General features: G+C 44.7%; 1 protein-coding gene across 18 annotated transcripts; it reads right to left on the reverse strand.

Moving 5' to 3' along the window:
- Positions 1-703: 703 nt before the first annotated feature.
- TPM1 (tropomyosin 1) lies at positions 704-25,290 on the reverse strand. 18 transcript variants are annotated; one of them, XM_075897662.1, is made up of 10 exons: positions 25,048-25,279; positions 24,509-24,634; positions 24,195-24,320; positions 15,149-15,282; positions 13,470-13,587; positions 12,707-12,777; positions 11,827-11,902; positions 11,329-11,391; positions 10,977-11,046; positions 704-1,610 (listed from the first exon to the last, which is right to left on the reverse strand). In XM_075897662.1, the coding sequence occupies exons 1-10, from the start codon at positions 25,159-25,161 to the stop codon at positions 1,528-1,530; spliced, it is 981 nt and encodes a 326-aa protein (XP_075753777.1). In that variant the 5' UTR covers positions 25,162-25,279; the 3' UTR covers positions 704-1,527. The 18 variants fall into 18 exon arrangements, with proteins under 18 accessions (XP_075753777.1, XP_075753776.1, XP_075753772.1 ...); XM_075897658.1 differs by lacking the exons at positions 704-1,610; positions 11,827-11,902; positions 24,195-24,320 and adding exons at positions 5,519-6,827; positions 9,158-9,236; positions 12,373-12,448 and having other exon boundaries at positions 25,048-25,286; XM_075897656.1 differs by lacking the exons at positions 704-1,610; positions 11,827-11,902; positions 24,509-24,634 and adding exons at positions 5,519-6,827; positions 9,158-9,236; positions 12,373-12,448.
- Positions 25,291-72,089: the final 46,799 nt, after the last annotated feature.

The following is a 72,089-nucleotide window of genomic DNA, read 5'->3' on the forward strand; positions in this document are numbered from 1 at the left end:
AATATGCTAAGGCACAATTTTCAGATGTGTTCATTGTTGGTCCCCACCAGAGGTCAATGGGAGTTGTGCCACTGACTTCACTGAAAACAGAGTTAAGCCAAGATCAAGGCCTTTGAAAAGTCTGTCCACCAGTGGAGAGACAGGCCTGAGCTGTACAACTGGCTCAGAGTATGAGGATACACATCTTTACTGCCCAGTAAACTGACTGTGAAGTAACGTTTAACCTACCCAGAATGGTGTATTAGCAGTTGGTAAGACATGCTAATTTGAGTTGTAACCTATATCCCAAGAAGTCAGACAATTCAACTTAAAAACACTACCATACTTGGGTTTGAACCGACTTGTGTTACGGGCTATACTTGGGTTATTATTTGATTTAATTTTACAGTGAAGACAAGTCCTGACTGTGCTTGGCCTGGGAGATTTGGTTCTGACCAATCTCTAAGAATATACACACACAACAATCATTAAAAATTCAGAGCATTTTTATAGCACAATTTTTTTTTGAAGTGTAACTATTGTGACCCTCTAGCAATAGTGCAAACAAACCATAATGTTATTCATTTTGGCATTGTTTTCACTTTACTGTTAGAGAAAGTGGAAAGCCAACTTGTTCATATTGTTTGTACCAATGAGCCACAAGCATGCTCCACATAAACAAAAAGACTAAAAGATTAAAAATATAAATCACAGGACAGCAACATTTTAAAAAATGTCCTAAAATGTGCGTTTTATTCCATATCATTATACAATGTTTACATACAGGTATACTTTTAAAACTGCTCAACGTGTGTGTAAAATAAAGTGAGACAAATACCAATTTATAAATTCCCCCCAACTCCCACACAAATAAAATACATTTTAAAATAGTCTCCCAAATTTATGTTTTCTCCTGAATTTACTGAATCTTTCATTTCAACATGAAAAATACAATGGAATGGATACTCAAGTTGAAATGCTGACCTACACATTTGTAATGAGCTGCAAATACACAAAATAAAAACCAAAAAAGTCTTAAATATTTTATGTGGCTCACAAATCCTTGGTGTTATTGAATTAGCACAGCTCAATAAAACCCAGATAAAATAAATTACCATGCTGGATAAACTTGTGAATTGTACAATATCAAACAAAAGGCTACAGCCCGACCTTTTGTTCAAAGTAGCACCAGTACACACCTGATTTGTCTCTTCAGCGTTAACTGTCTTGTTAAATATATAGCTGGCACTTGAGGTGGGATACTCTGACACATCAAGGATTCCTGGACAAACTAAGCATGCTGGTGTTGCTGAACTCTCTACAAAGTGTAGGCAACATTACATTGGAAAATGGCACATTGAAACCATAATAGAATAGTTCAACCTGCTTATGGCTTGCCCACTTTGGTGTTTCCCTGACCCCTGCCTGTATTCAGCAGATGTTTCTGTGACTGTGATGAAACGAAAATGAAAACATGTTTAAGGGGTTTCATGGCAAGCAGGTGTAAAAAAAACAAAAACAGATATGTGGTCGCAGCTAAGGAGGTTTTCACATGTTGTTTAACTCCAGTAAAGTTTGATCCAACATCTGATGCATACTAAGGTTTTCTTCTTTGGCATGCGCCACTTTCTCTGTTACGGGATTAGAAAATCAAAATGTGAATAGCTGCTCTTTGGACACATCAATTATCTATACAGGAAGACATGCAATCACCACATGTAATGAAGGAGTTTATTATGATAAGATATGTGCATGCTCATTAATACCAATATTCCCAACCAAGACAACTAGGAAAAAGTCCAAACTAACAAATGAATTGCAAGTGATGCAAGTTTTGAACTGTTCTGCAGCTATATGTGTTAAAAAAAACCACACATTGCCAAAAAGATACTAGATTTATGTAAGTTCCAGAAGCCATGTGCTATGAGAATAAGATGATTTAAACTTTTTTAAGGAACATGGGGCAACAATAAATGACGGAATTTGTTAATCTGTATTTTTGGCATTTCTATACTGTTGAAGTCGCATTATAAATTCAGAACTTGCAGAGAATGAGAACAAAAGAACCAAAAAACTGAAATTAACAAGTTTTATCAGATGTTATAACAGCATTTTATTGGCAGTTAGTAGTTTTATGTTGCATGCACACTTTTTTTTTTAATAGAACAGTCATTTAACACTCTTACTTAATATAGTATGTGAGCACAATGTTCTGGTAGCAGGAAAAACAACTTTATTCTAATGCAAGCATACCTCTAAACTGATCAGGTATTTCCAAAAGGGGTTCCTATTTCAAAGCCGTTTTTTAGTCAATTACAATCCAATTTTATTGTAACTCAAAACAATGCATTACATTTCCAGACACAAAACAGCTGGGAATATATTTTATTCTGGTTTTGAAATCTGAATCTTAAGGTAATATTTTTCCTTCCCTAGTTACCAATAAAACTCTTAATTTGTGACATCAGCTAAAAAGGATTATGTTCTTTCTACAAAGAGGGGGGTTGGTTTTTAAAATATCAACTTTAACACAGGCAAACAAAGAATTTGTGACTGCTCCAAGACACTGCAGGAGCCTTATCAGATGGGTTATTTCTTCCACTTTTGCCCCAAAAGTGAATTGATCATTTCATCCATAAATTTACAGCCATTACAATATCTTGGAAATCAATTTACAGGTTTCTTGCATATTTCTACCTTGACTCATTCATTCTTGAAGAACTTCAAATTAAGTTTGTTTAGACACAACTAAGTTTATTCACACTAAAATTTAATCCTCATTCAATGCCAGCTTTAATTCATTAGTTAGGCGACTGTTTTGCTCAAGTTGCTGGTAGAGCTGGTCTGTACAGTCAGCAAGCAGGTTAAAAGAAAAAGAGAGGCAGAATGAACAAAGATTAGACAGAAACAGGAGAGCAAAGAGTTAATAAAGAAACTAGTCACACAACAGACAGTTCAGTAGTTACACATTAAAGAAATGCTTTACCTTAGGAATCCCTTTATATTCTAGTTTTCTGATGACTAAATACCTACTTCAAAACCCAAGAAAACAGCTTACGATCTATAAAGAAAGGACTTCTCTAAGGCCCCTTGTGTGGGGTACGCTTGTGAGTCAGGAAAAACAGAAAAAAATAGGACAACTTCTATGAAATTCCCAGTGAAGCCACATGAAATATAGTATAAACATCCTAGCCTGAATTCACATACACAAGCAATGTACATAGGCTTTGCTTGTTTTATGAATGTCATTGAGTCCTTGCAAATGCAGAAGAGGTGGCAAAAATCATACTCAGTACTAGCTAACTAAAAGCAATAGTATAATCAGCCTTCCCTGCAGCAGAAAAGCATTAGTCAACAGCATACTATTTTGGCTCAGTCCAAGTCACACGGAAATCACTGGAACTTTTCCACTGAGTCTTCCACTAGAGTTTTGCCATTGAGTTCAACAGGAATTTTCTCAAGCCCTAAATGCTTCCCTTTATTGCATAATTTGGTAGCTGAAATGATACTTTAGAAAGAGAACATTTACTTCTCAACTACTGACAAGTTATGAAGCCTTTCAACTGGACTAAAAAACCCTTCTGACAGCTTTCACAAAGTCATTGCGAGTTACAGGTGAATATGTTACTTGAATATGGAAAAGGACTGTCAGTAGTTTTCAAGATTGGACAAAACAGCAACAGCTACCATATATTTCAGATATTAAATCCAGAAAGGGAAATTCCATGAAGTTGCATTCAGTTTCTCTTTCATTTTTGTGTATTTTTATTGATAGTTTGGTGGTGAATTCTGAGCCCGGTCGAGACAGGTTTCTGAACGTGCTTACGCCACAAATTATTCAGCTGGGGAGAACCATCCATTTTGTTTCTTTTACCCTCCCTGATGCTTTTCCACTAGAACAAGCGTGGGGAATCTTTTTTGTGTGGGTTGAGAGAAAAAAAAAATACTCCCCCCGAGCTCTAGCCAATGAGGGTTGGGGGGAGAATCGAGTTTACCCCCAGAGCTGATTAACTCTTCTGGGGGCCTAGAGCTAGGAGACTTTGTGGGGCCTCCCTATGCTCTGGAGTGGGACAAAAATTAGGCATTCAGGTGTGAGGGAGAGGGTGCTGGGGAGCAGGACTGAGCTGGGGGTGAAGGTACAAGTTAAGAGGTAGGGTGCAGGAGCAAGGTGGTGGTGTGTGGTCTGGGCGGGAGGGAGGCTGAAGGAGTGGGCTCAGGGTAGGGGTGGGAAGGGGAAAATAAGGGCAGGGGATTGGGTTGCACTACTCTCCGCTGCTCCCATTGGCCATGCTTTTCAGCCAAGGGGAATGACGGGGCAAGGGAGCAAGAGTGCCTGCAGGGAACGCTTCCCTGCAGTGCACAGAGCCAGTTCCTTCCCCCTGCCAAGCAGAATCCACCGGCTGGATCAAAGGACGTCGAGAGCCAGAACTGGCCTGCAGGCTACAGGTTCCCCACCCTACGCTAGAAGGTAGGGGTCCAGCCCCACACAAAGATGGCAAGGCCAAGAAACAAATGTGTCTCATTGAAGAAGTGCATCCTACAAACTATCACCAATTGTTCCTCCTGAGAGCCCAAGCTCCATTAACCAGAGAATAAGATCAGAGGATAAATCAGTACACCGCTCCCAGACTGCCTCAGTTCCACTCTTATTTCCTCTTTGCCCACTTCAATATTTTATATTAAAACATACTTGGAAGCAGTACCCAAAATCTAGATGTAACTAAGCTTCCATTCCAAATGCCAAAATGTATTTAGCATTATACAGCCAATAGTATGTTACAATTTGAATTATAATCTGAATGTTTACCTGCATTAATCGAAACCAAAGTTATATAAATCATTGAGGTAAGGATTCCCAATCTTTGTACCCAAATTAGGACTAGACCTAAAATAACTAGTTGCGCAAGGGCATAGTCAAATCTGAGCTTTTTCTAATAGGCAGTAATGTGGGTGAACAAACAGACATAATGATATGATGGGATAGCACAAGCAGAAGTTATTAAAGAAAGGGGGAGAAGTTATTTCCAACTCTATTCAAAATGTGGTGGGAGTGAGGAGATATACCTATCTCATAGAACAGGAAGGGACCCTGAAAGGTCATTGAGTCCAGTCCCCTGCTTTCACAGCAGGACCAAGTACCATCCCTGACAGATTTACCCCAGATCCCTATATGGCCATCTCAAGGATTGAACTCACAACCCTGCATTTAGCAGGCCAATGCTCAAACCACTGAGCTCTCCCTCCCCCCAATTAATTAATTGGGAAAAACAGCAGGGAAGGATGAAGGAAGCATTTTCAAGCTTCATGGAGGATTGCAACTAAAGGCAAGAATTAACAATATAAATGAAAAAGCTCTGTATGAGGATATTTGGTGGTATCTTTTTAACAGGAATGAAAACATAGCCACATTAAAAAGTGACTGTTTTACAACTTTTAAATGGACCACCCTCAAGTACATTGACCAAAGCTTATTAACATTTTGAGCATTGGCACTTTAGCAACAAAATCAAATGAAAGGAATACTTAGTAGTCAGTTCAGTTTAAATTGATATTCACTTTAATGTAAAGCTAGTAGAGAAAAAGGACTTTTTCCATTGTGAAGGAAATGAAGTTAAAATAGTTACAATGAATATAAGTCCTCCTGAAGCAACATTAAGGCTCAGTTGTACATTACAGTAGGAGAGCAAAAAATGTCTATCTTTAATGTTTTATCTTTAAAAGGAACCCTGTCAGGTCAATCTGAACCCAGCATTTAGGTTTTGTCAGACAAAACTTTATAAAATCTGGTATCAATGGAAGCATTTTACTTATATATGAAAATGATTTAACAATTAATTCCAATTATAAGAATTTTTTGTTCAGATTTAAAACCATTCCTCTGAAATCTCTGCAATTCAGATTTGAAGGTTTGCACTAGCTGTCTGTGACACTCACTAAGAATAAAAGTGAAATTATTGTATTTTAATTTCCCCTGTGAAATGTAAAAAGTAAACTATTAGCACCTATGGTGATAGATGAATCAATTTTTTAAAATTCCATAATCCAAATTGTTAATGAACACAGATAAGGACATTTGGTTATCCTATTCCGGGAGGAAAACAGATTATCAAGTGAAAAATCCTATAAAGGATCTTTTACTAGAAGTTAAACAACAAATTTATATAACTCAGGAAGTCTTCCACATCAAGACTTCAAACTGGTGGGAAATTTTGGACTCTAGAAAAACATAACTGTCAAGCATTTAAAGGGCCAAACTGTCCTCAGCTGTATTCCCACGACCAAATGACCCCAGTGAGAGCTATGTCCTTGCAGATTTTGGCCCAACAATAAAAGACTCTAAAAAATCCCAGTAAGTCTAAGAAAGTCATATAAACTGAATTTTAATTTGAGAGAAAATGAGGACTACATGACAAAAGCAACCAATTAAAGATAGCCAAGAATAGCATTGTTACAGCCTGGTATTTTTCATTTTGCTACTTTGTATTGTTGATTCTCTGGCAAGATGTTTGCGGGAGTCAGAAACGGGGGGAGTGTGAGGCAGCAGAAAAATAAAATAAAAAATAAATCCCTAATGCAAAAAAGCAGATCTTTAATTTAAATAAATAAAAGGCAAAGGAATAGCAAAAGGGATACAGCTCACATAGTGGGATGTTTATTTTACATTAAAAGAAGTAGAGTTTCTGTACAATAGAAGGCACAAAGAGAGCAATATCCTCAGCCAGGATGCTAAAAAGGAAGAATAAGCTGGAGGATAGGACAATGAACCCGTGAAACATCCAAGAGCTTGTAAAGACGGTTTATCCAGCTTGATGAAGGTATCTTTGGAGAGGTGAAGCAAAGAAATTTATCTGCATGAAGATAAAACGTGGGAAATAAAAGTGGCATAATAGAACTCAAAAAGCAGCAGCAACAGCACAGTGAACGCAAACATGCCAAGCTGATTACTAGAGAAATATCACACCCCACCTCCTTTTGGAACATTATAGAAGTGCCTTCATTTAAATATATATGGAGAAATGTATTTAGAGTTGAGTCTCAATTCCTGATTTTTTTCCATTTGTTAAACTCCATTTATGAAAAAAGTTACCTATAAAGTCAAAGCCAATTACAGAAATGCAGATATACTTATGAAATCGTCAGTGTATGGCACTGCATCAGATTTTAAGCCTACTTTCAAACTGAAAATCTCCCCAATTAATGCTATTCTACAATAGTTTGCAAGAAGACGTTGCATGCAAGTCACTGCATGCTATAAATGAAGATAACGCTGTTATAGTCCTACAAACTACCAGAATATTAGGGTGATAAATCACTGTGTGGAATTGTATTTCTGGGCTTAGAATCAAAACATACAAAAATGGTATTAGATCACAACCAGAGTTCTAATGCTTGAAAATTAGAAAAAAGTTAAGCGCGGGGGGTGGAGAATGTAAAACCTTCAATACATGCAAAGAACATTGTTGGCTCTAATCCAGGGAGAGGAACCTAGGGTCCAGGGCTGGTTCTGGCCCATGAAGCTTGGGGTTCTCTCCTCCTTCAGTGGAGGGAAGCAGCAGAAAGCTGGTACTAAAGACTCTGCCTGGCAGGGGGAGGAAGCCGCGTACCCCCTTCATGCCCGGCTAAGATAACAGCAGTGCAAGGAAGTTAGCACAGAGCCACCTGTGTGTCCCGCCACTCCCAGGAGCTGCACCAGGTAAGCTTCCCAAAACCCCTTCCTCCTTCCCAGACCCAACCGCCCAGCCCTTTCCTGCACCCTATCACCGGACCAGATCACCCCAACCTGTTCTCCAGAAGCCCCCTCCTACAAACTCCTCATTTTGGCCCTAACACAGAACCTAGGAGTGCCCACAAAATCTACTAGCCCTGGGCCCCCAGAGTTAATATAGTCCTGGATGGGCAGGAACTCTGACCCTCAGCGCCCCCCATCTTGCGTGAGCGAGGGGAATGTCTCTTCCCCTCCCCCCCGGCCTGGCTTCTCTGTTGGGAGCCTGATCAGTGAGGGTTTTATTTTGTTTCTCACTTGTATGTGGTCCCCAACTGATTTTTCTGTTGGTCGGTGGCCCCGAACCCCCCCAAAATCTTCCTCACCCCTGCTTTCACCAAAGGCTAAAGCTCACTGAAAACGCGTTGACCTCTGAAACTGAAGTGTAGAAATCGAAAGTAACATCAACAATTAGGTATGCTTTAGACTCGTGGTGTCCAACCAGTTCTGGAGCAATAGTGACTACTGCTATAGCAAACTAGCCACACTCAACCGGCTAACTAACAACATGTGGCTAGCATATTGGACACCACGGCTTTAGACAGAGCCGTGAGTATTCAGGTTTTCTGATCTCAAGTTTAAAAACTTAATGCACATGCGTTATTAATATAGGGAGGGGAGAAAGAATGTGAAGATTTCAGTATAGTAAACTTCTGTTCAATGTTTCAAAGCACACATGAAGATTCAATCTACTTGAAACAACACTATGCCACCGAAGACACTGTTCTGTCACACCCTGTGTAACCTGCAATGTTACCACTTCTTGGTTGTTTTTTTTTTTACTAAAAGTAAAAACTTCTGCCCTTTAACTCAAGCAATACTCCACATTTCTGCCACCTTTTCTCTCAAATTACTTTATTTCACCATCACCAAATGTGTGAAGGTTTATTTTTCAAAACTTTTCACGGCAACAACCCACATCCCAAATAGAAGTGACATTCTATTAAAAAAAAAAAGATCTAAAAGTTCACTATGACAAAATGGAAAACATTCTCTATAGAACTCTGTACGGCATGTACGGAGATTCGTATATTTTGGCAACTTCAGAATGATGAGCACCGTAGAAACTCTTGAACAGAAGTGAACTCAAAAGGGGAAAGTAAAAGAACTAGCAAAGAGAACCAAGCCAGACAACTGCAAGGGGAAGAGGGTTTATGGATACAAAAGAAAAGGGTATAAGTGAATTGATAAACCAGCCTTGCAAAACTGTCCGGACATTTACCAGACCAGGCACAATACTTGTCCACCTGTTAGCATGATGAAGAAAATACTAACAATGCTTTAACACCGAATCACATCCATTCAATTTATTCCCCACCTCCCAAAGAGTGAGCAAGTATAATTTTTGCAAGGCTGTAATGGAACAATCATGAGGGTAAAGAAGCAGGTGCAGGCACGGGCTGAGAAGGCATTTACATGGAAGTCATATCATTGAGAGCGTGGTCCAGCTCCTCGCTGATTGCTTTGTACTTCAGTTTCTGAGAATATAACTCATCTAACATTCACCAGAGAAGGCAGAGGTGAAAGGGAATGGAGAATGAGCAGGTGATGGGAGGTGAAGGTAGTGGCATGGGACACCATCCGGAAACAGCATCAAGAAAGGGAAACAGTGCACAGAAGGAAGTAGCATGGCAGGCAAAGAAAGCAAACAATATATACATTAGAAAGGAATATAAATGGTGAAAAGCTTTATGTGAAAAGTCAATTAAAATGACTGCCTCATCAATAAGCCAAGCTGAGATACAAAGCTAAAGAAAATAAAGTGTGAAAAGAAAAAATAATTCCCATTTCCCTACACTGTATTTAGCTTGCTTTATACATGTTGTGTGTATGCAATAAGCTACTAGACAGCAACAGAGGGAAGAGATTTGAAAATGGTGCTTAGGGAGAAGAGGTGTTTCGCTTCCGCCTTTAAAAGGTGTTTTGGGTTTTGTATAATGTCATACCCTCAGGCTTTTCCAGAGGTTTAATTCTTCCCAAGCATCTTAATTTTCTTCTCTCTCTCTCTCTCTCTCTCTAATTTTTCTAACTGAGAAAGTGACCATAAATAAAGACCTCTCACACCAAGTTCACTTCTTATATCAAGCAATTACACTTCTTACAATATTTAATTTAAAGTTAAAACAATGTTAGGAGTAAATTTCATATAGTTTAATCTTTAATTACAAAGCACGACTGAATTCTATTCTCAAGATAAAAGAGCACCTTACTACAATTCTGATTCGGGATGTAAAATCTCATTTAATTAATTAAATGGTTAAATATGCTTGTTAGCTGATTGAATGGAGGGAGGTGGGGGCAGGGACTGTTCCAGCCTGCTGGAGCAGCCCCCCTACCTGTTATAGCTGGGCTGGAGTGGCCCCCATGAAATAGGCAGGAGCAGTTCCAGCCCAGCTCCTTCCTTTCTCACATTGGGCTACCTCAAGCAGGGTTGGAAGCATCAGCAGTAGAGAGGGAAGGCTGCCAGCTCCTAGTCTTTCCAGGCTCATGGGCTGGGTACTGGAAGCAGCAGTAGTGGAGGTGGGGAGGGCTGACAGGCAGCAGGCTTTTGGCTGCCACTTCTGTACCCAACCCCTCCCCATGCAAGGATGCAGACTCCCAGGCCGGGCAGTGGTCTGCTCCCAGGTAATGGTTAACCATTACCTGGTAAGCATCACGGTTAAGGGTGATGTTTATTAGGTGACTGGCTACCTGTTCACATCCCTAATTCTGATTGCCCTATAAATCAAATTTGGGGAATTAAATAGGCTGTGCTCCTGTATGTGTAAATAAGCCATTAACTTAAATTGCCGAAAATAGCCACTGTTCTATGCAGTGAAATAGTTGCCCTGACCTGCACTTGTCTCCGTCATAAACTTGACATTCCTCATTACAACAAACAACATACTACTGGTTGCTGATATTTTGAAATAATTAAAACTACCATATTCATACCATGTGATCATTTTCCTTATCTGAATATTGAAATAGAAGAGTTTAAAGAAACAAAAGTCTTAGAATATCAAAGAAAAAGAAACAGGCAAGAGCAAAACATTGTCCAGCTAAAAAGTTTAAATGAGTAATAAATTTGGATTGGAAAATACTTCATTTATTTATAGTCTTATCCTGTCCATCCTTATTTTCATGGGACTAGTCACATGAAATAAAGATTTGTAGGACTGGGCACTAGATGAAGCCCAGGAGCGAATATCAGCTTTGCATTCTGCAGGAAGTGTGAAAAATAAAGCAGTCATACCTTCTAAGTCGTCGATGCTTTTCTCTAGCTTGGTTACTGACCTCTCTGCAAATTCAGCACGGGTCTCAGCCTGGAGATAAAAAAACATGCAAGGTCAAAAACTATATACGACACACAACTTTCATAGTATTTACAAATGCAAAGGCAGAAATGATATGGGAAAAAGTTCTGTACAATGACAGGATAATAGGAAATAGATGTAAAATCAGAAGCATCCTTCAATGTTATCTAGTGCTCTGTAGCTTTGATTCTGGCACCTAACATTATGCCATTTTCCACCCTGACAAGTTAATTTCACATTTATCAGAGAAGTATTGTAAGATCCATTGATACAGGACTGCTCTAATTTTACCTCCTTCAGTTTGTCAGTCAGGATCTTAATCTCCTCTTCATATTTGTCTTCCTTCTGTGAGTACTGTAATTAGAAAGGGCATGAGATATCAGACCAAACATTCCCTATGTGAAAATACAGCATATATGACAATCTTACATTGTAATGATATACCAGTCCTAGTGTTGGATGTACTTCATTTTATCTTTCAAGACATAACCATCTTGCTTTCATTTATTAAAAGGGCCAATTTTTTGCCCAAGTAACTCTGGACAACATCTGGTACTATAACGTTAAAGGAGGACGAGTTGGAAAAAAATTAAACATCTTGGCCCACAAATTGCATTTCATAGCATATAAAATGTTAAATAACACTGATGGATAATTAATTGATATGTATATTTAAATACCATTATGTACTTGGATTAATGTACCAAAAGCCTTGCTGAAATACAGTGTAAACATTTAAGGAAAATGAATAAAAATCCAGGCCATTGGGGTTTTAAGGCTCTAGCCTACCTTTTCAGCCTGAGCCTCCAGCGACTTCAGGTTGTTGGTCACAGTTTTCAACTCCTCTTCAAGCTCAGCACATTTGCTATTATTTTGGAACACAGGCAGGAAAGGGTACAGGTGGGCAATCAAGCCAAAGAAATAGAAAAAAGGGGGAAGAATTTGAGAAAAATGAAAACTGAATAACAGAGCAAAAGAACGGCCTAAAAAGCAGCTGAATCCATCGCAGACTGAGAGCAATTAATTACAATGCCAGAATTTTCTTTCAAAAAACAAAGCCCATTACAAACCAGTTATCTATAGCATCAGGCTTACTTGGAAGTACTGACAGAATTTGTAAATAGAAGAAGATAGTTCAGCTTCTTTTTGGCTGCCAAAAGATCAGTTGTAAAAGGTTAAATAAAACAGACCAAAGAAAGCCACCAAAGCAAGATGCAAAGAGAGTAAAGAGTGCAGTGAAGGTTCAGTCATCATTACTGAGTGAACTACTGGGCTATGAAAGCTCGAAGACTTGGGTTGCAGTTAAACCTAAAAACTGTATATTAGTATCAGTACCTTATCCTCTGCAGCCATTAATGCTTTCAAGGTTTGATCCATTATTCTTAATTGTTCTTCCAGCTGTCGGACTTGGCTGTTAGTGAACATATGAAATGCACAAAAGCCATTCACAAAATCAGTGTGCAGGTAGGACATGCAGTGACAAAAACACACTCGCCCCCCCCTTACACACATTTACTTTGGTGTTTAACATTTATCTCAATCATTACAGTAAATGAGCATAACATAGCTTGGAGCTGAACACAAAGAAGTGTACTGCCAACTTTTCATGCAAGTACAATCACCGTCTTGTAGCATCTCACACACCTGTCTGGGAAGTCACAGCACTTACCCTTCTGAGAGCTCAGCCCGTTCCTCGGCACGCTCCAGATCACTCTCAATGATCACCAGCTTACGAGCCACCTAGAGGAAGACAAATAAGACGAAAACAAAACAAAATCACACTATATGCTAGTTCAGCCAAAGTCTTGCATATTCTACATACAGGGACAATACATTTCTCTCTGAATTACTAATTCAAGGAAATCCATTGGATTCCTGGCTGCACTAGACCCTTGCTACATATATGGGTCTGAGTACATCACCTGACCAGATTTTTCATGTCCCCAACTTCCATTCATCAACACGACAGCTTAAAAATAAGTTTTCCTTTTTATAGCCTCTCTGAAAATAGCTGCGATTCTTCGTTCCCTCAGCCATTTTGGAGCAATCATAGCTGGCGCAGCATCATCTTGGTATGCGAAGTCATGATATCACATATCAGGATGATGGACAGGCCAACATGTCTGTGCTATTATTGGCCATTTTTTTGTGCCATTTTATCAAATATGGTTCTGTGTAGTGCGCTACTCTCTGCTATGGCATTAACACAGATCTCCACTCCTACTGTCCCGTGGAATATGAGTCTGTATCACATCTTAGACAAAGCACAGTCTTGCCTCTTGAAACACTTAGGACCTATTTCTCTGGGAACGGAACCACTCTCTTACTGACAGAGATGCTTGTGACCTCTTGTACTTGAAAGCAAACAAAGGAGAAAAGCATAATCAAAGTCTGTAAGGCCTCAGCTCTTTGATATGCACTCAGGAACAGACCTCTTCATACTTGCGGTCAGCCTCTTCAGCAATGTGCTTGGCCTCTTTAAGCTGGATCTCTTGGATTTCCATTTTCTCCTCATCCTTCTGGGCTCTGTTCTCAATGACCTTCATTCCTCTGAAAGACAGAAAAATTAGGCAATACTAGAGTTAGTGCTTCCTTGTTTTTCTCCAGTCCCTCCACCATTTTCAGTGCCTCTTTCTATGACAATGGAATGAGCTGGCTGCAGTATGCCCGAGAGGTCGTTCTATTCGATAGAGTGTGAGGCACAACTGCTCATCTCTAGCCCTGGCGACCTGCGTGCTTTCATACAGAAGGCTGAGAAGAAACTGATGGAGTCTGAGTTAAACAGAAGTGGTTCGTTATGCCGCTTGCATAACTGAGCATTGCATGAAAGTTTGTAATCAGCAGCCTGACCACACTTTTCTTCAATCCAGTGAAAGTGTTCCCTTCACTCAAAAGTGAATGACAAAAGGGACTTGCTTCTGGTGCCCTCAAAAGTGACAAACAATATATAGCATAAGACTCAACTCTCTAGCACTGCATGTTCAAATCTCTGCTGGGTATTTTTCTAAGGTAGAAATCAGAGTTCTCTGTAATCTACTGTATCTAGACCTTAGAACCTAAAGTCCTTTCTGATCCAAACAAACAAAACCTTTTTTTCAAGAGCCAAGATTTGCCCCACTATGCTAAACCAAAGTTCCCTTTCCCAGCTGTTGTGTAATGTGTGACTGCATTATAAGTAATGGCATAGAATGAGCCTGAAAAACGTGTAGTGATCATTTCAGATGAACGACACTATTATATCAGGGGTATTAAATATAACTGTACAAGTCTACAGGTGGGATTTTCAAAAGCACTTAGTCCTTGGGCTCCTAATTCACACAAGTGTTTTTGAAAATCCTAACTCAAATCCCTATTTGGACCAACTGCTTCTCTGCCCTTCCTCAGCCACAAAAGCACAAAACAACATTAATGCACCAAACATATGACCAGACAGAGCAGCAGTCTCTTTACAGGCTTGCTAGTCTCTGGGTGGGCTTTCTAGTTTGATGCTCAGGAGAGAGACAGGCTAGAGTCCCCCATCATGAGACTAAGTGTGAAACATCACCACCGAACTCCAGGCTCTGGATGGATACAAGAGTTTGGGGTTGTGATTAACTTGGGTCTCCCAACATGGAGCACAACGTATCAAAAGCCAAAACACCAAGCCTAATGGTCACAGAATATCTGAAAAGCATTACCTCAAAACCAGATGTATAAACTGGGGATGTAAAATCCTATTTAATTAGTTAATGGGTTCAATATAGTGTTTAAGCAGTTAACTGATTACAGGAGGAGTAGGCAGGGGGCCATTCCAAACCAATTGGGCTGGTATGGCCCCTCCCCCACAGGTACTGGTTAACTGTTACCTGGTAAGCATCACTCATTTAGGGCGATGTTTACTGGGTAACAAGTTAATCAGTTATCTGTTCACATCCTTAATATAAACCAGGACTAAAGCCTGCATGTTCCAGATGTCCCTCCAGATAAACTGTAATTGAGCGACATCAGCACACATGAAGGCACAGACGATTACATGCAATCAGAAGGCATAAAAGAGTGGTTAATTTATTTGTATCTATCCCACATCTGGACAACACATGTCAAAAAAATACCTGAACTAGGTTATACTCACCTTTCACTCTCATCTGCTGCCTTCTCAGCCTCCTCCAGCTTCTGCAGAGCAGTTGCCAAACGCTCCTGAGCACGATCCAGCTCTTCCTCAACCAGCTGGATACGTCTGTTCAGAGAAGCTACATCGCTCTCAGCCTAAGGAAAAGAAGTGAAGAAAATGAATCCATAATACAACCTAAGAGTTTTCTTTGGTAAAGAGTCATGTAGATGGTTTTAGAACAACAGATGGGAGAATGTAGTAAAACAGAACACTAGTCTAACTGATTAAGTGGCTAACAAATAGTTTTTCTTTCTCTATAGATGCACACATTCACTTGTGTTCTCTCTCTCGCTTGCTCCTTCCTTCAATTAACTATGCAGCTCTCTCATAATGGAGGACAACAGATTGATCTTTCACCTTACATGAAGTACCTACATACTGTAATGGTGCCCAAGAAAACTCAAGTTTACAAAATAGTTTTGTGAGTAATGTTTATTTTTTGGTTACTACGTATCCAGTTTGCACACATTCTCAGATTACAGAGATGAGAATCTTTGTTTAAAACACTGAACAATGTCAAAGTTACATTGTGTCTGTTTTACTCATAACAACGTATCATAGGAATATTAAGAATTTAAATTCTATATCTTCTACCTATAATGCCCTTATTTTAACAACAGAAGTTGCTAAACTTGAACTTAAGAAAGGCTAAAAGCAGTATCTCCATGACAAGGTACAGAGGAAACACTCAAAACTACAACACGAGGGTGAGGGTATTTGCAGATATTCAGCACGCAAAAAGAGTGACTAGCATATTTAAAAAACAAACAAACATGGAGTACTGGATAGAGTTTTGTTCACAGGAAGAGATACAATGCTAAAAAACAAGAGTCTAGCTTATGTTACTGTATCACAAGAATACTGGCCTCACTGCATTTGGATACATATTTTAATAATACTATCTGAATATTACCCTCAGCTTTGCTTTGCTTGCATTAGATATTTGCTTAATCTTCTGGTGTAACATATTTACATCAAGTCTATGTGCCTCTTATCTTTACAAGCTTTCACACTGACATTTTCCAAGCTACATTTGTTTTAGTCACAGAGTAAGTACTGTGACAGCATTTTGTAAACAACTCCCTTATGAAGACTTATTGTTTCCAAAACATATGAAGGGCAGTAGAATAAAGGGTTACTCTTTTAAAAGGAAAATTACTTCCAGGAATACAAATGACTTTTAATGCACTGAAAACTATTTCAATATTTAACTTAGCTATAACAAGAAAGCGTGAATAGGGTACTTGGCATTGCATCTAACTGAAAATACACATTTATTTCATGGCAAAGGTACAAGATAGTGCCTTTTTGCAATTAAAGATTTTAGAATCCATCATTTCCAGCCATAACAACATATGGGCTGTGTCTACACTGGCCGCGAGTATTTGCGCAAGAACAGTGACATTCTACTGTATGAAATCAGTGGTTCTTGCGCAAATACTCTGACGCTCCTGCTCAGGGATAAGTCCTCTTGTGCAAGTATTCTTGCACAAGAGGCCAGTGTAGACAGGTAACATCAATTTCTTGCGCAACAAAGCCCGATGGCTAAAATGGCCATCGGAATTTTCTTGCGCAAGAGAGCGTCTACACTGGCACGGATGCTTTTGTGCAAAAGCAAATCTTTTGTGCAAAGGCACATGCCAGTATAGACGCTCTCTTACTCAAATACTCTAACACAAAAACTCTTGTGTTTAGAAGAGTATTTGCGCTAAATCTTGCCAGTCTAGCCGTAGCCCATTTGTATTATAATACTGCCTAGGAATGCTTGTCATGGACCACACTGTGTGAGGTATACATGGCTGATGTACTGCACAGCAACTATCCTTTAATGCATAACTGCCACTAGAATGAATGAAATTATGCACATGCACAAGGGCACAGTTCTCTAATCTATTTGAAGTCAATAGGAGCAATAGGACTGCAGGACCAGGGCCAAAAAATATAAAATCCCTATGTAGGTATTACCTCCTGTTGTATTCTTTTCCTAGCCACAAACTGCAGAACAAAGGACTCTCACTTACAGCCAGAGGTTTTATGAAAAGCACATGGATATTTTAATTTGAAAAGGACTTTTTATGGAGGTAGGGGCATGCAAATGTTAAGTCTAAAAACACCTTGGGAAAGTGGCAATTGTACAAGTTAATAATTATGTTTAAACGGTTCTTAATGTGACAGAGCATACAACATACTTAGGAAACACAGGATGATTAAAGTTCAAGTTCTTACTTCCTGCTTTACTCAACAAGAGTTTACCAGCTATCCTTATAAGGCTCATGTTATTCTGCTGTAGAGCAGGACTTCTGTCCTTGTATGGTAAGAAAAGAAAAAATTACCAATGACATGGAGGGGCACTCCCGTGGCTAATAGATAAACACAACCTTTTGCACTGGTGCCAGAACATTCACTACATACTGCATACTTTTACAGTGAGAGAAGACTTGAATAATTTACTATTGTGTATTAATTATTGTTGTTCAATGTAAAGATTTTGTTTTCTAGCTAATCATATAATAGATTGGGGTGGAGTGCAAAAAGTATTATTTAATATGGTCACTAGCAATGTATAAGAAGAATGGAAACTTTTAAGAAACTAGCAGTCAGTGAGTGGGACAAGAAAATAAGACTGGTTTAGTGTTTAAAAGTTGTAAGCTAGGATACTACTGCTTGACTAGAGCTATAGTTTTTTTTTTATTGTTTGCGTATCTGTACTTTGCACAAAAGAAAAAAAATCTAGCTGGTCACATGCCATACCAGCCAAGCAATACACTATGGAAAAGGTCATGTAGACTGCTTAATGCAGTTCACTCTCTGGGAAGAACGGAGTCAGATTGCAGCTTCAGCATGGGTCCTTATTTCACATATCAAAGCCACATAATTAGATGTGCCCATCAGTTCTATGTTCTCCAGTTAGTCACATCACCGCTCACTTCATATCAAAGGAACTAAAATTCTGGAGAATTTCCACTATCTAAATAAAATATTCCTGCAAAGGAAGAAAACCTTTAACTTCCTCTAATGACAATACTGGATGAAATAGCTAATACCACTGGTATGGATCTGATTCTGCTTCCAGTGAAGTCAGTAGCAAAAGTGCCAATGTTTTCAGTATTATAAGATTAGACACCCCATAATTTAGTAGTAAAACTAGATATAGACTTCAAAAATTCCATAGTAATCAGCTATTACCTCAAATAGGAGAAATCAGGGTCCTTTACTCCAAGGGATCATCTTATTGTTCTCAAATTCTTCAAAGAGGAATCCATGTTTAAGGATGTTTAAAATGGGAACTATTAAATTAACAAAACTATGACATGATCTGCCAATATTTGAAAATGGTATGTAAAGTGACCTGTGAGAATGTAAAGTACTGTTCTAGAATTTGAATAAGCCATCACTGTTGTCTCTCAGAAGGCCATCTGCAACCAATCAGGAAGCATTCCACTTGCTGATGGATATCAGATAGCAGGGTTTGTGCATTTACTGCCTAGAATAGAACACACACAAAATTCCAGATTATAGAGAAAGGCAACTAGAGACCCTACAATCAGTTTTTCTATTGTAATGAAAAAATGAATGCTGATATCTTTGTTCTTTTATGTCACTTTTCTATAAACACTGAAGACACAAAACATCTATATACTTTTTGTATGTGGGAAACTTTAGGTAGAGATACTAAAAACATTAGCAAAGGTGAGTGACAAATGAAAGAACAGAACTCCCAGTCTCTTGCAGTTACCAGTAGACAGAAGTCTCAAGGGATAGCTGTGTTAGTCTGAAACTTTAAAAAACAAGTAGTCCTGTAGCATCTTAGAGACTAACAAATACTATATATTATATATATATAGTATCATGAGCTTTTGTGGGCAAAACCCACTTCCTCAGATGAGCAGAATGGAGAGAAAAGGGGGAACCTCACAATTTATAATAAAAAAAAGACAAAACTACATCCCTAGACACATACTGAGTAATGCGCCCTCCTTTTCTGTAATTCATTCCATATAAAAACCTGAGCAAAACAAATATTACTTTAAGGAGTATCCTGGTTCCTACTTTTTATTCCTAAGCCATTCACTGATCTTTAAACCATTTGCTGGCCTGAAAAAGTGTGTTCATTTTAGAAAGAGGAAGGATGGCTAGGTAAGGCATTACACCCTGGGCCTCAGCAGGGTTCACATCCCTGGTCTTCTACAGACTTCCTGGATGACCTTGTGGAAATCGTTAGTCTCTCTGTGCCTCAGTTACCCAACTGAACAGAGAATGGAGATAACAGCACTTCTACATCACAGAGATGCTGTGAAGATTAATATATAAAAGACTGCTAGACTCTGATACTATTGTGCAACGGAGGTCATATAAACGCCTTAGATACACAGATTTGTATAGCATTTAGAGACACTGTGGCCACTGCTCAGAACTGCATAGTTAATAGTAATAGAGATGTAGCCGTGTTAGTCTGGTCTTGCTGAAACAAAAGACAGGACTAAGCAGCACTTTAAAGACTAACAAGATGGTTTATTAGGCGATGAGCTTTCGTGGGCCAGATCCCACATCCTCAGATCAAATTGTGGAAGAAAATTTTCTTGTTTTCTTGTCTAATAAACCATCTTGTTAGTCTTTAAAGTGCTGCATAGTCCTATCTTTTGTTTCAACTGAATAGTCAGGCCTTCAGTTCATAGTCACCCAAGCAAAAGTAACCTGAATTTCAGAAGAGCTGAGCACTTACCTCAATAGGAACTGTAGATACCCAGCACTTCAGAAAATCAGACCACTTATTCAGATGCCTAAATATGAATTTAAAACCTGACTGTAAGCACCCACCTCTGAACATTTTGTTCGGTGTTCCTTAGCACAAACATCTCTGCTAGACAATCAGCATAAATTATGCTAAAATATCTTCATAATCTTTTATTTTTAAACTTAACATTTTATACTAATAGCCACAATTATCTAGTATTTATCTGAAATCCAAACCATATTTGCCAAAAATTATATTTGTCTTGAGTTTGTCTTAAGCCTGATGTTTACACTCATCAGATAAAAATGACTCTCACTGAAATGGAATTTCAAGTAACCATTTTGTTAAAGAAACCTGTCAGTGAAATCTCTAACCCAGAAATCTCTAAACCTAGGAAAAGGATTGCAACCAACAATTACTTCTAACATTTACAACTATTCCTATCATCTACAGACTGCTGTACATCATTGATCGCAGCTCTGAAAAACAGACTATCCTCCCAGGAATTAAGAGGGAATCACAAACACTGGTGCTAAACCATCTTGTTAGTCTTTAAAGTGCTACATTGTCCTGCATTTTGCTTCAACAATGGAATTGTGATTATGAAGCCTCATTAGGCCACTGAGCAGAAGAACACAGCCCGCAGCAAACGCCTGCAAGTGTAAAAACTGTTTTCAATGGAAAGGCTGCACCGTGCCCTGGCCTCGCCCCTAAAAGGAGGGTGGGGAAGGAGGAACAGCGGGCAGCCTCCAGGTATCATTTATTCTCTCCCACCATCTGCGAGACGTCTCTCCAGACCGCTCTTCCCCCCACACAGCCCCGGCAGCGCTTCCCTGCCCCCAGTCCCGCAGCGGCCGGCAAGATCCGCCAGCAGGCAGAGGGGATCGGGGCGCGCCCGCAGAGAAGGGGAAGGGTCTGGGCGCTGCGGTACCTGCTCGCGCAGAGCCCGCTCCTGGTCCAGGGCCCGCTGCAGGCTGCCCGCCCGCTCCTCGGCGCTGTCCGCCTGCTGCTGCAGGCTCCGGATCTTCCTCCGCACCGCCTCCAGCGAGCTCAGCCCCGCCATGGCCCCAGTCCCTGCGCTGCGGCTCGCCTCCACCCCGCCCGCCTCGGCCCCGGAAGTTCCCCCGCCTCCCCTGCGTCCTCCCTCCGCTGCCCCGCGGGCTGGGCCAGGGGCCGGGCAACGGAGGGGCGAGCAGAGAACCGCGGCGGGGCTCTGCAATGGGGCGGGAGGGGGGACCCCGGGGGCTCTGCAATGGGGCGGGAGGGGGGACCCCGCGGGGCTCTGCAATGGGGCGGGAGAGGGGACCCGGCGGGGCTCTGCAATGGGGCGGGAGGGGGGACCCGGCGGGGCTCTGCAATGGGGCGGGAGGGGGGACCCAGGCGGGGCTCTGCAATGGGGCGGGAGAGGGGACCCGGCGGGGCTCTGCAATGGGGCGGGAGGGGGACCCGGCGGGGCTCTGCAATGGGGCGGGAGGGGGGACCCAGGCGGGGCTCTGCAATGGGGCGGGAGAGGGGACCCGGCGGGGCTCTGCAATGGGGCGGGAGGAGGGACCCGGCGGGGCTCTGCAATGGGGCGGGAGGGGGGACCCAGGCGGGGCTCTGCAATGGGGCGGGAGGGGGGACCCAGGCGGGGCTCTGCAATGGGGCGGGAGGAGGGACCCGGCGGGGCTCTGCAATGGGGCGGGAGGAGGGACCCGGCGGGGCTCTGCAATGGGGCGGGAGGGGGGACCCGGCGGGGCTCTGCAATGGGGCGGGAGGGGGGACCCGGCGGGGCTCTGCAATGGGGATGCGAAGGACACGCACCCAGGCGGGGCTCTGCAGGGGGGGCAGGGCTATATGGCCCGTGCACTAAGGGGGGGCAGGGCTATATGGCCCGTGCACTAAGGGGGGGGCAGAGCTATATGGCCCGTGCACTAAGGGGGGGCAGGGCAATATGGCCCGTGCACTAAGGGGGGGGGGCAGGGCTATATGGCCCGTGCACTAAGGGGGGGGGGGCAGGGCTATATGGCCCGTGCACTAAGGGGGGGGGGGCAGGGCTATATGGCCCGTGCACTAAGGGGGGGCAGGGCTATATGGCCCGTGCACTAAGGGGGGGGCAGGGCTATATGGCCCGTGCACTAAGGGGGGGCAGGGCTATATGGCCCGTGCACTAAGGGGGGGGCAGGGCTATATGGCCCGTGCACTAAGGGGGGGCAGGGCTATATGGCCCGTGCAGTGAGCGGGGCAAGCACTGGAGGCCGAACTGGCCGGCGGCGGGACGCTAGACAGGCCGGGGTGCCCGTCTGCCTCCATTCATGCAGGGGCGCTGCGGGGGGATGTGACTAACCGGCCGGGCTGCGAGGGGCGACAGCGCCATCTGCCGCCCACATGGAGACCTACCGGTCCCTGCTCATGGGCGCGGGGAGGGAGCGGGACGGGCGGGGCCTGAAAAGTTTCCAGCCCAAGTGGGTGGAACGCCAGGGGCTGTTAGGAGGCGCCTCTTGTTTGGTGCCTTTTCTTCCCCTCCCTTCCCTGCATCGCAAAGCGATGGTGACCAGCAGCCGGGGCCGGGCCGCTCCTCTCTCCCTCCGGACAGATCTCTCCTACAGCTTGGACCTATGTGCAGTATGAGGAATACTTCGAATAAACGACTTGTGCTCCAAACATACTCTGCAGATCTGCTTCCCTGCAATCCCTTTTCACAACAGGGGACACTGTATATAGGAGGGAACCAAACTGCAGAGCAGTTTTTAAATCTCTGCCTTTTTGTCTTGAAGAGAAAACAAGCCAGGCATCTTAGCTACCATCTGTACCTTCTCCATGCTAATTCCAAAATGGTGTTTTCCTTCTAGTAAAGGAAAATGGCATCATGACTGCATAGGAGACATCTTTCTTTTCATAAAGGGAATCTAGTAACATTTCTCTCCCCTCTCCTGCCTTCATCTTTAGGCAAGCTATTTCCAAATAGTTTGCATACTTTTCCTTATAAGGAATATCTCCCCTGGATCTATATGCGGCTCTTTTGAACAAATTAAATAAACGTCCTGCTGGAGATCTGCCCCTCATCCATTTAGCCTTACACAGAAAAAGAAAGACATCTGATTCATATTATATAGACTCTCTCTCTCTCTCTCACACACACATCTTAAACTAGAAATCAATTGTACAGTCTATGGTAGGGACAGAAACATTTTTTAAAAAAGCAAATAGAAATTTGTTGTACATTTCACCTTTCAAAGTATTTTCCCTGCACCAAAAATAGTTTGATTCATCAGCATATTTAAAAATCAGTCCTAATTTTATTCTTTTTTGGAGATTCATTTTAGAAGCTGAGGAAAAAAAATAATAATCTAATCCTATAATTCAGAGGTGAAATTCAATTACAGGGAATTGAATCCTAGAGTTGTGAGAGGGAACTGGACAAAAATCTGTCGAAATGCTAAATTTGTATGTACTACATGCATGAAACTATTTAATGCTTGTCCAGGAGCAAACAGGTGGGTGAGATGAGGCTTGGGGTGGGGTGCAAGTTCTCTCACTACCATATAAAGCACTGAGCTATATATAACACTCAGCTTACTCTCTGGATCTCTATCCTACTGATTGCAGACCTAGCAAGTATCATCTTCCAGGCTGATTTTCATGCATAAGGCTGTCTTATCCTTTGATGGGTGAGTTATTAACCCCAATTATCTCTAGACATTTAAATCTAGGAGACAAGGCCTTCAACTCAAGAACCACTGAGTTATGGTAACCTGATCTGTAGTACTTCAGTGTTTTGTACCCCAGTAGGTAGCTGTGTATATGTTTAAAAGACCCCATACTAAGAGTAAAACAGCAATCCTTACTATTCTTGGCCTATGGAACAACAGATGTAACTAACTCACTTATAAAAACATCTTTAAATGACTGCAAATACTTTTCAGACATAGGAGAAATAGTATTCTTTCCCTCTTTCCTCTGCCCCCTTTTAATCATCTAAATACATATCCCACCCTTTACTTACAAGTTCTAGTAGACAGATGGATACACATGAAATGCACATGTGCTGAGTGAGCAGAAATCCATGTCAGTGCCTTTGATGGTGTATACACCTCATGCAAGAAGTCAGTGTGGTTTCATCTCTGACCAGCATGTGCCTGGCCCCTACAGCAAGCAAGTCCCTAGGGTGCAGCAGGCCCAAGCATAGGCAGCACAGGCCTGTTTCCTGTGCAGAGGGAGCAGGAAGTGGGAGGGTGGGTAGAGAGGGTGTTGTGTGTGTGTGTTAGAAAAGGGGGCAGGGGGCTCACTTACATCTGCAGCCTTTTTCTCAGCCAGTTCCAGCTTTTCTTGGGCATCTTTTAGGGACTCGGAGTATTTGTCCAGCTCATCCTCAGTGCCCTTCAGCTTCTTTTGCAGAGCCACCAACTCGTCCTCCAGCTGTGAGATGGGTGGAAAGTGGTGGGGAAGGAAAGGGGAGGAGGGAGGGAAGGTGCAGCAGGCAATGTGATCGCGCAAAGGAGAAGTGTGGGTGCAGAGGGACAGAAAAGGACAGACGGACAGAGAGAGAGAGAGAGAGAGAGAAAGAAAAAGTTAATTCCCTTTTGCTCTTGGCAGAGGCACGCTACCTTGGTGGCCGTCTCTTCTGCTGAGAAGAGGCTTTCCTCAGCTTTGTGCAGCTCCTCCAGCACTTGGTCCCTGGTATCCTCGGTCACACGCAATTGTTTTTCGAATTGCACAATGTCCTCCTCAAGCTGGGCGCACACAGAGGAAATACAACGAACGCACTGATACAGGTCTGGGGATTGCCCATCGTCCCGCCCCCGACCTCCCGCTAAATGCAGTTACACCTGGCACAGAACTGCGACTCCGTCCAGGGTAGAGTGCAAGGCGCCCGCAAAGCAGCCCCGCGTCTGCAAGACGGGATCGCGAGGCGCGTGGGCTGCCCCGCACCTCGCGAAATCACAGCAGGGCTGGGGGCCGCCGGCCGGCTGCTGCTGCACGCCTGCCCCCGGCTCTGCACGCCTCCCCCCGGAGCAGAGCGCCTGTTAAGCCTGGCCCCGTCTCCCTTCCCCTCCAACCGCTCCTGCGCTCCTGGGAACGCTCAGCGGGGTCGCGGGGGAGCCGGGAGCCGGGGAGGGGGTAGCCCGCGCGGCCAGGCGCCGACCTGCTTGCTCCTGTCCTCCGCCGCCTTCTTGTCCGCCTCGGCTTGCTCGGCTCGGTCCAGGGCGTTCTCCTTGTCCAGCTTCAGCATCTGCATCTTCTTCTTGATGGCATCCATGGCGGCGGCGGGCTAGGGCAGGCGCGAACTGCTGCACACGGGGACGGGACGGGCTGCGGAGGCGGGTCTGTGCCGGGAGCCGGGCTGCAGTGCGAGCGCCGGGCGGCAGCGCCGCGCAGATATGTACGTTCCACGGGGGCTGCCTGCATTCCTGGAGCCAGCCATCCAATACTTTTTTTGGAGAGGGCTTTTCTCCCCCCGCCCCGGCCTGGTCCCTACCCCCTCGCTCTCGCTCCCTGCCTTCCCCCGCCCGGAGGCTCCCATTCGCCGCCGCCTGCCATTTGACGGTGGATATGACTATATATGGGAGCCGATGGGCTAGGCGCGGACCGCAGGGGCAGAGATTTGCGCCTGTGTCTGAATACGCGCGGCGGCGCGTTTGCTGCCGCGGCTACTGGGGCGCGGGGTGTTGCACGTGCGATGCTGGAAGCCGGGGCCGGCTGTCTGCAGGGACCGGAGTTATGTCAGAAATGCCCATTCTGCAAAGTGCTGGCTCCATGGCGCGCCTGTCTCCTTCCCAGCCCAGAGCCTCCCGTACATCCCAGCCTCAGAGCACGGGGACCCTTCTGAACTTTTCTCCAGTCCCTGTAACCACACACACCTCTGGGCTGGGGCGGGCTGAAGTCTGGAGGGCTCCGGCGGTGTGTGTTTCAGTCTGACAAATCCAGTTTCACTCAGCTTTAAGGAAGCCCCCCCAAAGCCTCGAGGCACAAGAAAATTCAACAGGGAGGTAACAGAGCTGGTGAAACTTTGGTCGCGTTTGCCCTCTGAGCAGACAGGAAGTCATTTTTGCAACCAGAGCTGGATCTGATCATCTTCTGGAATCTGGCTTATTACATTTCTGTGGGTACTGACAGATTTGGGGGAAAGGTGTGGGGAAAGAGGGCCCACTAAGGGGTTAATTTTCTGCATTATAAAAATAAATTCATTTAAAATATTTCATTTACTGGGAACACATTTGTAAAAATCATCAGCTGATCTGATTGGATAAAAAATTCCTAATGGAATATAGGAGATTGTGAGCTCTTGTTCTGTATTTGTACGGTGCCTAGCATAATCCAAACTAGGACCTCAAGGCACTACTGTAATATCAATAATAGTTTCAGTAAAACATGAAGTATTACATTGAGGTCTTAAATCAGAGGTCCACAACCTTTCGGGGTTGCCGGGCGCCCGGGGGCATGGCGTTGGGGACCACTGCCTTAAATAAACATACATATTTTCTTCCCACATCCCCTCTGATTTTTTTTACAGTTTTCGTATTTGTTTTCTCAGTGAGCAAGCATCACGGCAGCCAAACACCCAGAAAAAAGAATGTTGCAGCATCATGATTTCAAGGAGGAGGAGTTTGCTCATAATGTATTTTATCCCCTCTCCCCATCCAATAATTTGCAACCTGTAGTATAGGATATATGGACTAGTCCCTCTGCAAATAGCTGAGTTGATAAGGCTGACCAAACAACTTGTAAGCACTTCCAAGCTCTATCATATTCCTCTCCAGTATTTCAGCACTATCTGAAATGTATATAGGATCTGTAGATAGCCTAAGTTAGAAATGAGAGACTCAAGCAATCCTGAAAACATTTTAAAATGATAAATAATAAATGAGGACTTTTTTTCCTAGTGTGTTTTTCCATAGTGAAATAAGGTGTTCTGTCTCATTCACACAAGCAGCAAGATACAGCAGGATCTCTTGGTCCCTGACAAACAGACATGTCTTTTCTCACAATTTAAGACAGTAAACTGTGCTGTATGCAGAAGTGCATGATCTGCAGCATTTGCTTTCCTAAAGGTGGCAATGAACCAACTTCATGCAGCATTTGTTTGCATGAAGGAATTTTAGTAGAAAATTCCTCAATGATGGTAAGGCTGGTTCAGCTGAGTCAGTGTTAGCCATAGCATAGGCCAAGCTCATAGCTTCCAGCATGTTTATCTGCTGCAAGGGTGATCGGATGTCCCTATATTATTGGAACTGTTCCACGGTTAGGGGCTTTGTCTTATACAGGCAACTCTACCCTCCTTCCTAAAGAAAAGCATCCTGATTTTTAACACTTGCTTTCTGGCCATCCTCGCTTCTGGGCAATTAAGATGTAAGTACCTCCCTCCCTTTGAATTTCAATGTTCAGAGCATCAAAGAGGGAGAGGGGCAGAAAAAAACAAAAACCAAACAAATCTTAAATTTCAAACCCACTAGACTAGTCTTTGGGTCTGTGGATGAGTTTCAGATCATTACAAAGCCACTTGCAGAATATGAGTTCACATATCAAGTGGTGTAAAGTCAAGGGTGTTTGGACCCCTCTACTACAGAATGTACAATTTCATCAGCTAAGGATATGCTTTCTATATTGCTATCCCTAGCAAGTAAAAGGTTAATTGTTGTGCTCATTGTGATGGTATCTGGTTTTCCTACAGGACAAGAATAAAAGATAGTAATAGGGATATATCTCTTGAAGATGAAATTCTTCTCTCTGTCTCCCTTTACAATGGATTTCAACTGTGATTAAGTATCAAAGGTTAATTCCATCTGGATGAAGAGTCAAGAAAAGAATTGGGGAAAATGCTATTTTAAGCATACTTAGATATGAACAGAAATAGTCTGTTTTAAAAAATCCATTGTAGATTAATTTGTCTGCTTCCTCAGGGTATGTCTACACTACCCTCCTAGTTCGAACTAGGAGGGTAATGTAGGCATACCGCACTTGCAAATGAAGCCCGGGATTTGAATTTCCTGGGCTTCATTTGCATAAGCGGGGAGCCGCCATTTTTAAAACCCCGCTGGTTCGAACCCCGTGCAGCGCGGCTACACGGGGCTCGAACTAGGTAGTTCAAACTAGGATTCCTATTCCGAACTACCGGTACTACCTAGTTCGAGCCCCGTGGAGCTGCGCTGCACGGGGTTCGAACCAGCGGGGTTTTAAAAATGGCGGCTCTCCGCTTATGCAAATGAAGCCTGGGAAATTCAAATCCTGGGCTTCATTTGCAAGTGCGGTATGCCTACATTACCCCGCTAGTTCGAACTAGCGGGGTAGTGTAGACATACCCTCACTTATTTGTGGCCACTTCTTTAACTTCCATCAGCTTCAGTGGCAGTAGGATTGAGCTCTTACTTCAGCTAATAGGGATTTTTAAAAACAAATTACATTTTGCATGGCAAACTGATTTTATTTTGAAATGCAGCAATGTTTCATGCAAATGCTATGTGATTCCCAAACCAAAAATGACTTTAATGTGCAAAATGCTATGGGGCAGGGAATACTATGAGATAGCTCTGTCATCTTTGCATAGAATGAATGTTTTACAAAACCAAAAAAAAAAAAAAAAAAAAAAATTAAAAAACTAGAAAACATCCTGAATGGCCAATTAAGGAGTAGGGCTCATAGGCTCTGACAAGATTTGCCTTCAGTTCCCTTTAGCTGAAAGGATGTCAGCCCTGACCTCAGAACCTCAAGGGTGGGATGGGGAAGTTGGAAAGTAATGATTGCTGCCTCCACTGGAAAAAGAAAATCTTGAGATTCTTCTTGCACTAAAATCTCTGCTTAGCAACTCCCCCATCTTCCATGGATCTGAATTTTAGAAGTAATTTAAATAGTGTTTCTGATGGAGAGGAAGAGAAGTACAAATATGCTCATTTCCTCTTTTACTGAACATTTCAAGTTGTGTAGCTATTTCTGCTCCATCTGGCTAGAAAACAGGCTCTGCATTTAAGAGATATGCATGATTCCTCGCTCTCTCTTTTCTCCTTAAAAAAATGATAACTTGAGGAAAGTGTGTTCTTTAATTAATTATTAATATTGACAAAAGTTGCAGCACAAACACTGATTTTCCAAGATAAAGATGAAATTAATTTATTATTGTTACTTCTCCCAGTTACACTTTCACCACTAGTCAGAGTGCTGTAGTGATTTGGCCAAGTTGAGGTTGTAATCCATGTCAACTCACAATCAGAAAGCATCAGAGGGGTAGCCGAGTTAGTTGGTAACAGAAAAAACTTAAAAAACAACGAATAGTCTAGTAGAACCTTCAAGACTAACAAAACATGTAGATGGTATCATGAGCTTTCATGGGCAAAACCCCACTTCTCCAGATGACCAGCTGAAATTTCTCCAAATTTCAGTAGTGTTGATGTATACCCCAGACTTCTCTCAAGTAACCACAGGGATACTTGTACCTCTGGTTGAAAGGCACTTCCTTGGGCCACTCCAGGGAGTCTCTTATCCTGCCTTCCTAATGCAGAAGCCTGGTCAACCCATGGCACAGTTTAGCTGCTGCCAAGACTTGAACCCACCACACTGTGCTCTGTGGGTGAATACCATATCTCCCAGCCCCGCCCCGCCCCACCTCACCTCACCTCACCACCTCCATACAGTAGGTTCTGTATCCTGTGTTGGTGGCTGTCTGGTTGCTCCCAGGGTGGGCAGGGCTAGGGCTAGGGCTTCTGGCCAGAGACTCCAACCTACAACCCTGTCCTTCTTAGGCAGGTGCTGTATTGCCTGGTCCACCCCACCTATGGATGTGTGTGTGTGTCGCCTGTCCTGTTTCTGCCTAATTCATCATTGTATTTGTCTCTGGTAATTGTCTCTTTGTATTTGACAAAGGTAATTGATGTTGGTAAAAGAAAATACCTATTGCAGTTATGCAGTTTTATTAAATACACCAGGCTTTTGAAAAGTTAGATGATCCAAAAAGAATGGTAAAGAAGACCTTTGTCGACTCTAAACAATACTTCTACTAGCAACCAGGGGTTTGTGATCTGGCACAATAATTTTAAATTGGTGTTACCTCTCAGAAATGACTCTGGAAGCTTTCTTTTCTTAGGCACATGCAGCAGAAACCTGTAACTTTGGAGGGATGTGTCCCTTTGTTCGGAGCTCAGGTTAGGTCCAAGAAATTCACACTAAAGATTCTGAGAACAGGTAAAGGAACAAGTGGAAGTAGTGTTCATATGCATATTGCCTTGAAAACATACTCCTTCCTGATAAAGCTCTTTTAGAAATTTATGGTACCAACTCGAGTAAAAACCTCTCACTGTCACAGATGCATTTCAAACAGGGTTTTTGAATTTCAAACTTTGTGAGGTTTAACATACACGTCTTTGATTTTTTGCGGGGAGAAGGGATTTTTTAAAAATTATTGTTCTTGTCTCTCTGGATGCTGTTGTCTGAGCTGTTAAGACATGACATCTAGCTACAGGAGAGGACTGGTTTTGCCAGTTCTTGGCAAGCAGATCTATTAAAGGTGATTAAGCACTCAGGTCAGTTGTAGTGAACTCATAGGTCTGTGCGTTTCATGCACTATGAAGGAGAGCATTCAGCAACACTAATGACACTCAAGACTTTTCAATATAGGGAAAACCTGAATTGAACTCATGTCTCATGGAGATCTGAAACATTTTAATCATTTGGGAGCTTATAAAAATGAATTTGGGATAGAGAGAATAACATGAATATTGGGGTCAGAAAAAAATCAACATTTACAGTACTTGTATAATAAATACATTAATACAAATAATAATTACTTATGAATTAGACAGTCTTTGTGAACAATTTGTATTGATCTTTTCATCTAGGGATCTCAAAGAGCTTTCCCATGAATTAGCTAAAACACAGTGCTATGGTGAGATAGGTGCATTTTACAGAGCATGAAGTGAGAAAATAAAACTGAAACAACCGAGAGCTTAAATTACCTGCCCAGAGTTCCAGAATTCTATCTTGGGCTCACTGAAATCAATGGCAAAACCTCCCATTGACTTTAGTGATGCAAGCTTAAATTAGAGACAGAACTTTACATGTAACGTGGGAGTCTTGACTGCCGGTTCTCTGCTCAATCCACTGGATAACACACACATGCAAAAATATCTGTGAATACCATAGCTGCATGTACTAAAAAGCTTTCAGTGCTACCACTGTGAATGTTTTCCATCATGTTTCTAAGATGAGTGGAGCAGGTATTAATTTAAGGTTGGGAAATAGTACAGTGCATAATATACAACCAATATTTTCTAAAATGATTTTACAATTTTTAATTTAGGAAATATGCTGTTCCTGTCTGAACTTCTATCATCCAAGAGGCCAGTTCCCTACTGCCTGCTAATTTCTTTAAAGGTGGAAGTATTTATAGTACAGTCTTCTGCACCTGCCCTGATCTATAACTGAAGGATCTTCTCAGATGCCACACCAAATGCTGTTGGCTAGAAACCCTGAGCTAGTATCTTAAAATATCTCCAAGGAGGTCTGTTCTTGTAAGACTCACTTAATCTTAGTCACTCTACTATTATTAATGCTACTAAATTGCAATATTACAATCCCTGGTTTTTCTTTTTTAAATCAAGAGGCCCTTGGGTTCAGGGAGAAGGTGATTTTGTAAAGTGCTTTTCAGTCCCTGAAAACCCCCCACAAGAACTGAGCAGTGAAGAGGCAGAAAAAGGCCAAGATAGGAACATTTCCCCACATCTTGCCTTTTGTAGATTCTGGTCATCTAAGACCAGAAAGGACAAATACAGGCCCATACATGGGGGGTTGCAAAAGGAGTGAATGTCCCCCAGTCCCCATGGTCCTCCAAGTAAGTGCGAGGTTGGGGCAATATGTTGCCCCAACCTCCCTCCCCCTGTGTGCCGCTGGCCGGGGGTAGGCAGAAGTAGTGCATTTCCCCAGCCTCCCTCCCCCACTCTCTGGCCAGCCAGAGGAAGGCAGGAGTTGGGGGTTGCCCCAGCCTCCCTCCCCCATGCTCCAACTGGCGTGGGGAAGGCTGGGGCTGATTCGCCCCTCTCCCAGGAGTGGGGCTGGGTTGTGGGGACAGGGCAACTACCCGCCCCTCCCATGGCTTGCATCCTCCGCCCCAGAAATTCCTGCATAGGGGCCTGTAATAGATCATCCAGACTCTGCTCCTGCATATGATAGACCATTAAAGTTCATCCAGTTACTTGTATTTGGTTAAATAAAGCATCCACTAGTCTTCATTGATGACAAGAGGATCCTTATCCATTACATGGACTCCTAGACTCGATGATGGTGATGATGATAATTGAAATATTAATAATCAAGAGATGGAAAATCCACCACATACCTTAGTAGTGTGTTTCAATGGTTAATCATCCTTGCTGTGTACCAAATTTCTGATATGAATCTGTTTGGCTTCAGTTTCCAGCCATTGGTTCTTGTTACACTTTCTCCCCTAGATTAAATCCTCTAGTACCCAGTGTTTTCTCCCTGTGAAGGTAGTTATATTTTGTAATCAAATCACCTTGTATTATTTTATAAGATAAAATAGACTGAGCTCGGTAAATAGGATATTGAAAAAACTGAAGAGGGTTCTGGAATAAATATCTTACAGCAAGGCTGTGTCTACACTGGGCCACTTATTCCAGAAAGCAGCCGCTTTTCCGGAATAAGCTGCGAGCTATCTACACTGGCCCCTTGAATTTCCGGAAAAGCACTGACGATCTACTGTAAGAAATCAGCTGCTTTTCCGGAAAAACTATGCTGCTCCCGCTTGGGCAAAAGTCCTTTTTCCGGAAAACTGTTCCGGAAAAGGGCCAGTGTAGACAGCACAGTAGTCTTTTCTGGAAAAAAGCCCCGATCGCCAAAATGACGATCGGGGCTTTTTTCCGGAAAAGCGCGTCTACATTGGCCACAGATGCTTTTCTGGAAAAGCATCCTGCCAATGTAGACGCTCTTTTTCCGGAAATACTTGTAACGGAAAACTGTTCTGTTTTAAGCACTTCCGGAAAAGGGTGCCAGTGTAGACGTAACCCAAGAGACTTAACATGTAAATATCTGAACTGGATGTAGCATTCTAGAATTAGTCTCACCAATGGTGTATACAACCCAGCTTGTTACTCCTCTGTTTATATTTCCAAGAATCACATTAGCCAGTTTTACAACAGCATCGCACTGGGAGCTCTCGGTGAGTTCTTGGTCCATTATGACCTTTTACGGGAGTTCATTAATTCAGTTGCAACCAGAGAAATCATGAAAGCCAGGGTGCAAAAACAAGTGAACGTGCACTTCTCCCAGCCTTGTGCGAAGGGGAGATCCAGGAGTAGAAGGACCAGTCCCACACAGCAGTGGACTGGCTGTCCATACACCTCCATAATTATAGAAAAGTATCTGAGCCATTCCAAAATGGCATTGTGATCCTGTGTGCCAGGTCACAATACCTGGACCAGAGCTGGGCACATCCCTGCAGGACAAGAGGCATTGCTATGGAGGGATCGCAGGGCTGGCCTTCCTGCCCCGGAGTCTCCCCTCTGCAGTCTGGGATTAGGGTTGTGGTGCTGGGGTAACAAGTGTAGCCGTGGGGGCCGGTGCCCCCTCAGCAGTTTAGTATAGTGCAGCCATTAATGTTGTTCTCCATCTTTGCTCCTTGCACTTAAACCACATAAATACAGAAATGTCAAGTAGGAAAAGTAAATCTTGTTACTTAGTAGCTGAGTCTATTGAATATGGACGTCAGGGAGGCCCAGTGAATATAGGAACTCCCCATGCCATCTTGACAATATCACCCGTTAGGATAGACCCACATTAAGTCAGGTTTGCATGTGTTTACCCCCCCACCACACTAACCGGTATGTAACTATGAAGTGCGTGTCTGCCTGCTTTCATTAAAAAATATATTTGGAGTTGTTTTTGCAGGAAGCCTATTGAAAGGCCTGGAGGAACAGTCAGTGAAAATGTTCCTTCCATCTCTTCCATTCATTTTGATTACAGGCTGTTTGCTCTTGAAAGTACTGAGCATGATATTGTGACAACATAGAAGGGAAGAATGCCAAAGATGACAAGTAAACCTGAAGATAAAGCCTTCATGTGTTATGGAGGTAAAGGTGTAACAAAAAGCCGGTCCTCATAAACACCAGGCTGAAATGGATTGTGCATTATCTACGGAAGAGATCAAAAAAACGCAGCTCTACTCTGGCTTGAGGGCTGACTGTCATCTCACTTTGCTGTGAAACTAGCATCTATTAACTGAAGTTGCTCCTGATATACATCACTGTAATTGCTAATCAGACTCAGCCCTTGTGTGTGAGAGGACAGGAAGAGGGTGGCAAAAACGCCCACCAGTTGGGACTGGTTAGCAGATGGGCGTGTGGCCAAGCTGGACAATAGCAAAGACCCCCCATTCAGAAGACACTAGTCCATTTCTATTAAGCAGTTCTTTTGCTAGTGCGCTGACCTATATATGGTGTCACACACTAGGATTATACTGTCCACCAGCAGAGTTAGATAATTACAATCTCTGCTAAAGTACAGGTTTGCAATTTTTTGGCAGAACAACAAACATATCCATTTATGAAACCACTGAACTGTTTTATATTGCTGTCTGTATTGCTATGGCGACATATAATAATAAATAATTGAGATACAATGCTGATTAAAAACAGCAGCCAAGAAATCTGATGGAATTTCTGACACTCACTCATTAGTACACCAGCTCAGTGACAGAACGTGTTCTACGTCTTCATGGTAGCTGAGGGAAAACGTGATCAGGAATGTCCTGAAATCCTGTGGCAAAACCAGCAGCAGTAAATATATATATAACAACAGCAATGTCTAGAGCAGCAGAGGCACTGCAGAAAGTGGAAGAAAAAAACAGCATCAAGAACTGAATGGGGATAGTAATTTCCTTGCAAGAATTACTCTTTGTAGTGCAGTACTCAGCTGTCCCAGTCTGGTTTGGGCCTCATTCTGACTGGCACCATAGGAAGATATTATTTTGGATGCAAGAATTAACTGTTCTGCTTTATCATTCATATCTAAGGCAGGCTACCAGAATGTTTGATCTTCAGTTATATCTAGCTTCAAAACTCACTGATGGAGGACATCTAGAAAATGAGCCTGTTATTTTAAAATTATGTTGTCATATTGCATTACGTAGGGTGAAGCAAATGCTTCTGGAAGATAGCCAGTTTTGCTCTAGAGCTCACTATGCTCTGACTATGAATTGATTTAAACATGTACTTCTTCTCTTAGAAGAGTCAGGAAATTAAGCTGATACTTTCTTTAGATTGTGTTCAATAATCACTACTCTGTCTTGTCAGTTCCACAGTTTACATATTATTTTCCTACTACTCAGTCAAAATGTTCATTCCAATTTAGTAGAGCCCCCGCAACATTGTGACTGATGAAACGCCTGGAGCCAATCTTTTGATGTCAGATGGCCATGGGATTATGAATGCTTGCCCTGTCACACGCATAGCCCTGTCAGTCAAACCTAAAGGAATTCCCAGTGATGGAGTTCTTACAGTTCTAGGCTTCAGCCTATCAAAGTGCTCATTTAAACAGTTCTTTTTTTCTAAGGACATGCTGTAGCTGAAGCTATTATTTTAAGCATTCGCAATAATACCCAAGAGATTTCAAGATGAAATGTAATTTGGGTTCTGAATGTCGATAGAATTTGTCTCTTATTTTTGAGAGTACAGCTAATTATTTTATTACTCAAAACTGAGTTGCGTATTTGTGCTCTGATTCAGTAAAGCACTTCAACACATGCTTGGTATAAAGATCCCAAAGAAGCATATGAAAATTAAGAGTTCCAATCAGCAATAGAAAAGCAAAAAAGTACCCAGAGCCACTAAACTCCCAAGCTTTTTCCCACCCACATTGATAAGACATTTTAATGGATGATGTATGGTATTTTTACAGGTACAGACAGTTCTAAGCAATTGAATCTAGGTAACACTGTTAGGGTGCATCTACACAGGACCCTAAACTCGAAATAAGATACACAATTTGTGCAATGCAAATTGCATATCTTATTTTGAATCAATTTCAAAATAGGCTATTTTGAAATTTGGCACTTTTACACAGCGCCAAATTTTAAAAAACAGGGTACGTCGAGCCATTCCTTATCTCTCCTTATGCAACGAGGTTTACTGGGATGGCAAAATGGCACTCGTTATTTTGAAAAATATTTCAAAATAAGAGGTGGCTTGTGTAGACGCGGGGTAGCTATTTTGGGATACCTCTGGTATCCCAAAACAGCCATGCAGTGTAGACTTAGGGTGTGTCTAGACTACAGAGTTTTGTCGACAAAACTATACCCGCGTCTACACTACTGCTGAGTTCTATCGACATAACGTCGACAGAACTCAGCAGTTTTGTCGACGCTGGTAAACCTCATTTTACGAGGCATAACGCCTTCTGTCGACAGAGTTCTGTCGACAGAAGGTGTTACTGCATGTAGGGTTGCGTCCAGACTACAGGGTTTTGTCGACAAAGCAGCTTGCTTTGTTGACAGAACTGAATGTAGTCTAGACGCTCTTTGTCGACAGTATCTGTCGACAAAACTTCTGTCGACAAAACCCTGTAGTCTAGACGTACCCTTAGTGATTTAGGCCTTGATTCTGAAACTTCTTACATAGAGACATTCTACTACGCAGGCACGGAGTTCCAGTCACCCCACCCTGCTTGGGCTAGCCCAGTGGTCTCCAACCTTTTTAACCACAAGATGACTTTTTCAATGTAAGTGCACTGTAAGATCTACCTCAAACCCAAATACCCTCGACTGGCTTCCTTTCCCCCCTTCTCTGAGGCCCTGTCCCTGCTCCACCCCTTCTCCGAGGCCTCACCCTGCTCACTGCATCCCCCTTTCTCCCTGAATCTCATTCATTTTCACCAGGCTGGGATAAGGGGTTGGGGTGCAGACTCTGGTCTTGGCCAAGGGGCAGCTCCAAGGCAGAGGGCAGGAGCAGCATGACAGTAGGTGGAGAGGCAGCTGAAGCGCCAGCCCTTGAGAGCTTCCCGGCCAAACCAGTCAGGGTCCCCTGTCAGAGGCTCCAAGATCTACTGGCAGCTCCCAATCTACTTGGTGACCACTGGGCTAGAGCAACCGACTATTGCGCTATCAGGCTGAGACCAGGGTATAGGTTATTGGTGTCCCAGCCCTGCCTGGAGTCCAGAGAGACTGACTGACTTTGGTGGCCCTGGCTGGCGGAAGGGCTGTCTTGGAGGACCGATTCCTCTGCCCTGCTGGGAAGGGAAGGGTAAACCTGAGCCCGGTATTAATTGCTAATTCCCCTACTGGAAGACAGATCCAGGAACAGTGCAGCGAGGAGGTGTGGCCCTTTCAGCCACAGATGCTGAAGAGTGGCCAATAGCCTTGCAGGACTTCGTGTGGATGCCATCTAACAGCTCTTTTGTCGTCTATATAACGTGAATTTTACATGAATGATCAAACACAGACATTGCAAGACCCACCATTTCATTTGACCCCTCAGCAACCTGGACAGAGGAGTCACACCAATGAAATGGGCTTTGAATAGACGAGTTACTGTTTCCACTATAGAGATGGTCCCATGAGATCACTACGGTCTATTGAGGTACATTGGCTGCGAGGGGACGCTGCCACTCTTCTAAGTTTTCAATCTATTAATAAGCCAAAGACTTTGATGTGCAGGGCTGTCAGTCCAGCCTCATTACTGAGCATTCTACCTACTCGAAAAGACATTTTTAAATAATACGCTATTGTTGGGAGTGGGGGCATCCAAAATGTGCTGGGTTGCCAAGTGTTTAAACCCAACTCTAATTTATGCACAAACCAAGATGTGCATGAGCACAGGCTAAATGCGGTTCATGGCCCCTTGCACTTCCCCCATTCTGTTGGGTTTGCTCTTATTCATTTCATCATCTCTAAACTAGATTGTTAAGCTGTGCTGGGCAGAGATCACATCTCTTTGTTCTGTCAGTTGCCTAATGCGCTGTGGGAGCTGTACAAATAGCACTGGCAGCTCCTCCAGCCTACCTCAGTTCTGAGCCAAAGGGAAACATGTCAAGGCCAGAAACCCAAGAGTGGGGCTGTTGCCCGGCGGTGCAGCAAAAGAGCCCGGCAGCCCCGTTGCCACCTAGCAGACCTGCCCGGTGAGGCTGAGAGGCAGCGGGATTGCCGAGCAAGGCTGAAGCCCAAGCGGCGCTGTCGCCCAGTAGAGTAACTGGACCCCAGCATGGGGGCTGCCCCGCATGGCCAGGAGCCCAGCAGTGAGGTTGTGCATGCTGATGGCAGGGCTGCCACGGTGGGACGAGGAGCCCTGTGTGTGGAGGGGCCAACGGCAGGGGGAAGCTAGCTGGGAGGCTGGCAGTGAGGCCATGGCTGGGGGACCGGTGACAGGGGGGCCCAGAAATGACCTTCTCTGGTTCAGCAAAATCCCTCATCCAGTCAGGTCCCGAGGGTACTGTACCAAGGGGGTCCAACCTGTATTTCTGAGGGCCTAGCTTCACTGACATCCCAGGCTGGGGTTGCAGCGGGCATAAACACACCTGAATTATCTTTAACGAGCTAAAACAATGAGGAGTCCTGTGGTACCTTAGAGTGCATCTACACAGCAGGGCTTAACTCAAAATAAGCTACACAAATTGAGCTATGTCACTAAGCACACAACACTTATTTTGAAATAGAGCACTCTTCCTCCGACTTCCCTTATTCATACAATGAGGGCTACAGGAGTCAGAGTAAGAAGTCCTCCAGTTTGACAATACTTCAACATTATTTCGAAATAACTGCCTGCTGTGTAGATGCAGACTAAGTTATTTTTAAAATAGTATTGCTGTATAGACATACCCTTCTTAGGGTATGTCTACATTGCATTCCTCCTTCGAGAGAGGAATGAAAATGCAGACAAACGAAATTGCAAATGAAGTGCGGATTTGAATTTCCCACACTTCAGTTGCATAATGGCGGCTGGCTGCTTTTCTGAAATAGCGTATTTTCAGAAAAAAAATGGGGTTATTTCGAAAAGAAACCTTTCCTTTGAAATAACCCTTACTCCTTAAAAAATGAGGTTTAAGGGTTATTTTGAAGGAAGGGTTTCTTTTCGAAATAATCCCTTTTTTTCTCAAAATATGCTATTTTGGAAAAGTGTCCGGCTGCCTTTATGCAAATGAAGCACTGGAAATTCAAATCCGCACTTCATTTGCAATTTCATTTGTCTACATTTGCATTCCTCTCTGGAAGGAGGAAAGAAATGTAGCCATACCCCAAGAGACTAACAGATACAAACTAACACAACAACAACTCTCAGATTTCTAACTAGCCAGAGAATTCCAAAGCTGCAACTGCACAAATGTCACAATTATCCAGGGTTCTGAGCGAGTTTGTACGAACTGTGCTGAAGCATGGGTTGCCACAGCTTCGCTGTTCTGGGAATTGAGCTAGCTCTAGCTTAAAGTCAGCTTGGCCTATGTCTACATGAACTTCAGTCTCATGCGGCTACTACATCAGAGACACACTCTGAGTAACAAGATTGTTTTAAACACTTTGACTATCACATGTTATGTAGCTCTCATCTGATCATAGAGATAGTAACAATGGGTATCAAAATAGCAGCTTCCAGGTGCCAAAATGAAAGCAGCTGAAGAGCTAATCCTCCATGTGTCAGTATGTTTAATATCCATCCCAACCACCCAATGGTCTGTGTGAATTGTTAATCAAGTAGAAGTGAAAACGCACTGTGAAGTGGCATAGCTGTTACAGCCAGATAACAAGCCAGGAGCCAGCCAAAGGCTAAGGTTTCATTAGATGCTATTTTAACATTCATTGGTCCATAGGGACAGTAAACTTAGTAAACAATTGCACTTTTACTCTAGGCCTCTGACAGAGAGACTCTTGAAAGTTCATCACTGAAATTAACATTTCACAGGAACCAATTGTACATGTCTTCAGTGGAGCCAAAGGTAACACAGGACTAAATGCCTCTAAAGCAGGCATGTCCAAAGTCCGGCCCGCGGGCCAATTGCGGCCCGTGTTCCGGTTTAATACGGCCCCACAGGTAATTTGGCAATATCTATCTTTTATGGCCCCCAACGAATCCATATGTATTGAGATGAATACATTGTAAAATCTCAGTTAATGTCAGTTGGTCTAAATCAGTTATAAATATATTTGGACACAACATGTATACTTGGTGTTATGTTCCTGTTCATATTTTTTGAACTTAAAAGTTGACAGACAACCTTTATTACCAATAATATGTCATGTACTTTACAATGTTCCTGACATATATTTCAGCTTCCTGGATTTTTTTTCATCTGGCCTTCAGATATGAAAGGCAGAGTGATTTAACACCTGTTTAGATTTGTCATCCATGTGATGAAATGAAAAGTATGCCGTTTGCAATAAACTTTGCATAAAATAGTTAATTTGCGTTTAATTTTAATGGTTCAAAGAATGTCAGGCAAAATGGTCGGCCCTCACGCATGTTCACTTCATCAAATCTGGCCCTCTTTGAAAAAAGTTTGGACACCCCTGCTCTAAAGCCTCTGTAGGGAAGTTGCCCTTGCTCACAATTGTTCTTAAACCATTTATGAGAGGAGGATAATTTCTAATCTAGGTCAGAGGGCTCTTACTTCCAAGTCTGACAACGAAACAACATGTGGTTCAACAGCCCAGTGAATCTCCAAGCTCACAGTGCTGTTCACAGATGGTTTTATTTTTAAATTGGAGCTCTGGGACAAACTTCTCAAAAGACTCGAACCCAGGGGTGGGGAATAATTTTCACCAGGGGGGCCACTCCAAAAACTTTGGTAAGTGGTCCTAGGCCTCACTGTTCTATTATATTGATGGAAGGAGTGTGGGGTCTGGGAGCCCTGGTCCACACTAGGGAGTTATTTTAAAATAAGTTATTTTGAAATAACTCCCCTTATTTCAAAATAACAAGCAGAGCATCCACACGACCGAGCATGTAATTTCAAGAAAAGGAGCTGGTTATCATATATATAGTAGCCCAATGCCTATGACCCTGTAATGCTGAAATGCTGGCTGTTCCCCCTGGGGGGCGCTGTTGCCTCCCACCATGGTGCTCAGCTGACTTCTGCGCTGCTCAGCCAGGCTGCCACGTGGGAGCAAGCGGCCGTTTGGGGTCCGCACTCCCTATGCAGCACAGGGGTGCTGCTTCGGGAGCACGGGGCCCAAACGGCCGCTTGTTCCCGCACAGCGGCCTCCCTGATTGGCGCAGAAGTAAGCTGAGCATCACAGTGGGAGGCAACAGCGCCCCCCAGGGGGAACAGCCAGGGAGTGGGGCCTGGACTAGCGTGCATCCCTCATGTCAGGAAAGGGCGCTGGATTCAAAAGGAGGAAAGTGGAGCAGACACAGAGCATGTGGAGGAGACAGGGAGGAGAATGGAGGAGGTGGAGGACAGCGAGAGAGAGAGTGAGAGAGACGCAGCAGGAGGAGGAGAAGAGAAACACAGTGAGAGGCGGGAGAGGGAGAAGAGAGAGAGAGAGAGAGAGAAAGGCAGAAGGTGGAGGAGAGCTGAGAGAGGGAGGAGGAGGCAGGAGGAGGAGAGAGAGACAGAGACCGGAGGCTCAGGAGAGAGGACCGATGTGGAGGAGAGACCCGAAAATCCCGTCTTATGATGAGCTAATTGGCTAGTTTCGTAATTGGCTAGGGGATTGGGGTCCAGGAGGGAGCGCAGGACCTGGGAGGGATTTTGGATGCAGGAGGGGATTCTGACTGACCTGCAGCAAGCGTGTAGGAGGGGGTGCTGGGTTTGGGAGGGGGTTCTGACCTGGGGTAGGGACTTGGGGTACAGAAGGAGGTCTGAGGTACAGGCTCTGGCCCTGGCCAGCAGGCACTTGTCACAGGCAGCTTCCCACTTCCCATGGTAACCCCTTGCCATTCAAAGCAGCCAGCTGCCACTGGCAAGCATGTGTCTGTGAGCCTCTTCGGGGGGAGGGGACAGCAGGTCTCTGCTCTGCCTGCCCTTGCAAGCTCTACTCAGGCAGCTCCCATTGGCCAGTTTCTGGGACCTTTGCCCCCTCCCCTCCAGGGACATGCAGTGATACACAGCTGTCCATTTCCAGGAGCAGCATGGCTGGTGCTGTGGCAAGCAGCCAGTCTGCCTGAGTTCCCTGCTGCACTGTGGGAGTTTAAGCAGTCCGGGGGTCATGGTGGGCTGCATGTGGCTCATGAGCTGTATTTTGCCCGCCCTGCTCAAATCAATCAAAATTATTCTAGTGAAAGTCAATGGGATTTAAAAGCTTCAGGGGGAGCCAAGTTTGCCTATGCAGGTAAACTGAAAAAACGACAAATGGTCTGGTAGCACTTTATAGACTAACAAAAAATGTAGATGGGATCATGAGCTTTCTTCTGTTTAGTGCACTCACTACTGAACTCACTCAATGGACTCTTTATTTTTCCCTTTAAAGTATATAGGAAACGTGCATGCAAATCAAAACTTTTCTCCAGTTCCCCACAACATGGATGGCTTCAGGTTCTATACTACTGTTCAGGAAAATAAGGCCTCAGCATGCATGTACTGGCAAAAAATCTCACCCAAGCTGTTAAGCAGAAATCAGGCTGTAATAGGTAAGCCATTCCTGTGTAATCATTGCACGTTGCTGATAGTGCTCAGTGTACTAGATACTGACTAGATTTTAAAGATGACAATTCCTGCCTCAAAACATATGGTTACAAATCAGAAAAGGAAAATCTGGGCACAAAATATGATATTGCCTTGGGCACATTTTGTTGTAATACAGCTAGAATTCAAAACCACAGTATCTGTTCACTCGGACTGAGCCTGCACAGTTCATCATAGCTGCTAATGTTGGTGTCTGAAGGTAACAATCAGCTGTTTATAGCAGTTTCCCTTTCCTTTTGAATGCTGCTGATTTATTTCACATTTGATTTCCCTGTATAGCAGTGGTCACCAACCTGTAGACTGGGATCTACTGGTAGAGCTTGGGGCTGCTAACAGGTGATCCTTACTGGTTTAGCCAAGAGCTATCCAATGCTGGTACTTAAGCTGCCCCTCCCCCCACTGCTGTGCATTTCCCTGGGGAGCCTCCTGCTTTCTGTGCAGGGCAGCAGAGGGCGAGAAGGATGCTGATGTCAAGGTGCCCCCTCCCGGTCAGTATCCTGTCTCCACAGAGCAAAGAGGGGGGCACAACAGGACTTGGGATGGAATGTCTGGCTGCTTTTAGGAGTGGTGCAGGGGTGAGCTTGCCTTAGCCCCACTGCACCACCACCCAGGAGAGCAGGGCCCAGCTGGAGCCCACATCCCAAACTCCTACCCCAGTCATGAATCCACTCGTGCACCCCAAACCTCTGCCCTAACCCCAAGCACCCCTGCATCCAAACACTGTCCCAGAGCCTGCACCGACCCCAACTGCCTGCCCTCAGAGCAGCTCAGAGACCCTCTCAAACTCCAGATCTCTTAATCCAAGACCAGAGCCTGCACCCCAACCCTCTGCCCCAGCCTGATGAAAGTGAGTGAGGATGGGCAAGAGAGGGAGGATGGAGTGAGCAGCGGCAGGGCCTTGGAGAAGGGGCGAGAAGGAGGCGGGGCCAGGGTATTTATATTTGAGGTCGATCTCGGATTGCACTTAAATTCAAAAAGTGATCTTGTGCTCAAAAAGACTGGCGACCACTGCTGTATAGAAAATGTCTTTGCCTAATAACGATGGTGCTGGAAAAAAGTGATTGCAAGAACTAAAACCATGTTAGATTCATAGGGAGTCTGAGAAAATGACTGGGAAAAAACAGCCATTCAAAGAAAAAAGGTAAAGTAATTTATTCATGTGCTAGAAGACTTACCTGGCATTTCCCAGGGGCTGGCAGTGTGGGGGTGCAGGACTTAGGACAGGAGGCCGGGGCATAGGAAAGTATGAGAATGAGGGTTGCGGGAGTTAGGAGGGACTCAGGGTAAGAGGAGGGGGTGACTGCTGGCTTCTCCTCAGGGGCAGCCCAGGGCAGCAGGGACTGTGCACCCCACCTGCCAGCTTGTCTAGTGGATCTCTCCCTCCCCCTGTCTCCTGCTAGGGTAGGGGGGAGGCTGGCTCCCTGGCAGGGCAGTCTCACTTACTTTGTCTGATAGCAGGCAAAATGGCAGAGCCCCAGCCCTGCCAACCATTCCCTTAGTGGCTGGCGGCCCGTCAGTGGCCACTCTCATGTCACGTCCCTACGAACAGCAGCTCCTCCCTTTGCATGTTATGGAAAACAGCCCTTTTCCCAGGCTTCCTGTTCATCTGGCACAACCAAACCCTGACCTCGCTTTAGATAGGAGAGGCAGAAGCAGCCTACCAAATTTGGTGGCCCTAGCTCTTACCGTTTAGGAGGAGTTCTTGAACAAATGGACTCATAGACAGACACATAGACACACTCTAATACATAAATAAATATATATATATAAAGATAATGAAGTTTTGATCCATCAACTCATTTAATTCTGTACTTAATCTTAAATGTTGGCTTTAAATTAAGGACACATTTAAGTGGTTTGTTGACTTGGGGAGTGCATATTTAATTTTTAATACAGGAAATTGTATTAGTTGTCATTAAACATGTTGCAGGGACAAGTAGAAATGAATGTTAAATACTTGATGGATGATGTAATAACCATTAGAAAGGTGGCAGTCTATGGCTTTGACTTAGGACTGAGTACAAGGAAAGTCTATGTTCTAATCCAGGCTATCTTTGATAAGTCACTTCGCCTCTCGGTGTCATAGTTTCTATACTTATATATTGGGACAATTACAGAGGTATAGTGACATTTGACTTTTACTGATGCAATGAATCTGTATTAAATATTATTGCAGCAATCTATTTCATAGTTATCAACTGAAATACATGAACATTTCTAGCAGTCTATGTAATGTCTTTTAAGATTAATAACCGGGGAAAATTTAATTTACAAATGTCAACATAAAACTTTACTAAAAAAAGCACTGGAAATGGGAGTCACCATGAAATAATGTAATCAATTACTTTATCAGCGTTATATTTATTCAAGATACTAGAGTGCAAGGGTGGCTAACATTCTATGCTTCTGATTCAGCCCAGCACTTAGCTAACTTTAAGCCATGCTTTAACTTAAGGATTTATAGGAATTCAAAATATTGTCCTTTTAATTGCAACAAAATGTCCCCAGAATCATATTTTAAAACTAACTCCAGGCTTCAGGGCTAGAGGAAGAGACAAGAGAAAACAAAGTTTAAGTGCAAATCTGCTTCAGATGGACTTACCAGGACAATACCTCACAAATCTTTTTTACCTTATATCCATGTTGAAATAATATCATGTTTTGCCAAGTGAAATCTGTTAGCATGGGAAAGTGGAAGAGAAGGAAGTAAAATACTGAAAATCATAGGAGAGCTAAGAAGGGGAATGGAATTTGATCTGGCAAAATGATTTTTATAAGGGTTTAAATAAATAACCAAACCAGCAAGGTTTGTTGGAAGGCATTTATTTTGAGGGTAGTTTAATTGCTGTGTAGGGGTATGCGTAGGGGGAAGTAACTCAAATTCATCTTAAGTGAAGTCCATTCTACTGTCAATAACATCCAGGCACTGTTTTTCATGTGAGAGGCTCTTCTTTGCTTACATTATCAAAATTTGTTATGAGATAGTCCAGCTGTTGGTATAATTTGGAACATTGTTTTTTAGCTGCTTTATTCCTTGTTTCCAGGAAGAAAGCAGTTTTTTCTCCTCTTGAGAGTAAGACCATCCCATTGGGGAATAGTAGGTGAAGTGTCAAGAACAGTAACAGAAAATGCTGGTGCAAACTGATTCCACAAGTCTGTTTGGGTAAAAAAATTCATTGAACAAAGTGAAAAAAAATCTTACAAACATTGCAAGTTCTTCCCCTACTTTGCATTACATAGCACCTTTTTTCGAAAGAGCACTTTTGCAAAAAAGCATTCTTCCTCATAAAATGAGGTTTTCCGCTGTCGAAAAAACTGTCACATTCTTTCAATTTACTTTCGAAAGAACACAGCAGCAGTCTAGACTCAGGGGAAGGTTTTTCAAAAAAAGGTCACTTTTTGGAAAAAGCCCTGTAGTCTAGACACACCCTGACTCTAGGTTGCAAATAACTCAGAGCAGACTCTTTCCTTTCTGAATGTGTAGAAATTTCTAGCACGTCGTGTGAACTATTAAAAACAAACCAGTACAACATACTGAAAAAATACTAAGTCAGCAAATGATTGAATTGATGAAAGGAAGTTAGGTTTTGAAAAAGTCTTTAGAAACTGAAGTATTATTAACTAATCTAAGTAATAAAGTAATTGACTCTATAATGCTATGGGGAACTGTATAACTAATGCCCCCAACCTTGAACAGTTCAATGAGCTGTATATACACCCTCTTCCTTAAAGCTGTTTTTAAACAGAGAAAAAAAATTGTTACGTGACTAAGGATGAAAAAAGAAAAAAAAATCTAATGACAACTCATTTCTTATGGAGCTAATAATTTAGTTAGTAAACATATATTAGTTAGTGGTTATTTTCATAGGGCCAATTTGGATGGCACATATTCTGTACAAGAAGCATTGAAAAGGGATTAATTCATAGGGCTCTACAAATGCTTTGTACTGTGCACATACCTCCCAACAAGGAAATAAAAAAGCCTTAGATTTCCCCTTCAGTTCTCTGTAGCCTTTGACTAAAAAATGGACAGCAAATGTATTCTATTAAATAATATCCCCTTCCCTCCTTGAAAAGAATTTAAGCAAGAGCCATCACCCTTAGAATAAATTTAACTCTGTTACCTCAGTCAGGGATTGTCTTCCTTGAAGCCTGCCTGGATAAGACCCATTTCTCATTCTTGGTTTGCCCTATCCATTGTGTCAATGTCACGAGTGTGTCACCAGTGGCCAAAGGAACTCTGGTACTTATAGTTTCTATGAGCAATTGAGAATCACTGGTTTGAGGTTACACAGCCATGACTGCACATTAAGGCTGTGTCTAGACTACATGGCTCCTAGGATTATAGGCAAAGGCAAATGAAGCCGCGATTTAAATGATCGCGGCTTCATTTACATTTACATGGCTGCCGCGCTGAGCCGACAAACAGCTGATCAGCTGTTTGTCGGCTCAGCGTGCTAGTCTGGATGCTCCCCTGCCGACATCAAAGCCCTTTGTCGGCAGCCCCGTTATTCCTCGTGGGATGAGGTTTACTGGGGCTGCCGACAAAGAGCTTTGATGTCGGCAGGGGAGCGTCCAGACTAGCGCGCTGAGCCGACAAACAGCTGATCAGCTGTTTGTCGGCTCAGCGCGGCAGCCATGTAAATGTAAATGAAGCTGCGATCATTTAAATCGCGGCTTCATTTGCCTTTGCCAAAACAACAAATCTACATGGCTCCGTCGCTGGAGCCATGTAGTTTAGACGTACCCTAAGGTAGGATTTTTAAAAACGTAGTCCTATTGGTCTAGTCACGGGCAAGGCTGAACAAATGCCATTTGTCACCTCGGTTTTCTCTATTGGTGTTTCTACCTGGATTTGTACCACACAGGGGCTTTGTAACTCATCTGTAAATATAAGTTTGCTGACACTGCGTATATTCTAGCACACAAGGGCACTGTGTCTGCCAGCCATCAATCAAAGAGACAGTTCTGCTTCCTGCTCAAGATCTTTTAGGATTTAAAGCAACCTTCTAACATAGAAACAAAACATGCTTTTATCGGGCTCTGATGTTCTGGCGAACATTGCATTGTTACTGTTGGCATTTCCCCAACCATGTTGTGAGGAGTTTCCAGAGGGGAAAACACCTGGCTATGTGAACTGCAGAGAGTGTAAGCAGGGACTGATTACAGCTCATGTCGAAATACCTGAGCAAATGTTAATGCAGCCATCTCAGGTACCAGTAAAACTACAGTGCATGGGCTGCAGCATGAGCTCGCCACCCTCATAATTACTCAGGGTCTCGGGTGTGCTTATATGGCCACAGGTGTAGTAAGCAGAGGTACAGGAGAGTCCAAGTCTTACATGGTGCTCTGCACTCGCCCTCAGCTGTGGCCCCAGCCTTGGCCCCCTTATCCCTGGCTACATCCCCACCTCCTGGAGCTACATCTTTGCTGTTGGCTCCAGCTCTGGGGTGGCAGCATGGATAGGGTCAGCAGAGGCACAGGACTCCCACTTTAAAATGCTTCAGCACCACTGCTCACAACTAATGCTGACGCAGCTTCTCGGCTACTGGTACCTGAGCTGGCTGGATTAAAAGTAGCACGAGCACTACGTGAGCTGCAAAAACTCTGTGTAAAAAAAATCACAGTGTAAACATTATGAAACGGCTTTCGAGTGGCTGGGTCTTACCAGCAAACGTATCCTTCTGATCTTCTGAAAGGGTGATAGAGGCCAAAGCAACTCATCCTGGTCATGGACTGATAGCCAGCAGAGACTTGCTTTAGAAAATGAACATAAACCAGCATGAGACTGGCCTCAGGGGTAGTGCGCTCTCTCTGCCGCTGACAAGGGGATCCAGCTCTGTGGATGAATGACCTCAAGGCTCTTGATCAGTCCCACAGGTGGCTTATGGCTATGGGGAGTGCTGCATGGACAAAGTTAAGAAAGATGCTAGTCTGGAAAGATCATCCTATGGTTAAGACACTAGGCTGGGATGCAGGAGGGCTGGTTCAATTCTCAGCTCTGCCACAGACTTATGTAGGATTGTAGACAAAGTAACCTCTCTCTTGGCCTCAGTTTCCATCTGTGAAATAGGGCCAATACTTCTGCTCTCTCATCCATTGTCTCTTCTGTCCAATAGATTGTAAGATTCTTTAGGGCAGTGAGAGTTTCCCAGTGTATTTCTACAGCCACAAGTATTCTGTGGCCTCTGGACATTATTCCAATGAAAATAATACATGCTAAGTGACACTGTAAATTCTTAGGCAATTTTTAAAATAAAGCCCAAGACTCAGAACGTTGCTTTCCTCATTACATTGCAGCACATTTTTCATTTGATCTTACAAAAATTATACTCCCTATTTCTGAGCATAAGCTCTACACCAAAGACAAATTTTCATTTTCCATCTTTGTCAGGCCATCGAATCCACCCTCTTCCTATTGCAAGACTGGCCCAGCCAGTAATCTCCCCAGGCTCAGTGGCTGCAAGCAGAGGCCAGACAAATTCAGACCAGAAATGTGTACATTTTTAACAGTGAGGATAGTTAACCATTGGAACAATAGATCAATGATCATGTTGGATTCTCCATGGACAACAATTTTAAAAATAAGGTTGGATGCTTTGCTAAAAGAGAAGCCCTAGACATTATTTTGGGGAAGCTATGTGAGCGCACAATTCAACAAGAACAGGTTTACATCCCCCTTCCCACCTGTGAGAGTCAGTAAGGGAAGCACTTTACTTTGTTAACCAAGAGTTTATTTTTCTTTCCAAAACAGTTGGATAGGTTTTGGAACAATCAATGGTGCAATAAACTGTCCACATTTTGCCAAGAACACCTGCCTCTGTTTTCTGTGAATGTGTGCAACGTGGGGCCGGGAGGGGTTTTGGTGGGGAAGGCACAAGGGGCATGGGGCAAACCCACATTTGGAAGGCCCTGGGGAAACTCATTGGGCTCTTTGGGAAAATCTCTCCCTCGGGGATTCCCAAATACGCAATCCTGTCTGGTGGGCTTGCTGGATGGCAGCTGTCCAGGGCTGCTCAAAGTGCCTCCCCTTCACATCAGCCTGTGTTCCCCATCCTGGGAGGAAGGCCTCCCCTTTTCTCTCCACCAGGTTGTGCAGCACACAACAGGCAGCAACCACTTCGGGGATGTTGCGTTCCCCCATGTCCAGCCGAGTGAGCAGGCATCTAAATCTGCCTTTCAGAGGCCCAAAGGTGCATTCTACCTGCAAGCAAGCCCCATTCCGGGGGGAGTTAAACAGTTCCCTGCTCACATCCGGGTGTCCAGTGAATGGCTTCATGAGCCAGGGCATAAGGGGTTATACTGGGTCGGCCAGGATGCACACAGGCATCTGCACATCCCTCAGTGCAAAGTTTCTCTCCGGAAAGAATGTCCCAGTCTGCAGCCTGCGGTACAGGCCTGAGTTCCAGAAGATGCGGGCATCGTGTGCCCTGCCTGAACACCCGACACAAATGTCTGTGAATTGACCCCGGTGGTCGACCAGGGCCTGCAGCACCATAGAAAAGTAGCCCTTCTTGTTAATATACTGGGCTGCTCGAGGAGGTAGTGCGTGGATCAGGATGTGAGTCCTGTCACGTGCTCCACCGCAGTTTGGAAATCCTAGCCCTGCAAATCCAGCCACGATGGTCTCCAGGCCTCCGAGGCGGACAGTCCTGCGAAGCAGCTCCGAATTGATGGCCATCATCACCTGCAGAAAGGGACAAATAGAAACACACATAACAGGACATTAGAGGAGTTGCGTGAGTTGTTCCCCCACTCCTCCCCTCCCAGACCCCAAGGGCCACCCCTTCAGACAACCCACTGTTCCCCTCCCCTGCACCATAGCAGGGTGAGGCCAGGAGGGCTTCTACCACTGCCACCCTATCCCCCATTCCCTCTGCCTGGTCCTGACTGCCCCTCTTATCTGCCCCCCCGCCATGGTCTGTCCCCAGCGAGTGACTTACCTCCATCAAGACGGCCCCAACAGTAGACCTCCCCACGCCAAACTGGTGTCCCATGGAGCAATGCCGTTATTCCTGAAAATAATCAGCATAGCGGCATTGCGCAAAAGGGTTTTTCTTGCGCAAGAAGGGGCAGTGTAGACAGCCTCTTCTGCAAGAATGGCAGCTCATTAGGTATGCAAATGAAGCTTGGCGATATTCCACGCTTAGCCTCATTTGCATATCTCTGGCGCAAGATCGCGCCAGTGTAGACAGCCACGGTGTTTTAATATCATGCGCACAGAGCTGCAGGAGCCACATGATTAAAGAGACACTTGTGGCTTTTGAGTCACAATCTGAGAATCACAGATCTAAGGGGGAGATTTCAAGGGCACAAAAGGCAGCTGAGCACCTCACAACAGTGTATGGAGGGTTTCAACAGGACAGCAGAGCCATTTGTGCTGCCTACTGCTGCTGCTTCAAGTCTATTTTTAGCACACTAGCTCGGAGTTTGTGCGGGTCTGGATACCTGAGCTGGAAATGCTCCAGCTCCAGTGCAGACACAAACTATGGGATGTACTAAGTGCCTTCCTGCTAGTTATGTCTTTGAAAGTCTCCCAGTTAGGACTTAACTTTAGTCTTCCACATTTGGAAATGATGACTACAATTTTCATCAAGGCAAACACTGCATGTGGGTGATATATATTGCAAGCAACAACAGTTACACATTAAACGATCTGGGGATGCTCCAATTTTTCAGTGTTAGCTGAGAGGCGCAGATGACATTAGGACAACAGTGGAAAGTTTTACAAACTTACTGTTAACTTTTTTAGAGTCCTGCAGCACCTTAGAGACTAACAGGACTATTTGTTATTTTTAAAGTTTTTCCAATTACAGACTAACATGACTACCCCTCTGAAATGGTTAACTCTTTTTTTATTGGTTATTTTTTTAGAGTTGCCATTTCCACGTAGTTCAGCATTAGGATTTGATACACATTCCTAGGGGCTATTTTGGAAATCCATAATCTGTAGCTCTAATATGTAATTTAACCACTGTGTTCCAGTACAAATGTATGGTAAAACAAGATATTCCTTTATTTATTTTACATTACCAGTAGCGTAGATGAGATCAAAGTTTCTCTAATACAAACGTGAATAATGGATGACTTATTATATCTGCATATTCTAATCAAATGTCACAATGAGGCAAAGTTTAGAAATTCAGTTTCTTAACACCTTCAGTATGTTATTGCTGTTAATTTTAGAGCACCCAATAATATCATCTGCTTTTGATTTGTCTAAGTAATATGCAGGGTTGGTTCAAAAAGTAATGTTTAGTTAGAGATGGTCCAAAAATGTTCTATAGTAGAATTTTCTGTTAAAAAAAAAATCAGTTTATTCAATATCTAAATGTCTTGTGAGAACATGTTAATTTTTATGAAAATGTTGATGGAAATCAGTTGAAATGTTTTGTTCTGATCAAATAAGATGCTTTGTGTCATTTCATTTTGGTTATTATACTGAAATATTATTTAATACATTTATACATATTTAATATATTCTAGCCATTGAAGTGGAATATTTTGACATTATTGAAACAAAAAAATGATGTAACCTTATTTGAACAAAATCTTTCAACGGTTCTAAAAAGTTAACTGTAACCCTTCAGGAATAAGGCCTGGGTTCATTGGGGAAGCTCAATGAAAATATCTGCTCAATGTGAAGAAGTAGGCAAAAAAGTAAAATGTTTGGATGGGAGGTATGTCCTCACCTGGACCAGTGAATTCAGCTCTGGAAAGCCCATGTCAAAGAGCAGAATTAGAGGAGATTCAGAGGTGCAGGGATGGAAATGGTTTGAGGGATGTAAAACTAGACACATGAAAAAGAAGATTGGAACGGTTTTATTCTTTTCCTTTCAAATACAGAAGGGATACACTCACTGTGGCTACGTCTAGATTGAATCCCTTTTTCGTAAAAGGGATGCAAATTAGACGTATCGCAATTGCTAATGAAGCGGGGATTTAAATCTCCCCCGCTTCATTAGCATAAAAATGGCTGCTGCTTTTTTTCGGCACGGAGCTTTGCCGGAAAAAAGTGCCAGTCTAGACGCGGATCTTGCGGAAAATAAAGCTTTTTCCGAAAGATCCCTTATCCCTTATTTTAAGAGCGATCAGGGATCTTTTGGAAAAGGCTTTATTTTCCGCAAGATCCACGTCTAGACTGGTGCTTTTTTCCGGCAAAGCTCTGAGCCAAAAAAAAGCGGCAGCCATTTTTATGCTAATGAAGCGGGGGAGATTTAAATCCCCGCTTCATTAGCAATTGCGATACGTCTAATTTGCATCCCTTTTACGAAAAAGGGATGCAATCTAGACGTAGCCTGTATGTAATGAACAGTATAGAGAAGGTAAATTGGGCATTTCTAATACTGTGTCATATGACAAGGAAATTGAGACATCACACTGAAAATGCAAGATAGCAAATTTAAAAGTGATCAAAATAAATGCTTTTACACAACACAATTAATCTGCGGAACTGGTAAGTATCATTCAGACCAAGGTGCTAGCAGGATTCTCATTTGAGTTGAATATTCATGCAAATAATGAGAACAACCTTTTCAACATTAGATAGGATCCTTTTTTAAGGCAAGACACAAACTCTCATGCGTCAGGGCTTAAGTCAGCCACTAGGAAGAACCCTAACCTGTGGGCAAGTTATTCCAGAATTGCACTAGATAGATTTTCATATACCCGAGACTTCTGGAACTGGTCAGCAGAGCCAGAATCCTTAACTAGACAAATCATTGCTCTCAGCTGGTAAGGCAATTCCTGTGCTTAACATTTGCCTTCACATTGTGGGTATTTTGCTTTGCAGGCTCCCTGTCTGTTACAGACACAGTCAAAGCTTCCTGTGTTTATGGAATGTCTGCAGAAACCACTGGGTTTCTGGGTGGGGGAAACTCACCACAAAAGCTGAATGTTCACAGATTGTCTCAAAATTCATCTGATACTTAAAAACAGGCTTTAGAAACTGGAATTCCCCTTCTTCATTCCCCCTCCCCAAAGTGTATTGACATAAATGTTTGGGGCTTTTTTTAAAATGGAAGATTTAATCAAGTCTTTTTTTTTTTTAAGAGAAAGGAAAGAAATTGCTTCTAGTTGCAAGATATTTGGCTGTTGTGTCAGCCTTGAACTTTTGTGAACTGATCTTTTCCTGCTTGAATCTCAGGCTGGCATCCCTCCCCTGCTGCAGGAACACATGAAAATAATCAACATTTTTTGTGGTGGAAGCACATTAAAAAACCATCAACAAAATAATTCACCTAATTCCTTCTGCAGTCCTGTGAAAAGGAACCACCTCCCTGGATCAATGTGGACTACGGGATAAGTTATGTTCGCCTTATTATCCCTGATAACTCTATTACCCTGTTAGTGTAACTTACAGAAGCTTCTAAGCTGCTTGAACTCATGTTAATGGGCTGGGCCAGTGTAAATGTCCCATGAGAATCAGAGTATGGTAACTTGCTCTCAGAACACCTCAACCCCAATCTCCTACTCCAAGGTACTGGCAAGAATCTGGTACAGAGAGCCGGGGCCACTTGCGTGAGTGAGGTGAGCAGGACTTGACCCATAGTCAGGAATAGCTCTTACACTGACCATTACTTAGTGCAGAATGACAATGAAGTACCCCAGGGTCTCTTGGTTTGTGAGCACATTTCTGAATAGAATTGGCTTATAAAAAGTCCTTGTGTTTATCTGCTCAGCAATAAAAATGGTAAAACTTGCAATCCCAGGAGTTTTCTTCCTTCCATGGGAACAGAGGAACTGTGTGTGTGGGAGGGTATGTCTACACTTGCAGCCTAATTCGAAATGGGGGGGCGCCATTTTTGAAATTGACAAGCCCAGAATAACTGCCCTGCAATGAGGTTTAACAGGTATTTCGAACTAGTGCTTTATTTCGAACGCCCGTTTCACTGTCGCATGTAGACGTGGGCAGTTATTCCGGGCTTGTCAATTTCAAAAAATGGCGCCCGGCCAGGAACATGCAAATCAAGCGCTGGATATTTAGATCCCGGGCTTGATTTGCAATTTCGAATGCCTACATTTGTAGCCCCATTTTGAATTAGGCTGCAAGTGTAGACATACCCTGAGAGAGAAGCCCTTGACACACTGTTCTGGAGAAAAGCATTAGGTTTGCAGCACTGATCTGGGTATGTTTCAACATGTTTATAGAATCATAGAACCATAGATCTGGAAGAGACCTCAGGAGGTCATCAAGTCCAGCCCCCTGCCCAAGGCAGGATCAATCCCAACTAAATCAACCCAGCCAGGGCTTTGTCAAGCCGAGACTTAAAAATCTCTAGGGATGGAGACTCCACTACTTCCCTAGGTAACCCATTCCAGTGCTTCACCACCTTCCTAGTGAAATAGTTTTTCCTAATATCCAACCTGGACCTCTCCCACTGCAACTTGAGACAATTGTTCCTTGTTCTGCCATCTGTCACAACTGAGAACAGTCTTTCTCCATCCTCTTTGGAACCTCCCTTCAGGAAGTTGAAGGCTGCTATCAAATCCCCCCTCACTCTTCGCTTCTGCAGACTAAACAGACCCAACTCCCTCAGCCTCTCCTTGTAGGTCATATGCTCCATACCCGTAATCATTTTGGTCGCCCTCTGCTGGACTCTCTCCAATGCATCCACATTCTTTCTATAGTGGGGGGCCCAGAACTGGACACAATACTCCAGATGTGGCCTCACAAGAGCCAAATAAAGGGGAATAATCACATCTCTGGATCTGCTGGCAATGCTCTTCTTAATGCACCCCACTAGGCCATTAGCCTTCTTGGCTACAAGGGCACACTGTTGGTTCATATCCAGCTTCTTGTCCACTGTAATCCCCAGGTCCTTTTCTGCAGAACTACTACCTAGCCGGTTGGTCCCCAGCCTGTAACAATGCTTGGGATTCTTCGGTCCCAAGTTTAGGACTCTGCACTTGTCCTTGTTCTTGTTCAACCTCATCAGATTTCTTGTGGCCCAATCCTCCAGTTTGTCTAAGTCACTCTGGACCCTATCTCTGCCCTCGAGTGTATCTACCACTCCCCCGAGCTTAGTGTCATTTGCATAAGCGGGGAGCCGCCATTTTTAAAACCCCGCTGGTTCGAACCCCGTGCAGCGCGGCTACACGGGGCACAAACTAGGTAGTTCGAACTAGGATTCGAGGTGTACCGGTAGTTCGGAATAGGAATCCTAGTTCGAACTACCTAGTTTGTGCCCCGTGTAGCCGCGCTGCACGGGGTTCGAACCAGCGGGGTTTTAAAAATGGCGGCTCCCCGCTTATGCAAATGAAGCCCGGGAAATTCAAATCCCGGGCTTCATTTGCAAGTGCAGTATGCCTACATTACCCTGCTAGTTCGAACTAGAGGGGTAGTGTAGACATACCCTCTGATATACTGCACACTGGCTTTTACACAAGGGCTCCATAAATTCATTGTTCAACTACAGACGCTAAGCTGAGTCTGTCGTTCCATTATATATTGACTGGATCACACTTCCCATTCCAAGCTAAGCGGGGAGAAAAAAGTGAAGGAGCAAAGCGGGAAATGGTTCATTTGTATCCAGAACATTTTCCATAGCAAGTTGAAACAAACATGCAAACAAACAACGAAAAATCAATACAGACTCACCAACTCCGAATGGTAGTTCCTTCAGGTGCCAGTGATTTACTTTCTTCATTGAACAATAACTTTCAATAGTAAATATGTGTCGACGTCCGATTACCTACATAGAACAATTAAGAACTGTATTGTGAAAAGGGGACACAATACAGCCAGAGAGACTTCCTGAAATCTGGTGGACTCTTTGCTATGGTTAATCTACGTTCCAGGGAGGGTGTTCGGGTGACAGGCAGCAGTCTAAAATGCCAACACAGATCCAGGCATTTATCTTAAAATAGCAACTCTCCATATAACTCCTGAGACTACGTCTAGACTGCAGGCTTCTTTCGGAAGAAACGTTTTTCGGGAGAGATCTTCCAAAAAACCTTCTTGCGAAAGAGAGCGCCCACACACAAAAGTGCATTGAAAAAGCCACGCGCTTTTGCGAAAGAGAGCGCCCTGTCTGCTCTCTTGCATAAAAGGCCACCCAGAACCACTTCAGCCAGGGCTTTAAGTCACCAGTTGCTTCCGAATGCTGGTGTCAGAGCTTTGCAGAGACACGCTTAAAGAGAACCCCCTTGGACCACCGTTTCTCTGCTTCTGCTGCGTGCTTGCTACCTCTCAGAGGGACAGCCCAAGCAGCCCGAATGACACTCGCACCCTACCCCTGGGCACCTGCCTCCCCCACCCTGTGTGTGGAGTCGCCCTGCTTTTTTGGATAACACAGCTTTTCTCTTCATGCCATGGAGCCGGAGCTGCCCCCGGGCATGCGATGGCCCTACATGGCCCTGCTGCATTTTTTGCAGAACTTTGTGCCGGTTGCCTTCCTGGTCCTGCATCAGCTTGACCCTGAGTTCATTCTTGGGACCCTCTTCCTGGGTGCAGGGGTTACACTCTGGCAACTGCACCCAACAGTGCAGAGGCATTTTTGGAGGCTGGACACCAGTTCGGACTGGTGGGACCGGCTGGTCATGGAGCAGTGGGAGGACCAGCAGTGGCTCCAAAACCACCTTTTTGGAGCTGTGTGCCTAGCTCAGCCCTGCCCTCCAGAGATGAGACACCAACCTGAGGCCCACCGTCCCCCTGGAGAAGCAGGTCGCAATTGCCATGTGGAAGCTCCCCACCCCCAACAGTTACCAGTCAGTGGGCAACTGGTTTGGCATGGAGAAGTCCATCGTCGGGGCCCTCCTCATGGAGGTAAGGCACTCCGGAGCTGCAGTTCCTTTGGGGGGGGAGGGAGAAGAGTCCTGGAAAAGGGGGGTCCCTGGGAAAGGGGGGGTTGGAGGTTGTGGGGAGTGGAGTGAGGAGGGAAGCCCCATCTCTGCGGGGTTGTGCCGTCCCGCCTTCTCACAGCCCTGCTGCTGGGGTGGTGGCCTCATACAGGGTGGCTCCTGGGGTGTTTGGGCGAGAGGAGAGGACGAGAGTGGGGTGAACACCTCCCAAGGGCTCAGGCACACTCTCATTCTCTGTTTTGTGTGTTTGTCTCCTTCCGCAGGTTGTGAGGGCCATCAACTCCATTCTGCTGTGGATGGTCATCTGTCTGGGAGTCCTGGACCCAATCGTGGCCGAATTTGCTGCTCTGGGGTTTCCAAACTGTGCTGGAGCCATAGATGGGACCCACATACCGATCTGCACACTGGAGCATTGAGCAGCCCAGTATATTAATAGGAAGGGCTACTTCTCGATGGTGCTGCAGGCCCTGGTCGACCGCCATGGACAGTTCACAGACATTTTTGTCGGGTGGTCAGGCAGGGCACACGATGCCCGTGCGTTTCAGAACTCTAGCCTGTATGGAAAGCTGGAGGCGGGCACATTCTTCCCCCACCAAGAACTAGCAGTTGGGGATGTGCAGATGTCATTGTGCATTGGTGGTGCATGAGGTCTTGCTGGACCCTGGGGCACTTTCGGGTCCCTTGGAGTTGAGAGGCTGGCATGGGTGGCGTGGCTCGTCCCTCAGTCCCGACTGGTCCAGCTGTGGAGAACACAAAGAGGGAGAGGCGGTCAGTCATCCCTGCAGACACTGTCCCTGAGGCCATGCTCTCCTCTGTGAGCAGCCACCAACAGTCCTCGGGCCAGAGGAGGAAGATGTCCCGGGAGAAAGGCCAGGTGTGGGCTGCACAGCAGGCCTTCCTCACAGGGGTCCCAAGGTACCCAGGGGACCATGCTGCCTGCTTCACCCCCACCCCCCGGCCCTCGGAGAAGCAGGCAGGGGAAGTGTTCCGCCACAGTGGGATCCCAAGGGCAGCAGAGGAGCCAGGAGCAGCCTGGCCTTTCCTGGGGCCTGCACACACACGTGCAGCTCACAGCGCTGCCCGCAGGAGCGGGTGGTGCCTTGCGCATACAGGCATGCCCGCGTGTGGCACTTCTCAGGGTGTCTGGGGTCGTGCCTGCGCCCTTATGGCTAGCCTGCTTCCAGTCATGGTAGGTGCTGGGAGGGCTCCTCCCCAGGGCCAGATGTGTGGGGCCTCCCCTGAGCCTGGCAGCAGGATCCCACCCATACTCAGGGGCTGCCTGCTGAGTCCGTGTGCTGCACAGTAATGCTGCACGTGGTTCCACGTGCATGGACTGCAGCATGATATCCAGCCCAAGCAGCCTGAATGACGCTCACGCCCTACCCCCTGGGCGCCTTCTTCCCCCATCCTGTGTGTAACGAACAGAGAGCACTCACCTGAGGATCCCTACCCGGCATCAGAGGAGGCCCGGGAAACATCCTGGCTGACTTGCTCCAGGGACAGGGTGACAATGTCCATCTCCTCCTCCTGCTGACCCTGGTCCTCCTTATCCTCCGCCATAACCTCCAGCCGGGTGACAGCGGGGTTCTCGAGGCCAGAGTCCACGATGATGGGTGGGGAAGATGCGTCCCCACCCCCCAGGATCTGGTGGAGCTCCTGGTAATGGGGCAGGTGTGGGGTCCTGCCCCTGAGCACAAACTGCCAGAGTTCCTTGACCTGACTCCGGACCTGTTCCAAGGTCCGGGATGGATGTCCGTGCTCCACCTGGGACTTGGCCATGTGTTCAAAGATGTGCTTGGAGTGGAGATCTTGCAATGTCTCCTCCTTGCCCCACAGCGTGAGGTGGGACAGGATCTCCACTCCGGACCAGCAGGGTGCCCGCCTCTTGGTTCCCTTGGGTGGGTCCTGGGACCCCTGGGGCTGCTCCCTGCAAGGGCCAGAGGATCGTGGGCGGCAAGGCATGTGGCAGGGAGAGCGGCATGGTCACGGTGCTGTTCTCAGGCCGGCTTCCTGCCACAAGGCTTCTCCAGGGTGCCTGCAGCTTTCAGAGCTGGCAGGAGACAGGAACTATAGAGTTGTGATTAGTATGGATGGAGTGTCCACCAGGGCACCTGTGTTATTTCCTGGAGGCCTCTTCTTTGGAAAGCAAACCCTTCACCACATCCACACATGCCGTTTTCCGAAAGAGCTCATTCAGAAAAAGACTTCTTCCTCATAGAAAAACGATTACCAATGCCTCTGTTCTTTCGATTTACTTTCTACTGTAACTCAGGCTTTGTCGGGAAAACGGTCATTTTTCTGACAAACCTCTGTAGTGTTTGTAACCTCTTAGAGCCACTTCTTTCACATACAGAACTTATTCAGGGTATTCTGAAAACAATCAGAAAAGATAATAAAATTAAGTCTTTCAATAAATCAATCTTCACATTGTTTTGTCTTCTGGGAAGGCTGTATAAATGGACAATAACTTGAAAGGTCCAAACAACAAATTGATACAATCAGCAGGATTGTATGGGAAAGACAGTAACACAGCTTGGATCCAGTTATAGAGGAGATTCAAGGTGATAAATCCTTAGGAGACTTTAATAAGATTATCCACAGAGAAAGACTATTTTGCAGATTAGATTATCCATAATTAGATTATCTCATGCTGAGTTCCTACTGTGACAAACCAGTTCTGCAAAATGACTAACAATGGAAGCTTCCAGGTGTCAGTCTGTAACTGGAAAAACTTAAACCATGAATAATCTTGCAGCACCTTAGAGTCTAACAAAACATGCAGATGGTATCATGAGCTAAGTGGGTTGTGCCCAGGAAGGCCCATGACACCACCTGCATGTTTTGTTAGTCTCTAAGGTGCTGCAAGACTATCTGTTGTTTTTTAAGTTTTAACAATGGAGGGAGAGGAGTGATCACCAGCATCTGGGAGCTAGGACGGTGCAGTTAAATTTGTCTTTCAAACTTATAAATATTTCCTTTTAACTGAAGTAAGGGTGCTACGGTACCAAGCCCTGAAGTGATACAATTCAATTAGGAGGTTTTTCGCCTTCCTCTGTAGCATGGGGTACAGATCACAGCTGGAGGGTTCTCTGCATCTTGGGGTCTTCAAACTATTTGAAGGCTTCAATATCTGAGATATAGGTAAGAGGATTATTCTGGGAGGGGGTGGGTGAGATTCTGTGGCCTGTTCTGTGCAGGGGGTCAGACTGGATGATCATAGTGGTCCCTTCTGACCTTAAAGTCTATGAGTCTATGAGTAATTAGTCAAGCATCAGTTGGGGTTTGTTGCCAAATAAGTAACTTCAGTCATTGACACTAGGGGCAATATGAGAAGTAGAATTGTGATACCACAATGTGAGAAAGGGCAAACAAGAACATTCATTTCATCACCATTTTTAAGGCTGATGTAAGGCTCTTGGTTGTCCATCTTTCTCTTACGTATTACTAGGGTGGATCTCTGTTGTAACCAAGTAATACCTTAACCACTGAATTTAGCAAACTTTCAGCATGAAAAATGAGGTTAGAATAGTCAATATTCTCATATGGGATGTGTCTAAACTACACCCCTCAGCCAACAGAGGGATGTAGATTAGGCACTTCGAAAGTGCAAATAAGCCCGGGATTTAAATATCCCAGGCTTCATTTGCATACTCACGTTTGGGCGCTGTGCCGCTCAAGCGTCATTTCGAAAGTGTAAGTAAAGTTTTTGTTCCTGAGGAATACAGGATCTGCCGAAAAAGCTCCCCACTGTCAGCAGAGCCATGGCTTGACTTTACTTTCACTTTCACTTTTGAAAGGGCGCATGATTGGCACAGTGCCCAAATGTGAGTACGCAAATGAAGCCAGGGATATTTAAATCCCAGGCTTATTTACACTTTCAGAGTGCCTAATCTACATCCCTCTTTCAGCAGAGGGGTGTAGTTTAGACACACCCATGGAGGCCCCTAGATATATTATATTGTAAGTAAAGACAGTTCCTGTTCTCACAGCCTACATGGTCCATGATGTGACAGGCTACTAGGGCAGATAATAGACAAGATGATAGACAGAACAAAGAAGGAAAACACAGAGGAGATCTGCAATGTAATGCGCTATATATCAAAAACATTTTGCCTGCAATCTGAAAGCACTTTGAGATCCTCAGGGATGAATGTCCCTTCATAAAATATAATATATCGTTGTGTAAAATAGCAGCCATGGGAACTGCATTAAACATTCACAATCAGCTATTGAAATAGATGTGGTTTGAGCCAAAGAGACTTAGAGTAACACTTGGACTATGTCTACACTGCACTTCTGTCATTACAACTTTTGATGGTCAGGCGTGAAGAAAAAAAAACAACAACTGACCAACAAAAGTTTTAACAACAACAACAAAAAATGTGTCAGTGTAGACAGTGCTTTGTTTGTGGGAGATGCTCCCCTGCCAACAAAGTTACCATCCCTTGTGGGTGTGGTTTTGGGGAGGCTGGTAAAGAGCTGCTACATTGTGTACCTTACAATGGCATGGCAGTAGCTGCACAGCTATGGTGCTATAAAGTAGGCAGAGTATTGGAATCAAACAGGTTTTTAACAGAGAGAAGCAGCGAGTTGCTGGAGACGCACCCATAAGGCAATATCAAAGGAACACAACAAGAGCCTGAACTTGGAGCCAATCACACTGAGGATTATCTTCTTCCACACTGTCGAGCTACTGAGAAGGTAAACAGAAGGTTGGTCTTTTTGAAAAGGCTGGTTATGAGCAGATTAAGTAAAATGACTCCTGTTCAGGTACTTTCAGTTAACATTTACTTAATATTGTCACTGTGAAAGATTTAAATTGTCCTTCTTGAATGATTTGGCAAGGGTGGAATCTTTTTTTATTTAATAGTAATCAAAACTCAGCACAAGAAATGATTAAACCTGCCAGGCACTGGAAGCATGAGTATCAATATAGCTCCCCCAAATAGAGGGTCTCTCAGAATACGCAGAAACAGGCACTGAACATTTATATCTGTTGTGATATTTGGACCTACAAATTTAGCCTAACTGTGAGCTTAACTGTAAAAAGTAAATGGAAGTTTTTAAAATGCCACATTAACAACACACGTTAATATGATCAGGTATGCAAAGGAGAGAGACTACTTTAGTCCAAACAAAAAGGTCTACTAATATAATTCGAGGCCTGTGTTGAGATCATGCCGGGTAAACAAGAAAAGTGGAACCAAAAATCAATAAACCGACACCAGCGTATCAGAAACTAGGTTTAACTGATTAATGAAATTAGGAGGGGTTGGGCTATTTTGCCTGACACTCCCGTTGTGAGTCCTTAAATAATGCCTTGAGGGAGGAAAAACTGACACCCAGAGAAAGCTTTATCACCATGGCTGCCACTCCCACTTTCTCCAGGCCTTCATCATCCAGATCCTGAGAGAAGTCCTGACCAGAGTAAGATCCAGACAATATTGTCACATCTACCAGCTCCAGCTGAATCACAAATGCCATCTGGGATGAAAGAGGATTGGACTTTAACAACAGCCGCAACCACAGTTCCAATCCATCTCACCTAACTTTCCTTTCCTCCGAAGGGCAGTTAGGCTACATCTACATTGCACAGTTATTTCAGAATAAGCTATTCCAGAATAGTTATTCCGAAATAGCTTATTTTGAAATAGAACGTCTATATTGCAGGGAAGTCTCAAAATTAGTCCGAGGCAGGCTTCCCTGATGTAGACGTGCTATCTCGATTTAGATCCCCAAGAGGAATAACTTAGAATGTTATTCTAAGGTGAGTATCTACACACGCTTTATTTCAAATTGGCTATTTTGGAATAGGAGTTATTTTTTTGTAGAATGAAGTTTATAGAAGTCGGAATAAGCCGTCTGTTATTTTGAAATGATTTCAAATGGAATTGCTGTGTAGACACTCGCATACTTATTTCGGACTAATGGCCTTTATTCTGAAATAACTTCGCTGTGTAGACATACTCTAACAGAAGATGGTTAGCACACCCAAGAGATTTTCAGCCATAGCAGGGTTCTCTCTAGCTAAAGGGAAATAGGGAAGTTGTTACAGGGAATGTCTACACAGCAAGCAATTATTTCAAAATAATGCCAAATTCTGTCAAGCTGGAGGATTTCTTACTCCGACTCCTGTAACCCTCATTGTACGAGTAAGGGAAGTCAGAGGAAGAGGGCTCTACAGGCAGTCCCCGGGTTACGTACAAGATAGGGACTGTAGGTTTGTTCTTAGGTTGAATTTGTATGTAAGTCGGAACTGGCTCCAGATTCAGCCGCTGCTGAAACTGATCAGCCGCTGCCTACAGGAAGCCCTAGGCAGAGTTGCTCTGCCCCCAGCTTCCTGGAATCAGCCGCTGATCAGTTTCAACAGCAGCTGAATCTGGACTCCTGGGACAGAACAGCTGGGGCGCTGCCGGGTAGGTCCCCGCAGGACCAACCCGGCAGCACCCCAGCTGCTCTACCCCAGGCGTCCCGCAACAAAAGCCTGGTCTGCTGGGGGGGGGGGGGGCCAACTAGCTGCGCCCTCCCCCCCCGCCCCCCAGCAGACCAGGGAGACCTGAGCAAAGCCGCGGAGGGACAAAGGTCCCGCCGCTTCTGCGGCTTTGCTCTTGTCTCCCTGCTGTGCTGGGGGGGACTCCCCCCCAGCACAGCAGGGAGACCCAAGCAAAGCCGCACAGGCGGCGGGAACCCGCTGCCCGTGCGGCTTTGCTCCTTTGCCCCGTGCGGCTTTGCTCCTTTGCTCCCGCCGCCTGTGCGGCTTTGCTCGGGTCTCCCTGCTGTGCTGGGGGGGACTCCCCAGCACACCAGGGAGACCCGGAGCAGCTTTTCTCGCCCGGGAGGACGCGGTGGCGGGACTGCTGCGCTCTGGGCGGTCCCGCCACCCGCGAGCTCCGGGGCGAGAAAAGCCCCGTTCGTAAGTGCGGATCCGACATAAGTCGGATCCGCGTAAGTCGGGGACTGCCTGTATTTTGAAATAAGTACTCTGTAGACACTCCCTATTTCGAAATAAGCTCGCAGTTGATGTAACTCAATTTGTGTAGCTTATTTCTAGTTAAGCCTTGCTGTGTAGACGTACCCACAATGAAAGCCTCACTTAATACTTTATATTTCAAATGCTTTAACTGGTTTTCCTTCTTTTTCTTTATTTTCAATAAAAAGTTAAAAGTATTTTTAATAGTGTGTTTGCCATGGTACTAAGTAAGTTTTGGTCTTCTTAGACCAACCACTGGGACTTGGTTAGCACTGCTTAATGTTAGACAATGACTGAGTTATGGTAACATATTTGGCCCATTTATTCCACCTACATTAAAACAACAGGATTGCCAGGCTCTGTAATCAAATCTGAGTAATGATGCCTCCCCCGCACCTCCCAATTTGAAGTGTCTCTCAGAATGTGCTAGAAACAGGTACCACTCATTTGTACCTGAAGCCTACAGGGAAGGCTATGTGTTGCTCCTTGAAATGGTGCCTTTCTAACTTCTTCCTGAAAAACAAAACAAAAACAAAAACAAAAACAGAAAAACCCAAAACGACTACACAAAAACCAACCTATCTATTTTAGGAACTTATCTGCCCTTTATTACCATAGTATCTGAGGAATCTTTAATGTGTTTTCCCTCACAAAACTCCTGCAAAATAGGGTCTATACCCATTTTATAAACAAGGAACCAAGAGAAATGGTCATCCACTAATGGAGGCTCAAGTAGGCATGTAACATCTCAGTTAAAAAGTTAACCGGTTAAATGTAATGTTTGACCAGTTAACTGCGATCCCAGACCAGGCCAAACCCGCTGCATTGCTCTGCAGGTGAGGGGTAGGGGCTGCTTCAGCTAGGCTAAATGTCTAAGGCTGCCAGATGGTTTAACCAAAAATATCGAACACCCCCTCCCACCCCACCCCCCAAAAAAAACATCGGGGAAAAAATTCTGTTGGAAAAAAAAAAGTGGGAGACCAAAGTTGTTGAGCAAAAAAACTAATAAAAATAATAATAAAAAACCCCAGCATGGCCCCTTTAAGAAATGCTTTTGAGGTTTTTTGGCCCTAACAGGCTGCCAGCAGCCGCCCACCACCTTGCTTCCATGCGCCAGGCTGGACAGCTCCCTTGCGGAACCAGGTAAGCACCCAGGATTTTCGCTTCCTGGCCAGGAAAAAAATCGGAAAATACCCGACATTTTAGGTGTCCGGTATTTCCTGAAATTTTTTATCGGACAGGAGGTGAAATACTAGACTGTCCAGTTCAATACCAGACACCTGGCAACCTCATAGATGTCACGCACTTCCTAAGATCACCCAGGAGGCATGCAGATGAGCATGGACTTTAACTTAGATCTGTTATGTCCTAGACCAGGCGCAGGCCCAGACCTCCCTCTCCAAAGGAGCAGCTTTCTAGAGTTGAGTATTTCCTTCCCACCAGTGAAATATAATACTTGAGGCCTTGTGCCAGGTTAGTCTTCACTCCTAATGATTATTCCAGTTTTTGTAGCTTTGCAGGCTAGCTTTTTCTCTAAATACTAGTGGTCAGAAGGCCTTGTGCAACTTTTCCTATGGAGAGGAAGAACACAGAGAAAGGCTCACATGCAAAAACTCAACGAATACAATTCATTATATAAAAAATAAATGGTAGAAATCTTCCCAGGAAATAAACATTAAATTTGCACACATGGCTCTGCGATTTATAGATCTACAATCAATGCTGTAAACCAGCATGTCTCAGAGAGATGCCGCAGCAAGATGAGAAAGATAAGTTTCATCTGAGGCTCCTTCTGACTATCTGGAAATGAAAGCAGTTGCTGCAGAGAGCCTAGAAATGTTCCACACCAGGCAATAGGAATGACTGACATTCTTTTCATGGCTATACTCGGCAATGAACCTCTCACATTTAGTGCTAGAGACAATCCCTTAATCCCCTTCACTCAGCACTATCAAAGGGAAGACAGGATCAAAACACACTCTAGTGTCCTCAACTTGTTCCATTAATGCCCAGTCAGGAGTCAGATGTGTCAATCCACTTCCTATATGTGCCCTTGCTCTCCTGCAAGGGATACATCATCTACCTGATAAACAAAGCCACTTCCTATAGGTTTACCACAGCTAAACAGAGACAATTGATATTTTTCTCATGAGATTTGTTATTGGCTATTAGACATGCATGCAAAAAGAGGGCTTAATTTACACCATGTATCAAAGCCAATTTTTCAAAGTACAGGCAGTCCCCGGGTTACATGGATCCGACTTACATCGGATCCCTACTTACAAACGGGGTGAGGCAACCCCACACTAGCTGCTTCCCCCCAGCAGACGCGAAGCTAGCGCCCCCCCCCGCCCCCAGCAGACCAGGGAGACGCGGAGCAGCTTTTCTCAGCAGACACCTCAGCTTGAGAATAAAGGACTGAGGGTATGTCTACACTAGAAAGTTAGTTCGAACTAACGGACGTTAGTTCGAACTAACTTTCCTATGCGCTACACTAGCGCTCCGCTAGTTCGAATTTGAATCGAACTAGCGGAGCGCTTAGTTCGAACTAGGTAAACCTCATTTTACGAGGACTAACGCCTAGTTCGAACTAGCTAGTTCGAACTAAGGGCTGTGTAGCCCTTTAGTTCGAACTAGTGGGAGGCTAGCCCTCCCCAGGTTTCCCTGGTGGCCACTCTGGCCAACACCAGGGAAACTCTATGCCCCCCTCCCGGCCCCGGACCCCTTAAAGGGGCACGGGCTGGCTACGGTGCCCGTGCCAGGTGCAAGCCTGCCAGCACCCAGCTAGCAGACCCTGCACCTGGCACGGCACAGAGCCACCCACCCGATGCCCCCCAGCCCACCCCCTCTTGCCGGGACCAGGCTGGCGGCTCCCGGGAGCTTGCCCTGGACCGCAAGAGGCGGGCACCTTCCTGGGCTAGTGCGGACATCGTGGACCTCGTCCACGATCTCCGCACTAGGCACAGGAAAGTGGCCGTCTAGGGCAGGAGAGCTGCCAGCCTGGCCACCCAGGACCAGGTGTGAATGAAAATCAAGGGGGTCCACTGAGACCCCCGACACTGAGCCCTGAGCTTACAATGGCCATACTGGGTCAGACCAAAGGTCCATCTAGCCCAGTAGCCTGTCTGCCCACAGCGGCCAACCCTAGGGACCCTGGAGGGGATGGACCGAAGACAATGACCAAGCCATTTGTCTCGTGCCATCCCTCTCCAGCCTTCCACAAACTTTGGGCAGGGACACCACTCCTACCCTCTGGCTAATAGGACTCCATGGACCCAACCTCCATGACTTGATCTCACTTCCCTTTAAACTCTGTTCTAGTTCTAGCCTTCACAGCCTCCTGCAGCAAGGAGTTCCACAGGTTAACTATTTGCTTTGTCAAGAACAACTTTCTCTTACTAGTTTCAAGCCTGCTACCCATTCCTTTCCTTTGGTGTCCTCTAGTCCTTCTTTATGGGAACTCAGGAAGAACTTTTCTGAATGCACCCTCTCCACCCAACCCCTGCTTTTACAGACCTCTATCCTGTCCCCCCTCCGTCTCCTCTTTTCTAAGCTGAACAGTCCCAGTCTCTGTAGCCTCTCTTCATCTGGGACCTGTTCCCAACCCCTGATCATGTTAGTTGCCCTCCCCTCTCCCAGCCTTTCTCTTCCCCTCTCCCACCTCCTTTTCCCAGTCTCCCCCAGTTTTTTTCAATAAAGACAGAGTCAATGTTGGAAGAAACGTTATCTTTATTTTGTACATCAAGAAGAAGGGGGGCTAGGGAAGGGCAAGTGGAAGGAGGTGAGGGAGGAATGGGGTACGAGCCCCCGATGGGGAGGACTGGGCTGGCTCTGCGGGCTTCTGGGGGTGGAAGCTCTCCTGCAGCCCCCCAATTACTCCCTCTCCCCAGATGGCAGCCTGCGGCAAGTGCAGCCGGGCTGATGGCCGAGTGGTGTGATGTGCCCAGTGTGGGCACTCAGGGCACTCCAAGCCAGAACTTCTTTGCAAGCGGGGCACCCCTTAGAACTGTGTGTCCGGGGTGGGGGTCGGGACCCTTTAAGCGCAGCCCTCGGCTAGCCTGAGACAGTATCTCCATGCTCTAAGTCCTCCTTTTATGCCCTGCCGGCACTGCTTCCGGCCATCATTAAGCCCTGTTCAGAGTCCACTCAATGTGGACTTACTAGTTCGAACTAGCAAAACGCTAGTTCGAACTAGTTTTTAGTTCTAGATGCGTTAGTTCGAACTAGCTTAGTTCGAATTAACTAATTCGAACTAAGTTAGTTCGAACTAGCGCTGTAGTGTAGACGTACCCTGAGGGAAGTGAGGTGTGGGAGAATAAAACTGAGCTCTGGAGAAATGTTTGGCTAGAGTTTCCCCTACAATATGTACCAGTTCCGACTTACATACAAATTCAACTTAAGAACAAACCTACAGTCCCTATCTTGTATGTAACCTGGGGACTGCCTGTATCTAAAAAGCCAGGCTCTTAAAGTCATATTTAGGCTCCTATATTCTGCTCTTGTACAGCCTCTAGCATCATTGGGTCTTGGTCTGTGCCGGGAGCCCTTGCATCAACACCACAAATACATCATCATCATAAATCAAAGTGCCCTGATTTCTAGAAGGGCTGAGGAATCCCACAAAGGGAAATGGGGAGGGCTCAGACCCTTCCAAAATCAGGCAATTTTTGAATGTGAGGGACTGAGGCCTATGCAATTTAGATGAAAATATTGTGGCTCCAAATAGAACAGTACTGGAGAAAAGGAACATGCAGATCCAACGCCCTCGGAACAATTACAGTTGCAGCACTCTGAACCCAGATCTGAGGCCTGTCAACGTCTCCTGTCTCAACAGCAGCTTGAATCACAACCCCAGACCTAAACAGTGTCAGAATTTGTGGTATTCAGAATATGGACACGGACCAAAATTGTGTGGCTTGATCTGATCTCTACTTCCTGGAGCAAATCTCAAATGACTGTAAATAGGGAGGCTGGGTCTACTGACCTTCTTGCAGGTGCCACTTCCTGGAACATCTCCAGAGTACATTATTATTTTCAATGAGATACAACACTCTCCATGTGCAGATATTGCCATGAGCATACAGGACATAAAGTCAGGCAGGAAGATGAATGTGTCACATCCAGGATGTGAAGCTTCTCCGCCCTTTCTCCTTTGCTTAGTTGGCTTCCTCCTTGCAGCTTTCTGGAGTCTCTGCAGTGCACTACAGGCAGGCTGACCCACAGAGAGGAGTGGGCTTGTGTGATATTGTCTGGGCGGAACAGAGCTGGAGGCCTGAGGAATCTCCCTTTTATCTAGGCTCTGGCAAAAGCAGCAACCTGCTGTTTAATAGCATATTAAATAGCAACCATTATTTTCCTACAGTTCCACCCCCTGCCAACAGAGCACAGGCCACAAAATGTGATCAGAAGAGCATCTGTGTGGTCAGAAGAATCTCTGTGCTCAGTAGTAGCATCTCCCCAGCACTGTGTTTTTCATACACTTCGGGTGGTTAGGGTTGCCAGGTGTCCAGTATTTGAGGTTTCTGTCTGGGAAATAAATTGAGAAAATACCGGACATATAAATGCTTGCACTACGTGAGTGTTTCTACCAGCCAGGCAGTATGCAACTATGCAGTAGAGAGAGGGGGGGGGGCGGGGCCAGAGAGGGATAGAATCCTCGGGACCAGACTTGCTCGTGTTTCGCTGGGACCATGCGCGGGATGGGCAGCGCCCCAGGAGCTGCATGCGCCTGGACCAGCCCCGCTCCCCTCCGGCTAATTCTCTCCCCCACTCATCCCCTGGACAGCCCCGCTCCCTCCTCCCCCCTCCAGGCCAGCCCTGCTTCCTGCCGGCTGGTTCTGCCCCCCAATCTCCCCCGGCCAGCCGTGCTTCCCACCGGCCGGTTCCCACCCCCTCCTCCTCCTCCCGGACAGCCCCACTCCCCCCGACCTCCTCCCGGCCGGCCCCACTCCCCTCCTGGCCGGTCTCTCTCCCCCGCCCCACCATCTGAGATCAAGTGTGTTCGGTATTTTTTTTGAAGCCCTCTGGAAACCCTAAGAGTAATGAAGAGAACCCAGGGCGTCTGCAATCCCAGGAAGTGGCATTTACCAACAGACGCTTCCTTCCTTAGGCAAATAATTTCCATCAAACAACCCTCCCTGCTTTGAAATCCCAACCTTTTAATTTCTAATATGGTAAAATTCCCAAATGGTAACAGAGTACAGGCAGTCCCCGGGTTACGTACAAGATAGGGACTGTAGGTTTGTTCTTAAGTTGAATTTATATGTAAGTCGGAACTGGTACATATTGTAGGGGAAACTCTAGCCAAACATTTCTCCAGAGCTCAGTTTTATTCTCCCACACTTCACTTCCCTCAGTCCTTTATTCTCAAGCTGAGGTGTCTGCTGAGAAAAGCCGCTCCGCGTCTCCCTGGTCTGCTGGGGAAGGGCGCTAGCTTCGTGTCTCCCTGGTCTGCTGGGGGGAAGCAGCTAGTGCGGGGTTGCCTCACCCCGTTTGTAAGTAGGGATCCGATGTAAGTCGGATCCATGTAACCTGGGGACTGCCTGTATTGAAACAGAAATCACATTTATTCAGTCAGTAACAAAATAAAACATGTCTAACAGTTATGAGCCCTCACACTTACATATCTATCCCTTTCCAGTTAACTCAGAGGTAAGGCAGTTACCACTAAGGTCTTGTTTTTAATTTTTAAATCTTTGAAATGTAGCCGGTTATCTAGAACACAAAATGCAGAAGACTATTTCACACTTGGAAGGTCCGTGCTTTCCTTTTCTTGACTAGATTAAATATAATATTCCAAGTGGAAAGGAGGGATTTGGACAGTTCTGGGCACCATGAAATGTAAAAGATGTGGAGAAATTGGAGACGGTCCAGCGAAGAGCTACAAAAATGATTAAAGGTCTAAAAAACATGGACTTTGAGGGAAGACTGAAAGAACTAGGCTTGCTTAGTTTGGAAAAGTGAAGACGTAAAGGGGACACGCAGGCAGTTTTCAAGTATCTAAAAGGGTGTTATAAAGAGGAGGGAGAAAAATTGTTCTCCTTGGCTTCTGAGGATAGGACCAGAAGCAATGGGCTTAAACTGCAGCAAGGGAGGTTTAGGCTGGACATCAGGAAAAACTTCCATCCTATCAGGGTGGTTAAACTCTGGAATAAATTGCCTAAAGAGGTTGTGTAATCGCCATGTCTGGAGATATTTAAGAGCAAGTTAGACTGACATCTATTAGGGATGATCTATTCTAGACAGTGCTTGGTCCTGTTGTGAGGGCAGAGAACTGTATTTGATGACCTCTGGAGGTCCCTTCCAGTTCTAGGATTATCTGATTATATGAAAAATTGTTGTTAGCTGAAGCTATATGAGGCGATGAGATAAGCAATACCGATTGCACTCAGTAGTGGTATACATATATACATATGTCAGCACAATACATCTATATCTATAGATATCATGAGAAGTAATTATTTCACTTCACTCCATGCTGATGAGGACTCAAACTAGAGTGCTGTGTACAGTTCTGGGTACCACACTCAGAATTAAAGGGTTAGAAAACATGGCCTATCAGGGAAGATTGAAAATAATTGAGTTTGTTTAGTCTGTAGAAGAGAAGACTGGGGGACACGATAACCGTTTTCAAATCTATCAAAAGGGATGCAGAAGAGGAGAAAAATTGTTATCTTTAACCACCGATGCTAGGACAAAAAGGCAATGGAATTGTAGTAAGGGAGATTTAAGTTGATAAATTGGAAAAACTTCTTGTCAGAATAATGAAATGGGGCACAAATTGGCTAGGGAGGTTGTAGAATCCCTGT

Source organism: Pelodiscus sinensis, chromosome 14 (assembly GCF_049634645.1).
Source record: "Pelodiscus sinensis isolate JC-2024 chromosome 14, ASM4963464v1, whole genome shotgun sequence".
Taxonomy (NCBI): Eukaryota; Metazoa; Chordata; order Testudines; family Trionychidae; genus Pelodiscus; species Pelodiscus sinensis.

Bases quoted from the DNA above. Each gene is read 5' to 3' on its own strand.
- TPM1 (XM_075897662.1), bottom strand. From the start codon at position 25,161: ATGGATGCCATCAAGAAGAAGATGCAGATGCTGAAGCTGGACAAGGAG. The intron at 15,283-24,194 runs GTAAGTGAGCCC...TCTTTTCCTTAG, and splicing joins CTGAGAAAAAGGCTGCAGAT to GCTGAGAGCGATGTAGCTTC. The intron at 11,903-12,706 runs GTAAGTGCTGTG...CCAAAATAATAG, and splicing joins CGGGCTGAGCTCTCAGAAGG to CAAATGTGCTGAGCTTGAAG.